Source organism: Petromyzon marinus, chromosome 63, assembly GCF_048934315.1.
Source record: "Petromyzon marinus isolate PM22_M1 ecotype Great Lakes invasive population chromosome 63, UKy_Petmar_22M1.pri1.0, whole genome shotgun sequence".
In the NCBI taxonomy this organism is placed as follows: Eukaryota; Metazoa; Chordata; class Hyperoartia; order Petromyzontiformes; family Petromyzontidae; genus Petromyzon; species Petromyzon marinus.
The window spans coordinates 7,071,506-7,142,663 of NC_133729.1; the positions used below are offsets into that span (position 1 = coordinate 7,071,506).

At 51.9% G+C, this 71,158-nt stretch overlaps 3 protein-coding genes across 5 annotated transcripts; 2 read left to right on the plus strand and 1 right to left on the minus strand.

The window, feature by feature from the left end:
* The first annotated feature begins 608 nt into the window (after positions 1 to 608).
* On the plus strand, positions 609 to 10,649 carry LOC116956099 (inositol 1,4,5-trisphosphate receptor-interacting protein-like). Its single transcript, XM_032977551.2, has 3 exons — positions 609 to 4,109; positions 4,568 to 4,651; positions 7,123 to 10,649. The coding sequence occupies exon 3, from the start codon at positions 7,132 to 7,134 to the stop codon at positions 8,245 to 8,247; it is 1,116 nt and encodes a 371-aa protein (XP_032833442.1). The 5' UTR covers positions 609 to 4,109; positions 4,568 to 4,651; positions 7,123 to 7,131; the 3' UTR covers positions 8,248 to 10,649.
* A 193-nt stretch (positions 10,650 to 10,842) lies between these two features.
* LOC116956084 (RAB6A-GEF complex partner protein 2-like) lies at positions 10,843 to 19,405 on the plus strand. Of its 3 annotated transcripts, none has more exons than XM_032977531.2 (8): positions 10,843 to 11,053; positions 12,858 to 12,982; positions 13,344 to 13,480; positions 14,204 to 14,287; positions 15,786 to 15,935; positions 17,473 to 17,703; positions 18,516 to 18,821; positions 19,151 to 19,405. In XM_032977531.2, the coding sequence occupies exons 2-8, from the start codon at positions 12,867 to 12,869 to the stop codon at positions 19,372 to 19,374; spliced, it is 1,248 nt and encodes a 415-aa protein (XP_032833422.2). In that variant the 5' UTR covers positions 10,843 to 11,053; positions 12,858 to 12,866; the 3' UTR covers positions 19,375 to 19,405. The 3 variants fall into 3 exon arrangements, with proteins under 3 accessions (XP_032833422.2, XP_075910034.1, XP_032833423.2); XM_032977532.2 differs by having other exon boundaries at positions 10,846 to 11,053; positions 17,488 to 17,703; XM_076053919.1 differs by lacking the exon at positions 17,473 to 17,703 and having other exon boundaries at positions 10,844 to 11,053.
* Positions 19,406 to 21,790: 2,385 nt separating this feature from the next.
* LOC116956044 (cadherin-2-like) lies at positions 21,791 to 51,335 on the minus strand. Its single transcript, XM_076053849.1, has 12 exons — positions 51,294 to 51,335; positions 38,353 to 38,505; positions 34,728 to 34,873; positions 33,002 to 33,170; positions 31,745 to 31,879; positions 30,143 to 30,328; positions 28,226 to 28,482; positions 26,268 to 26,410; positions 25,639 to 25,893; positions 25,254 to 25,532; positions 24,229 to 24,344; positions 21,791 to 23,032 (listed from the first exon to the last, which is right to left on the minus strand). Exons 1-12 carry the CDS (start codon positions 51,333 to 51,335, stop codon positions 22,901 to 22,903), a joined length of 2,013 nt encoding a protein of 670 aa, XP_075909964.1. The 3' UTR covers positions 21,791 to 22,900.
* Positions 51,336 to 71,158: the final 19,823 nt, after the last annotated feature.

A 71,158-nucleotide genomic window follows, 5' to 3' on the forward strand; every position in this document is an offset into this window, starting at 1 on the left:
AGCATTGTGATATATAACGACTTATGGTTGGTAGCTTAGCTGATTGGAGAATATAGAGTTTATTGATAACATGAAGGTAATTTATATTTTAGTTTTTATTGGTTCACTATATAGTACTGTGAATAGCTCAGATTTGTAGTCATTTCTGTGACCAGTCACTAGCAAATCACCCAGTTATTTCAATGCTAAATTCGCCTAGTTATTTCAATGCTAAATTCTCCTGTTTTGATTTGTACTAAGTGCCTCGGTGAATGTGTATGCTCTGACTTCAACGTAACTATTTCTGTAGCAGTTACAAGCGAATGCCTTAATTTAGCTATTTCAATGCTAAATTCTATGCTAATTCCTTTTAACAATGGGTGCCTCTGCGGATGTGTATGCTTTAACTTTTAACATAGCTATTTCTGTGACCAGTCACAAGTTAATCATTCAGCCTTTTCAATGCTAAATTTTATGCTAATTCCTTCGTCAAGGCTCTTTGTTCCTCTCACACAGCTTAAAAGCCGTGATCTGAACGTGGCTCTCTCACTCCAGCGCTGTCCTACCAGACAGTCTCGCTCCCTTCACCTGATGAAGGCCGCTTGTGTTGTGGCCGAAACGTCGTGAGAATATTATGGTGTTATTTTATTTTATCAATTTATTATTTTATTCTCATTCTACGTGACTTTACGTGACATATATATGCATATGCTTTAAAAAACGGGTTGCAGCATGCTTAAGTGTACAGTTATTTTATTATATCTTGGGGCCTGACATCGCATCTCCAATTCGATCATAGAAGTTGATGGGAAAACAGGGCTCTGTACACTGAATGTCCCCTTGCGGAGAGCTTTTTCAGGAACTTACGTGTTCCGTATATCGAGGGTAAGGGAAGACAAGGCGGCGTTGTTGTCCCATGGTTGATCGGAGAAAGTTTTATTTTTATCAGCTTTAGCGAGTGACAGTGGTGGCGGTAGTGACACAGGGCAGCAGCAGCAGCACCAACTGTTGGAAAGTCATCATCGTGCCAATTCGTTGCTCGTACAGCACACCGGTGTGTAGGAGAGCAAAGCCACAACAGTTACAATGATTGTAGATTGATTGTAAATGTCGGTGTGCTGTACTAGTAACGAATTGGCACGTTCTGTTCACGTGACAAACCTTACCATTTGGCTGCGTCGGGTGGTGGCGGGTTTAACGACACATTTATATATTTCAGCGATGTAACCCAAAAAAAACTTGTTTTATGGAGTATGTTGCCTGTTTACCCAGCAAGCGAACTACCACGGTTTGTTTTTGCAGAAGGTAGGCGATGTTCCTGCTGCGTGTGATTCCCAACTGAGTAATTTGCAGGGAATTACGTTGCGTGAGTTTTAACCTATACCAGAAAGTTGCATAATCTGGAGGGGGGAACGTCCGGCCTGTGGGCCGTATAAGGCCCGCGAAATCATTTGGTCTGGCCCTGCCAAGGCAACCGCACGACTTGAAATTCAATCAATCTAGGAGCTTTTTTCATAGCAACGTAAATTTTATTTTGTATGGCCCGCGAATGATGTTACAAATATCCAAATGGCCCTTGGCAGAAAAAAAGGTTCCCCACCCCTGAGTTGTAAAGGGAGGGGTGAGAACACGCAGACTCCACGCAGATAGGCAGGCCGAGTCGGGAGCTGAACCCGGGTATTTTATTTTAATAATATGAACGCCCAACTTTATCTGTGATGAATATGATGAACGCTGAACTTCCCGTCGTTTTCATGCAGGGGGCGCTGCAAACCTACGTGCCCCCTGCATGAACGACGGAGGCGGAGGGACAGACGTTCGATTACGTTGGAATCGATCTGCAGACGGCGGTCTTCTCGCACGGCCAGCAGCTCTGTGTCGCCTTATCTCGATCCCGCAATCCGAAACAGGTGAAAGTCCGCATCGAACCGAACCCCCAGCAAGGCCATCTACTTAACGACGAGATGAAATGCACACGAAATGTCCTTTTCAATGAAGTCTTCCAGATGTAAAATGATACAAGCTTTTAATGAAGAAATAAAATATATCTAATTCAAAACATAAGACAATTAAAAGATGTTTCATTTTAATACTTCAAAACGGAGCATCGGGTGCTTGCGTAATTGCGTCGTTCGTGTGAAAAAAATTTCGTGACTTTCCTGGCCGACGGCCACCATGGGAGTGTCCGGGCACAGCACATGGGGAGGAGTATTGGGGTGAAAGAAGTGGATTTGCAACACAAAGATCCCCCGTGTAGCCTGTAACAGACTGTCGGGGCAAGTGCTGTTAGCGAGCAGCTATGAAGGCCGGAACGGATGGGTGGCCAGCACCACGCCTGACCGCCTTTGTCTCCCCAGTGGCGATATTTACACACCGCACCAGGTTACTCATTTGAGGCTGAGTCGACCTGGGGGAAGCCCCAGGACCGGTTCAGATAATGGTCACTGGTGTTGGTGGCTGTGAGCAGGAATCGAACTCGGGTGGCCGGGTTCAGTAGATGACAAAAGTGTCATCCACGTACCTCTGACACTTTTGTCATCTGGCCACATGGCCGGCCTGCTCTAGACCAATTCTTCGACCACATCAATTCCATACACCCAGCCATCAGATTTACCATGGAAGTCGAAAAATATGGCAAGCTACCTTTTTTGGATGTCCTAATAAAAAAGAGACCTGATGGTTCAATGAGCCACTTTGTCTACAGGAAAGCTACCCATACGGATGCTTATCTGAAACCGGATTCCCACCACCATCCATCACAGAAGAATTCTCTCATCAAGACTCTGTATCATAGAGCCCAATGCATATCCGACCAGGAACACATAGGCAGTGAACTCATGCACGTACACCAAGCTCTTAAGGCTAATGGTTACTCCGACTATACAATCCGCAAAGCTATCACTCAAACCATGAAGAAGGACCCTCTTGAGGAGCCTTTCAAAACCATCACTTTACCCTACATTGCGGGGATCACAAAAAAGATCTCCAAAATCTTGAATAAACACAAGATCCAGGTCCGTTTCAACACATTACATAAAATCCGTGATCTGGTTCCGTCTGTAAAAGATGTGATTCCGGACATACAGTACCCTGGTGTCTACAAACTAAGTTGCCTCTGTGGTAGTAGTTACATTGGAGAAACCAAACGCCATGTCTCTGACCGCATTCGTAAACACAAAGCAGACCTTAAACACGGTAGGACCAACACCTCGGCCATGACAGATCATTGTTATAATTCAGTAGGCTCACATGACATTGACTTTTCCAAGACAGAGGTTCTTTGTAAGCCATCTGGCTACCATAAGAGATTCGTTCATGAGGCTATCCACATATACAAGCACAGAGACAATTTCAACCGAGAAGATGGATTCTGGCTTAGCAATCATTGGAAAGATTTGATAAACCATTTCAGGTCTTAATTGATTGTTCACGCTTACAGTGGCTTTCAGACAGCATACATTAATTTTTCGTCTCCCCCCTCCTCTTTTCAGAACGTAGATGGATTAGTCCTTCTGAATAAACTGCCAAATCGCTGCGCGTGGCGCTGACGTTTTTATAAATAAATAAGTACACTGTTTTTAAAAATAAATAAATTAATGCGGACCGACACACCTGATGACGACCGTTTGTGTTATGGTCGAAACGTCGTGAGAATTTTTATTGTTTTATATATATTTTATTATTTTATTGTTTCCCTTCAACGTGACTTTACCGAAAGAGCTAAGAATAAGTAGGACGTGTTGTCTATATAGTATTTATTTAAAGTTGCGCATTTTTACGTGACGTCACATTTCTCAAACCCCCCCCCCCGACGCCACACATCGTCACAAATGTCTGACCCCTCCCCCTAGGTGCGTGACGTCATTCATGGACGGCCCCTATGACTTCACCACTAGTTCACTGCACGTGGAATGTCACCCCCCATCGCCGTTCACACACAAACCCGTGGCTTTCACCCAATGGGCGCGTCGCGTTCTTCACGTTAGTGACCGACTTCCGAGCAACAGTTGCCGACGTTGCCTGGAAGTGACCCCGTCAGGTGACGCAGCACGACTCGGTCGGGGTATAAAGCAGCGATGTCCCTGGGGGGCGCCACAGCCTCCACGCGGTTTGAGGTTCGGCGACACGAGGTGAGTTGCTTCCCAGTCACCGACAGAGTATCCAGCAGTGGATGTCTCTCGCTGTGTGTGTACGTGTCGACTCAGCCTCAAATTAGTACCTGGTGCGGTGTGTAGTAAACATCGTCACTAGGGAGACAAAGGCGGCCGGGCGTGGTGCTGACCACCCACTTTTTTCGTGTTTGCCGTGCCGGCCTTCATAGGTGCTCGCTAACAGCACTTGCCCCTACAGCCTGTTAAAGCTACACGGGGGATCGTTGTGTATGTATACGTGTCACTCGGCCTCAAATGAGTACCTGGTGCGATGAATCTAACATCGCCCACTGGGGATACAAAGGCGGCCGGGCGTGGTGTTGGCCACCCACACCCTCGTGTTGTCGTGCCGGCCTTCATAGGTGCTCGCTAACAGCACTTGCCCCTACAGTCTGTTAAGGCTACACGGGGGATCTTTGTCTTTGTGTGTGTTTAAGACTCCTGCGCTTGCCACCACGGACATCAAACACCGAGAAAAACATCCTCCCGTGTGCCCCGACTGGACCGACTGGACGACCGAGGTTTTTACTTATTTTCTTATTATTACTACAACCACACGCTTTTATTTAACTCACTCTGTTGTTGTTGTTGTATCCTCAAATCTTGTAACTCAATTTTACCCACTTCCCAATGTGGTATCGACTGCAAACTTGCAATACTTATGTCATACTAATGACAATACTATATTCTATCAAAATAAATATTTTAAAACATTTTTATATGTGTTACTAGCTGTACTACCCGGCTTCACCCGGGACTTGGATTCACGACGCCCGGCCGCCTTTGTCCCCCCAGTGGCGATGTTCACACAACCACAGCAGTTACTCGTTTGAGGCTGAGTCGATCTAGGGGAGGCCCAGGACCGGTTTAAATAATCGTCACCGGCGGTGGCCGTGAGCGGGAATCGAACTCGGGTCGCCGGGTTCGTAGCGCGGCGCGCTAACCACTACACTACAATGCGTTACGCTTCCACATGCGCGGGTCACGTGACAGATTTGACGTCACAGCTCACTTGCCGTGCAAGAAAAATATGCATGATTGAGCTCCCCCCCCACCCACAAAAAGTGTATTTTTATAATTTCTGCATGGTGTACAGTCTGGAAAGTACCCACATGGCATGTCGGGAAGTACGCTAAACATTTTGAACAGACACACACATTCACAACTTTGCCTTTAACATATATGGAGATGTTTCGGCTTGGGTCTAATTGTCCACGCTCAACTCACGTTGGCTGTACATCACCACGGCCCCCTTACGTTATGGCAAGCCTCGGGGCCACTTCCTGGAGTCGTGGAATTTTGCCATTACTAGTACGGTACATTTAATTAAAGCGTGTTTTAAATAAAAAGTATTTAAAAAAAATACTTATTAACATCTAAATCCAGACGGCAAAACTCATTCCTTTAGAACTCGCGTGTTGCCCATTCGTGTTTAAGTTCGCTGTCCTTCCCCCGCACCTACCTGCGGTTAGCACGGCCGGCCACGTACGGCGCCAAAGAAGTTCAGCGTGCGCGCGTACAACGCAGGGTTCTCAGCGGTGCCAGCTCAGCGCTCTGACCTCGGGCGGGAGGGGGGAGGGTCACCCGGTCACCTCGTCAATGTTGAACTTCAGAAATGTTCACGGCCGTTGTTGTGGTCACAACAACGGTGGTCGCTTGTGTTGTGATTCGGTAAGGGGCCGTCCATGAATGACGTCACGCACCTAAGGGGGGGGGATCAGACATTTGTGACGACGTGTGACGAGGGGGGGGGGAGGGTGTGAGAAATCTGACGTCACATAAAAATGGGCAACTTTAAATATAGACAACACGTTCTACTTAATTATATAGACTATTTTTTATTAATGTTTTCTCCTACATCAGAGTGCAGCGCCACATTAAATACGCACTGCAATGACAATTGTTTAAAACGATTTGAAGCATGTTTTATTTGGGGGGGGGGGGGGGGGCAGAGCTTTGTGACGTCATATTTGAGTGGGGGGGGGTCTGACTTTTTGTGACGCCGTATGACGAGGGGGGTAAAAAAATCGTCCAAAATCGCGTGACGTCATTTATGGACGGCCCCTAAGGACAAGTTCATCCATTGACCAGGGGGCAGACCTGCCATGCTCTGCAGAGGGTACATGTGGTTTAGGGCGGTGTTCGTCGTTGAACAAGTGCCAGTGGACATTCCACATTCCTGCGATGGGGTCCATCCCGTCTCTCCAACAACAGATGCTGCCTAAAATGTGCAACTAAAACGTGCGAGGATGAGATGCAATGCCTCATATATGACGCTCATCGGTTATACAGTCGTGGGGTTTGTGTAACTGCTTATCACTGCTCAACCCCAGCTATTAGTGCTTTGATATTTGCATTGGCCTTGGAGTTTTCGCCCTTTGACGTTGGTCTCTGGTCTCATGCTGGTGGTGAGACAAGGCCATAAAGAAGGCTGCTGCCTCTGGTGTAGGCCATTCAGTTTCAAAGACAAAGTGTGGGTTATTATCAGAGCATGTTTGTTCGCATGTTTTTGCCACGAGCACATGTGGTCAATGCGGTCTTGATGATGACTTGTCATCGGTGTGTCGAGCTGGTGTGTTTGCTCCAAGTTTTCCGGTTTCCTCCCACGGCGAAAACAAACCAAAAAGGCCGCATGCAATGTGCCTGGTATTGACTTAAAGCTTTCACGGCTGCAGGAATTAATATTCATTGGGTCTTTTTGGCAAAGTCACGTGGAACAAAACAAATATTTTTTTTTATATTTTTTTTTGTTCTACGTATTGTTTCAGCATCTCAATGCCAAAACAAAATTACCTGCAGATTATGCAATTAATATTACACAAAGCAGCAACTTCACACCCTACTGGACAAAAAAATGTCAGGACCCTCCTGAAATTATGTTGTGAGGCCTTTTCCCTGGGTAGACAAGCACGATGATATGAAATGCTTCGCGGCAGTAAACATCACGATAGGTAAAAGTCCGCTGTGATTATAACATTCCTTGTGTTTGCAGTGAACTTCAATGATGGCGTCCAGCATTGAACTCGATCGGTTCTACAGCGAAGAGGTTGAGTTTCCACCTCGGCTGCTCGCTTCCCACATCGACACTGCCGAGCGCGAGGTTCGTACACTCCTGGCGGGGATGAGAAGCATTCAGCGGCCAAACATAGATCCCTCGATTGAATATGACATCGTTCAGACCGGCAGCTCGTATGAAGGACTCAAAGTGAAGGGGGATATGGAGCTGGATTTCATGATCGTTCTCTCTCACCCGGAATTCAAGTTTATCCCCATCACCTCAGATTACAGTGGCTATCGTAAAATAGAAGTAGAACGACAATTTGAACTGCAAGCTAATTGGCGAAAAACAGGTCCCCCTCACTCATTTCAAAAGGACTTTAGCAGCAATGGATACCTGATACCATCAAAAATATATCAGTGGTTTCAGTCATTAGCAGACAGAGCAGTCATTGAAAACAAGTCTAAATTTGTTAAAAAGTTTGTAGGCAACTTTCCAGCCCGTACGCTCATTTTAAATATTTGGCCCGATGTTGAAATCTGCGTGGACCTGGTCCCAGCGATCACCATTGACAGAGACCTCTTCGTGGTGGCCAAACCCTTGAAGACATCCCCAGATCTCTGGAGGCTGTCGTTCTCCGTCTTCGAGAAAAACATCCTCAGCCCGCTTCCAAGCCCCTCCTGCCACCTGAAGGCCCTGAAGATCCTCAAGTACCTGCGGGAGCACGACACTCGGCTGGAGGAGACGTCTCAGTTCGCGAGTGGACTCTGCTCGTACCACCTGAAGACGGCCTCCCTCCACCTGCTCGAGCAGAGGCCATACACCCAGGAGGGCCTGCACGAGCACCTGCACCAGCTGATGGACTTCCTCATTGAGTCCATGCAGGGAAGGGAACTCAACCACTTCTTTATGGGGAATCCATCGAGCCTGGCGACGAAGGCGAAAGTGCCCAGCAGCATTACCAAAGAAAAGCTCCGCCTCAATCTCTTCGGTGACACATTTATGAATGAGAGTACCCTGAACCAGGCGAGGGAGAGACTCGTCAGGATTAAACGCTCTCTGCCTGCCGTAATCCAACAGCATTCTGGCCCTGGTGCTTATAGCTGTAATATTTATTAAGCGCTCCACCTGTGACGGGTCTAAGACGTGTCAGGTTTTCGCAGCCAATATTACAATTCATGATTAATTTTCGGGTTCGGCTACGTGATGATGTGACCGATTTTTTGTTGTTAAGACCCTCCACCACCCGACACGGCCAATCATTACATTGTCACGTGGTGCACAAGTGTTCAATGTTTATTCTTGGTTCTTTCAGTAAAGTAACGTAGAAGGGAAATAATAAAGTAATAAAAATAAAACAGCTAAATTATCACGACGTTTCGATTGCAACACAAGCAATCATCATCAGGTGTGAAAAGCACAGCAATAAAAACCCGCCACATTTAAAAAAAAATGTCTTGCTGTGGTTTTACACCTGATGATGATTGCTTGTGTTGCAATCGAAACATCGTGAGAATTGTTTTATTTTAATTATGTTATTATTTCCCTTCTACGTGGTGACTTTACCGAAAGAACCAAGTATGTGAATCTCTGCAGTCACGAAAGCTTTAAATTGTTCAATGTATGTTTGTTGAACTTCTTTCGCAGCTTACGTCGCCAAAAAAGCAGTTCTAAAGAAGTGAGTTTTCAATTTCGATTTTAAAGTGCACAGCTCCAGTCGCCTCCTAACACCGGACGGAAGAGCGTTCCAGACGGCCGCAGAAGCGCTGCCTGAAAGCGCCGCGCGATGCGCTGACCGCCGCCTCTGCTCGACTGTTGGCCCAAAAGCCGCCGCCCACGAGGTTGTGACCGGAGTTCGTGTGATGACGGTTCACGCCTCTTGACGAGGTGAGCCCCCAAGGTGCCACGTTTGATTCGTGGCAAGCGCCGTGCGTGTGCGTGTGACGAGTGCGACCGGAACGACGCGCCGATTGTTGCGATCGTTTCCAGCGCCCGCCGCCGTGGACAATCGTCATGGCCCCATCTGGCATGCGGCGAGGTGACATTCGGGGGGTAGGCGTTTCGCTTGAAACTGCGTCAAGCGTCTTGCTTGGTTCTTTCGGTAAAGTCACGTAGAATGAGAATAAAATAATAAAATAAAGTGACACAATAAAATTCTCACGACGTTTCGGCCACAACACAAGTGGCCTTCATCAGGTGAAGGGACAAGCATCTTGAGGCCCAAAATGCGGGGCAGTCATAATAATACTAATTAATATTCAGACATTTTCAGACGAAACGTCACCTCCCGAGCAGTTTTTTTGCGCCTTTTCTAAACATCCAATTCAAGTTAAAGGAGTCCTGAACCAGTCATCAACATAGCACATTTCTGTGGCAGAGGCTACAAATCGACACTGCGTGGTCCTTGGGCCGGCATTTGAATCGGCTCGCTTTGTAATTTCGAGCCAAGCAACGATTTTTCACGTCCCTCGTCCCTGACGAAACCTTAAATATAAGTCGCAGCGTAGTTTTATGGCGTGGAATTTTCATGATCCCGGGGAGGGGGGGGGGGGTGTCGCAAGCGCAAGGTTGAATGAAACCTTGAGAATAAACTTGAAATTTCGTTGAGTTGGCAAATGATTGTGGGGTGTGGGCGTTTTTGGATAAACCGAATAAAAAACATATTCTGAAGATAATGTCTCCTTCGAGTGTGTGATGTTAACGCGCTTTGGACGTTCAGCCAATTCATTTACAGCGCCTCGACAGAATGACCATATTGTGTTTTTTTATCGTGAATATTTTAAATGCGCACCATGCTTCACATCGCCAAAACCAACATCGTGTGGAGTGGCACACAATCCCCCAATTAAGCTTAGTGGCCGTCCATAAATGACGTCACGCATCTGGGGGGGGGAGGGGTGGTCAGACATTTGTGACGATGTGTGACGAGGGAGAGTTTGAGAAATGTGACGTCACATCAAAATGCGCAACTTTAAATCAATATAGACAACACGTTCTATTTATATTCTTGGGCCTTTCGGTAAAGTCACGTAGAAGGGAAACAATAAAATAATAAAAATATAAAACAATAACATTAAATAGACTTTTTAATAAATGTTTTCTCCTACAACATCAGAGTGCAGCGCCACATTAAATACGCACTACAATGACAATAGTTTAAAGCGATTTGAAGCATGATTTTTTTGGGGGGGGCAGAGCTTTGTGACGTCATATTTGAAGGGTGGTCTGACTTTTTATGACGTCGTGTGACGAAGGGGGGGGGGGTCAAAAATCGTCCAAAATCGCGTGACGTCATTTATGGACGGCCCCAAAACGAACATCGTGTGGAGTGGCACGCAATCCCCCAATTCAGCTTATTGGCAGCTTATTGGCAGCTTGCGTTGAAACGCAACAACCACAAAAAAAAAACATCGTAAAAGTGGAACAGCGCTCATCAATCTTCCTGGTTCTTTCGGTAGCGCTCATCAAATGTAACGATTATCGTGGTCTCGTATCGTGACAGGGCGCGGTATCGCGATATCGCCGTGACGCTATATCGCGATATCGTATCGCGATATAGCGATATATCGTCACGGCGATATCGTAACCGGGCAAATGTCCGCGGTCCCCTGAGCCTCCACGTCCCCCCCCCTCCTCCCCTCCAGCAGGGCAATCTGGAAGGGTTCAGCCAATCAGAGGCTAGGATTTTGATGACGTCGCAGGAAGTCGCCGTGGTAACCGGGGACCCCCCGCGCGGGCAATTTGCTGCCGCTTCAGAAGGAGACAGCGGCGGAGGCCTTCGGCTGGGCTCACGCTGCTGTTGTTGTTTGTTGTTGTTTATTGTTGTTGTTTATTGTTGTTGTTTATTGTTGTTTGGTTGTTGTTTTGGTTTACGCCGGATTCTGTCAGCCGCTGCTTCTGTCCGCTTTGCGGGGGCCACTTTTGGGTGAGCAGGGCTCGGCATGAACTTATACAGTACTCGCTTAGTTCGTATAGAAGACACTGGCTTGTACTGTACACGAACTGACTCACATAGACGCACTCACATAGACACACTCACATAAACACACTCACATAGACACACTCACATAGACTCACTCACATAGACTCACATAGATACACTCACATAGACACACTGACTCACATAGACACACTCACATAGACACACATACACACTCACATAGACTCACATAGACACACAGACTCACATAGACACACAGACTCACATAGACACACTCACATAGACACACTGACTCACATAGACACACTGACTCACATAGACACACTGACTCATAGACTGACTAACACATAGACACACTGATTCATAGACTGACTAACATATGGACACACTGTCTCATAGACTGACTAACACATAGACACACTGACTCATAGACTGACTAACACATAGACACACTGACTTATATACTGACTAACACATAGACACACTGACTCATAGACTGACTAACACATAGACACACTGACTTATAGACTGACTAACACATAGACACACTGACTCATAGACTTACTAACACATAGACACACATAGACTGACTAACACATAGACACACTGACTCATAGACTCACATATATTTCACGCTTTTTATCAGGGTTTTCAAAGCGCTGTACAGGATACAGCAGCAGCAGCAGACACTCAGCATAAAAATAATATCATACATACATTTCGAAATCTAATTTACGTATTAAACTAAACGTATAAATAGGGTTTAAGATGCATTTTTAAAATGTCCACAGACTCTAGAGAGAGAGAGAGATCCCTGATGTCTCGTGGAAGAGCGTTCCACAATTGCCTGGGTGGAGGCTACACGGGGACAAATCTTGGTCACCCATAGACGGAAGCCTCGACTTGGGAATAGAGAGAACATCTGCATCCCCCAGATCTTAGTGACTTTAGAGTTGACACATTTGGGGGTTTGGGGGGGGTGGAGGGGTACATCATGTCAGTGATGTAGGCTGGGGCAAGATGATGGTCGTTCGCTGGCCTCTGTAAGTTAACAATATGATTTCAAACTTGATTTGAAGCTTTCGTGACTGCAGGAATCCATACTCCTTGGTTCTTTCGGTAAAGACACGAAGTTAGAAATAAAATGAAACCCATCACGACGTTCCGATGCCAACACAAGCGGTCGTCATCAGGCAATGATGGCCACCGCTTGTGTTGCGATCGAAACGTCGTCATTGATTTTATTTCTAACTACGTGACTTTACCGAAAGAACCAAAGAATAGGATTTCAAACTCATATTCTCGTGTTATAACCGGAAGCCGGGGGGAGGGGGGGGGCTCAAGACGAAGGGGCGGGCCTACGGAAGAAGGGGGCGGGGCTTAAAAAGGAAAGGCGCGAGAGATGAAAGGCCGGAAGGGGTGGGGAGGGGGTGCCTCATCAGGAATCGGCGGTGACTGAGTAGGCATTACTCTTTGGTTCTTTACGGTAAAGTCACGTAGGTCGAAAAAATAACAGATCACGACGCTTGGATCGCGACACAAGCAATCGCCATCAGGTGAGACAACTACAGCAGGAAAACCGCTGTAGTGGGCGCCTACTTCAGCGGTTTCCTTGTTGCGAACGAAACGTCGTGATATATTATTTTTTTCTACCTACGTGACTTCACCGAAAGAACCCAAGAGTATGGTTTAAAGGCAGTCGGAGCACGGAATCTAAAATACGCATCCAGCGTAGCTTTATTGCCGCCGATTGGACACGGGGCGAGTGATTGTGTGCACTGCGTGTCAGGCTGAGACGATGATCGAGGTGGTGGCGAAGATTACACGCGGGCCCGTGTTCCTGGCCGGGGAGACGCTGGAGTGTCTTGTCACCTTCACCAACCCCATGGGGCCCCACGCCACCTCTGCCAGCTGGTGAGTGTCTCAGCTAGTGAGCTAGTGAGCGAGTGCCTCAGCTGGTGAGTGGATCAGCTGGTGGGTTAGAGATTCACCTCGTGAGTGTGAGGTTCAGCTGAGTGAGAGACCACCCAGCTGGTGAACAAAAGATTAAGCTGGTGAGGGATTCAGATGGTGAGTAAGAGCCCCAGCCGGTGAGTGAGAAACAGCTGGTGGGTGAGAACCCCAGCGGCGTATAATCTGAACACGGGTGGCCGAACACAGTTTCAACGAACCTGGAACCTCCAGGGGTCACAGCGCGGTGTTTCCCTCCCGTGGCCGACGCTTCCCCCTGGTGACGGTTGCGTTTGCCTGTGCTGCCGCTGCCGCCTTTGCCCAGCGAGACGCTGGCGTGGGCCAGCGCTCAGATCCACTGCCAGTTCCACGCCAGCGAGAGCCGCGTGGCGCTGCCACCGACGCCGACAGCGGGGCCGGACGTGCAGGCCGAGAGCGACACGGTCTTCGTGCCCAACCGAGGTCAGCCACGTGTGCACACAAACACTCGCAAAGTGGTGGTGTGTTTACACACCACACAAGGGGCTAAGTTAAGGTTGAGTCGGCCTAATAGAGACCCAGCACCAGTTCAGATAATCATCACTGGTGTTAGTGGCCATGAGCGGGAATCGAACTCGGGTCGCTGGGTTCGTATTACAGTACGCTAACCGCTACACTCCTGCTCCCCCATATATATGAACACGTGTACAAAGACAAAGATCCCCCGTATAGTTTTTAACAGACTGTTGGTAGGCAAGTGCTATTAGCAAGCACCTATGAAGGCCAACACGGCACACCAGGGGGTGGAACTGCCAGCACCACACCTGACCGCCTTTGTCTCCCCAGCGCTGCTATATACATACCACACCAAGTACTCACATGAGACTGCGTCGACCTCGGGGAGGCCCAGGACCGGTATAGATAATCGTCACTTGTGTTGGTACCTTTAGCAGGAATAGAACTCGGGTTGCCAAGTTTGTAGCGCAGCACGCCAACCGCGACACTACCTCTGCCCACACACACACGCGCGCGCGCATGCAATAAACCCCCATATGCAGGCACAAACAGCAACTCCCAAGAGTCACGATGAGACTTCCCTGGGGAGCACAATCACATGGAAAACATTAAACACGCGGTGGAGAGTCGAGTGAGCTTTGCGAGTCGACGGTGCTGCTGCTGCCGCCGCTGCCGGTGCCGTTTGTGCAGGCGAGAGGGGCCAGTGCGTCCTCTCCACAACTCCCAAGATCCTCTTCTGCGACCTGCAGCTCGCCCCCGGTGACAGCAAGGCCTGTGAGTAACCGACGCTGACGCGATAGAACGATTGGGGTATACTCTTTGGTTCTTTCGGTAAAGTCACGTAGGTAAAAAAAAAATCAAATCACGAAGTTTCAGAGGCAACACAAGCTTCCTTCATCAGGTGTAAAAAAAAAAGGCACAGCAAAATTACTGTAGAGAGAGAGAGCTATTTGTGATGAGAGACTGTTATATATGTGATGAGAGACTGTTATATATGGTAAGAGGAGTGGGGAGGAGCCAGGGAGGACAGACGCAGGATACGGGTGGGGGTTTGGGGTGTGGGTGGAGCCAGGAAGGTGAAGCTGCTCCAAAACCTCCGGAGCCACGGATGGGGGGAGACGCGGAGCGGGGGGAAAGCAGGGGTTGAGGTTTAACATGGTCAATCACATCTTTCCGATGATTGCTCAAAACGATTTGGGGTGGCTGCACCGCCAGCGCTCCTCGGCCGGCGGGGCGCAGGCTGCTCGCGCGGAGTAGCACGCGGGAGACATTTCAAACGTAGGGCGCACTGCCTCATTGTGGCACTCCAGACATCCTGCCCACCGCACGTCCCGGGAGGAGCCGGTTTGGTTTTTTTCCACTGCAGGAGCCGAGCCGTCGCTGACGTCGCTCGCGGTCCCCTCACTGAACCCCGCGTTGAAATATTACAGCTAGTTTTTTATTTCACAAAAAAGTAAGGCCCCAACTGAGCTATACAGTTGATCATCGATGACTGATTATCCGGCGCGCGATTATCCGGCTCCCAACATTATCCGGCGGTCACGGGCCGATCCGGCGAAACCGCTCCAAAGGCTGCAACCAGTCCGGGTATTGGCACCATGTGAGTCACAAAAAAAGTAGCTATGCTTGATTTTAGTGTTAAATATTATATACAGTGCATTATACACTACATACAATATCTTAAAGAAAATACCGCACGTATATGCATCACCCCATGTAGAGTCTTCGAGATTGGAGTGGTAAGTATGGTATAGTAAATACAGCAACTTTTTAAAGTGTAATATTTATTTTTGTGTATTTGTATGGTCATTTATGCCAATTTCACATAGTAACCACTTAAAATACACAAAAAAACATAACACCTACAAACATATTGTCATGCAAGAATGTGCAAAAATAAGCCATTTTAATAATAATGATTTGTGATTATATCGGCATTTATGAAAATCTGCCGCCCCCTTCTCCCCAAAGCCGCCGGATAATCGATGATCGACTGTACAGCTCTTTCTTTTAAAGCGACCTGGCCACAAATGATAGCCCAATGAAGTGGCTTATCATGCGGTCATTTATAGCAGCCAAATATTCGAATCGCACGTTTCTCAACGTGGAGGGTAAAACCGCGAAAAACAATCCACTCGGCCACGGGGAGAACACGCAAACTCCGAATATACGCGGGCGAGGGTCGGACTCGACCCCGTGACCTCCTCATGCACAGCAGGCGAAGCGGTTAACATCTCGCCACCGTGGCCCACCCCTCCCCGCCCGTCCGCAGACACGTACAGCGAGACGATCCCGCTGGACGCTCCGCCGTCGTTCCGCGGGCAGGCCGTGAAGTACGCCTACAAGCTGACGGTGGGCTGCCAGCGCGTCAACTCGCCCATCAAGCTGCTGCGTGTGCCCTTCCGCGTGCTCGTGCTGCAAGGTACGAGGCCTGCCCCGCCCCCGGCCGACTCGGCGCTCGCCAGCTTGTTCTCACGAACTTGGGGCTCGACGTGAAATGCTGAAGTGAGCGCTCCGGCGAATTGCCCACTTCGGCCGGCGGTTGACGGCCGAAAAGTTGACTGCGACCCTCAATGGCGCCTCCCTCCCCGTGGTCGCCCCCCCCCCCCCTCCCTCCCCCGCCCGTGATCCGTGGATCAAACAAATCACTGGAGACGCCGGTACGGCAGAACGAGCAGTTTTAAGCGAATGCTTCCGCAAGAGGTCACACGTTCGGCGCAACGTTCCCTCGCTGTCTGTGTGTGATGAATGAACGAATGAACGCTGGCCCCGTGTAAGCGGAGGTGGCGAGTGGCGGCCGGACGGGCCACGCCGGCCCGGGTCTGTTTTGTTGACCTGCTACGCCAAAGTTGTGGCGTTTTCTTTACCGCGAAGTTTTGGTCCCACGTGGAGCGAAGGTTGAACTTGTTCTTGCGCGTGTTCTCGTCCACCCGCACCTCCGATTAGCACGGTTGGCTCTGTACGGTGAGAAAGAAGTTCAACATACCATAATAGAGGTTTTTGGGTTAGATCGCGTAAACATATAAATGTGTCATACTCTCCAACACACTGGTGTGCTGTACTAGTAACGAATTGGCGTGATTTGTTTACGTGACAAACCTTCCTAATTAACTGCGTAGGGTGATGGCAGATTTAACGACAAATTTTTTATCTTTACGTGATCTAACCCAAACACCTCTATTATGGATACTCAACTAAACTGTTAAAACTAAACTTTTTATTTTACCAGGTAAGGCCCCACTGAGCTATATAGCTCTTTTTCAGAAGCGACCTGGCTATCGCAAATGATAGCTCAACGAAGTGGCTCACCATCACGTGCTAAATGTACAGCAGGCAAATACTCAAAACGCGTGATGTCGATTCTAATCGTGGCGGGGAAAACCCGGACGAGCCCGGAGAAAAATCCACGCGACCACGGGAAGAGAGAGACACACACACACACACCAAATACACAGCAGGCGTCAGGGTCCGGATTGAACCCCTGAGCATGGGAGCTGCCGTGTCGCCGGTCAGGGTCGGGGGTCACGATGGGGAGAGAGGGGAGGGAGACTGCTGGCTGAGCGAGCGCCAGTGTCCCAGGAAAGTCTCACCGAGTCGCAAGAGCCTTTGGAGAGTCCTGGAAAGTTTTTTGTGGTAGTGGGTGGGGTAGGGGTGTTGCTGCTGACGTGTATAATCGCAGTCGTGTCATTTGTGGGTGATTTCTTTTGAGCTTTGGGGATGTTTTAGCCAATACCGAGCGGGTGGGAAGTGCCGCCCCACTTGAGGGAATCTCGGAGGTAGCTCTGCTATATCCACTTCCGTGGTCGGTTCTCCAACACGATGGGTCGCACCGCTCTGCGAGACTTTCGAATGGATTCTCGCGTTGTCTTGATGGCGCGATGCCGATAGCATGCTCGGAATAAACCGGGAAATAATAATAATAATACCACGCGTTTTGAGCGATGCGCGTAACCCTCCAGACATCCTGCCCGTAGGTCTCTCCGAGTACCACCTGTCAGCGGATGACGACACCGTGGCCCCAGCAAACCCCTTCCTGGACGACGACGACGACGACGACGACACGGACAGCGACGACGGCAATGACGCGGACGGGGAAGGCGGGGGCCAGGAGTCGGGCGAGAGGGGCGAGGGGCGGCTGCTGGACCTCGCCGCGGACATGATCACGGTCGCCACGGCGCAGCGCAGCCAGAGTGAGACACGCGCATGCGGACGTGCAACACGCGCGCACGCACGCACGCGGACGTTCAGGCACCGATGCACGGGAGATGGTGCACAACTACGCACGCAGCCGTCCGCGCACCGAAGCGCATGCTGACAGGCGCGCAGGCACAAAGACACACGAGCAGGCACACACGCTGACACAGAACACACAGGCGCGGGCACACGCCGACAAACACGCGGGCACTCGCCGACATGTGCAGATACGCACCGATCCACACACCGACACACAGGCGCTGGCACACCAACACCCGCCGTTCGCCACTGAGTGGCGGTGACGTCACCACGGCGCCTGTTGCCAGGCCAGGTGCACTTTTAGTGTGTGTGCGCGTGTGCTGACACAAGCACGTGATGCTGATGATGGAAACTCGTGAAAAAGAGTCTTGGAGGCTCGGTGGGGCTTTCCTGGGTAAACAAGCGTGAGTAAAAAAAAAAACGAGCACAGATGTGAGCTGCACATGCTGTCACCGACGTACCGTGTGTGTGTGTGTGTGCATCGTCAGAGTAGGGGAGCGGCGGCAGTGTGGTGGTTAGCGCGCCGCGCGACGCACCCGGCGACCCGACTCACGGCCGATAACAGTGTTGCATATTTGAACCGGTACCGGGGCCGCCCCTAGGTCGACTCGGGCGTCAAATGATTTCTCGTGTGAACGTCGCCAATAAGGCGACGTGGGCACGGCTGCCACCCGCCCGCCCGCCCGCCCGCCCGCCGGCGCCCTCTCGCCAACGGCGCTCGCCCCAGGCTCCGCAGGCGGGGTGAACTGTCGTCGCGTTGCCGTCGCAGGCGTGTTCAACATCACGAGCCCGTGGGGCAAGGTGGGGCGCCTGAGCGTGGCGCGCTCCGCCTTCCGCCTCGGCGAGGACGCCGTCTGCAGCTTCGACTTCTCGGCGGGCGACGTGCGCTGCCTGCGCGTCACCGTGCTCCTGCAGGCCGAGGAGAGCGTGGCGCCGGCGCTGCGGCGGCGCCCCTCCCAGGCGCCCGCCGTGGCGACGCACGCCCGCCACCACGAGCTGTGCCTCCACACGGCGCGCACGCACGCCGCGCTGCCCGTGCCACTGCACGCCACGCCCAGCTTCAGCACCCACGTGGGTGAGGAGGATGCTGCCCCTCCCCCACCCCCGGTCACCACCCCCACGCCCACCCACCCCCACGCCCACCCACCCCCGCCCTCCCTCCCCCACTCAGCCGTCAGCTATTCGGTTGCGTCGTGCGAGTGTTTAGCCACGTGAGGAAACCGGAGAAAGCCGGAGTAAACCCATTGAGAACAGGTGGAGAGCGAGGGAACACACAAACTCAGCCTGCCGCTGCTCCGAGGCATGAGTGTCAGCACCGCCGCCACCGCCGCCCCGCTGACAGCTGCCCCGTTTTCCTCGCCCCCCCCCACCACCCCCCCCCCCCCCCCCCCCCCCACGTTGCAGTGACCCTCAAGTGGCGACTGCATTTCCAGTTCCTGGTGGCGTGCGAGCCGGAGGCCACCCCCACGCTCGCCATGGAGGCGTCCGAGGGGAGCCTGTGGCGGGGGGCCGAGCGCGTGCAGGCCGACACGCTCAGCTGGGACCTGCCCATCACCGTGCTGCCCACCAACCCCCTTCAGGCGGCCAGTGGCTCGCCCACACAGGCCTGCAATTCCGTCGTCATCTGAGAGCGTGGGGGGCGGGGGGGGGGGGTCGAGGGAGGGGATAGAGGGAGGGGGTGTGGGGGAACGCCGGGAGGCGGAAGGCTCCCGGCACAGCCTACGAGTGCCGTGCTCAGAGTCGCGGCTTGGCCCTGGCTGGGCCTCTAATGATTCGGCTTAGCTCAGGCTCGGCTCAGGCTCGGCTCAGGCTAAGCTTAGGCTCGGCGCAGGCTTGAGCCGCTCAGTTGCTTCCAAAGATGGGTGAGCGAGCGAGCGAGCGAGCGTGCTCAGCTGTGGCTAGGCTCGGGCTCAGCTCACGGATATACCGAGCACGGCTGGAACCCACGCTCGGAGCCGGTTCACGTTGAGCACGTGGGTTTGAGCTGGCTCACTGGAATCGGGCCTGATCCATACCTGAGCCCTACCTGTGGCCCAGCCTGAAGAGCCGAGCCGTGACCAAGAGAGTCATTGTCCCAGGGCACCCTGGGGCGCATTGGAGGTGAGCGCGATGCGGTGTATTGATGAGCTTGGGACCTCCCATTTGTCTCTCCCAGTCAAAAAGTCGCAAGCGATTTTCCTCCTAAAACGTGAGCGTCGATGCTCATCAGCCCCGCAATTGTGGAAACTCCACATGCCTATGGCGGGGGACCAGGTTTCTGCTTTGTTATCTTCCCCCACACATAGTGGTACTCGTTTTATCGACCCGGAAGGATGATGATGGTGTTGGTGATAGGCCGAGTCTCCTTTTTGGCCGCTAAAAATATTATTCGCGAGACTGGATGCTGTCGAGGGTCTCGGGGGTGATTGGATTGAGACAAGCAGGCCAATGGGCGACACTCTTTCCTCCAACGTCATCCGGGTTATATCAAAGAGAAAATGAAAACACAATCAAAACTTGCGTTGAGATACAAACAATGGCAGCGGCGTTATTACTTCCTAAAGATGTTTGAACAGCATTAGACAACACTACCCGCACGTGCAGACTCATACAAATTTAAAAGGACAAAGATTGGGCTGGGCAGTGTACGGCCCGAGTTCGATTCCCGCTCACGGCCGCCAGCACCAGGGACGATTATCTGAACTGGTCCTGGGCCTCCCCGAGGTCAACTCAGCCTTAAATGAGTAGTACCTGGTGCGATGCGTGATCACCATCAGCACTGGGAAGAGAAAAGGCGGCCGGGCGTGGTGCTGGCCACCCACCCCCTCGTGTGCCATTTTGGCCTTAATAGGTGCTCTCTAAAAACACTTGCCCCTGGCAGTCTGTTAAAGGATACACGGGGGGAGGCTGTTGTGTATGTGCGAGAGCGCGTGAATGTGTGAAGCGAGCGAGGCGATGTAATGACTTCACACTGCCCTGGATTTTGCCTGTGACCCAGGCACATGCGGTTGTTTTTAAAACAAAATTAAACTCCCGCGAGGCTTGTGCGTTCGGGAGTTGGTTTTCCAAAGATAGAGCAGTACAGCGAGCGGGTTCGTGAACGCAGGCCTGCGCGCGCGCGCGCGCGCGCGTGTGTACGTCGCGAGTTTAGCCGCCCGTACGAAGAGTTGGATTTTCCGCCGGCGATTCGCTCGCCTGCGGCGGGGGAAACGCTCCTCATCTTAAAAACAGACATGGAACGAGCATCCCAATTGCAGCGGTGTAGCAGGGACCTCCCGGAAGAAAAAAAAAAACATTATTTTGACATTCCGCGGGGGGGGCTCTTTACCTGGGCGAAGGGCACCGTCGTCACGATTATCAAACCACGTTTTGTAAATTTTATTTAAACAATAAAACGGTAAGTACAATGAGCGAAACGAGTCCTGGCGTCTTCGAGAAATCAACGGGGATATGTTGGTGGAGGGGGCGGGGCAGGTCGGTGGAGGAGGGGAGGGGGGAAAACAGGGCTTGGATGTTCCATGCACAAGCAATCGGCTTAGCGATCGCGCAGAGCATTACGCGTGGGGGTGGAGCCACACGGTGATGTGCAGCGCACCCCCCCCCCATCCCCGTTGGGTACTTTGATGGGTCCTTGGGTCTCCAAACAAACGTTGAAAAGGTGGAATCGGTTGCGGAAACAAAGTTGCGGGAAGCCGTTGGAAGGCGTTCAGAGCTGCTGAAAATGTAAAGTTCGCGTTCGGAGCGGCCCTAAACGTTTTGATCGCTGAAAGGGGGGGCGGCGGCGGACACGTTGGGCCCTGGGACGCACGATACGCTGGTCGGAAGATCACCCAGCGCAGGAGGGCACACGCAGCACATTCTTGCGGTGCGCCGCGGCAAATTGGTCTGGCGCCGGTGCTTCTCTTGCAGTTGATGCCCCCTTGGATTTCAGTTGAGGCGCCACGGTGGCCAGGAGATGTTAACTACCTCGCCCGGTGTGCAGGAGGTCGTGGATTCGATCCCGACCCCGACGCCTGCTGTATAGTTGGAGGTTGCACGTCGCTCTCTCTCCGTGGTTGCGTGGATGAGTATTTGGCTGCTTATGCATTTCCACGCGATAAGCCACTTCGTTGAGCTATCTTTTTATGGCCAGGTCGCTTCTGAAAAAGAGCCATGTAGCTCAGTGGGCCTTTCCTAGTAAAATAAAAAGAGTTTATTATTATTACTACTACAGTATTATTCTTGTGATATTACTCGTTTAGCCAGGAAAGCCTCACCGAATCTCGGGAAAAACGCAATTGGCCCGAAATAAGTTCAACATACACAGAAGGGCATCTCTTATGCATATCAACATCTTCCCCCCTCCAGCACTGGGCACGACCCTCCTCTACGAAGCGTTGAGACTCACTTGCCACCGAGGCTTTCCCCGGTCAAGCATCATCGTCATCGCCATAATAAAAACAACACGGGGAGGGGGGGGGGACGACCATTATTGAAGGTGGTCCATGATATAACTTATTAAAACGAATGAAATTAGAGCGGGATGGAAGGGCGCTTTCAGGAAATCCACCTTCGCAATGAAAAGCAACGCCACGTTCAGTGTCACATCTCGGTCGACCCGAAACGGCTCTTTCACCTTGTGCCAGCAGCGATCCTTCCACACTTCACGTGGCCTCAAGGTATACCTAGGCTGGCACAAGCGCCGTGGTGACATCACCGCCGCTGAGTGGCACCTCCGATTGGCACGGCTGGCTACGTACGGTGCGAAAGAATTTCCACACGCATACATACGAATGGCGGCTCTTGTTGAATATCTGTGTGCACGCGCAGCATAGCGGTTAGCGCTACGCTGCGCTATGAACCTGGTGACCCGGGTTCGATTCCCGCTCACGGCCAGCACCAGTGACGGTTATCTGAACCGGTCCTGGGACTCCCCTAGGTTGACACGGCCTCAAATGAGTACCTGGTGCGGTGTGTAGTAAACATCGCCACTGGGGGGAGACAAAGGCGGCCGGGCGTGGTGTTGGCCACCCACCCCCTCGTGTGTCGTGCCGGCCTTCATAGGCGCTAATAGCAGCACTTGCCCCAACAGCTCGTTGAGGCTATACGGGGTGGAGGGGGAACCTTTGTCTTTATCCTTTCGCGTGCTTGGCGTGCGTGTCTGCGTGCGTGTCTGCGTGCGTCTTGCACCTCGCCCTACTCCGGCATGAGGGGCACCGAGGCGTTTGTGATGGACCAGCTCGGGCTGGACAGCGTGGGGCTGTTGACGATGGGATCCGAGGAGATCAGTTCCATCGTGATGCTCATCGGGGATGGTGGCATTGGAATCTGCGGGAGGGATGGGGTTGGGGGGGACGGCAAAGTCGATGTTAACGATGGCAATTGACCCTTTCATGCGAATGTTGGTATCTCCTTGGCGTCTCTCCACAGTTGGGACCGCTCTCAACCGCGTTCCCAACCCCACGAGACCCAAGGTGTGGTGGATATTTATTTATTTATTTTTAACGTTTACTCCTCGGCGCTCCCTGTGGGGCCATAGGGCCGCAACAAGCCCTCGCCGTGCCGGGACGTCACTTTAGCAGCCTCCTCTGCTTCACCCCAAGGCGGACCCCCGCTCGGTCCTCTGCTCCGCAAACGGAACAGCCGGGGGGGAAACGCGCGAGTGTGTGACGCGTCGGGCTCACTTGGCCAACGACTGCCCCTGACGCGGGCGTGGCGCCTGCGCCCAGCTCGGTGGGCGCGGTCACCGAGGAAGGGGCGGCCGACGACCGCCGGCACGGGTCCCGGCCCGAGTGAATTATTTGCGCCGTGAAACTTGGCAGGACGTGGGACCTCTCGAGACCGACCGCTGGCGCGCAGAGACCGCTTCGACTGCCCGCCGGTGAGTGAAGCGGGAGGCGCATTGGGTTTTGTTTTAAAATTGCAGGAGTATACACTGACTGCAGTAGAACCCCCCCCGGAGATCGAACGCACCAGATACCCCGAACAAATCGGTGTTCGAACGATTTTTACGAACGGTTTTTTTTTTTTTTTGCCCCCCCGGAAAGCGAACGAAATTCGGAGGTCGAACGGGCCGTCGCGACGCTTGCCCAGACAAAGGTTTTACCTCCTCCTCCTCCTCACCACCACCTTCCACTCAAGCCATCAACTGTCCTTACTACAGGTAAAGTGAAGTTCAGTGTTCATTTATTTCATTTATTCCATGCATTTATTCCATTTATCGTGTTTTTTGTGTGATTTTATGCATGTAATTACTGCAAACTTAGTGTGAAAATGCTCTATAACGGGAGATTCATTGCGCATGCGACCAATTAACGTCATTTACATTCATTCTGATGGGGAAAATTAATTCAAGTGTTCGAGCAAATCGGTGTTCGAGTGGCCTTCTGGAACGAATTAAGTTCGATCTCCGGGGTACCAGTGGGGGAGGGGCGGCCTGCCGGATTCGGTACCACGGGCCACCACGGGCCTCCGCGACGGGCGGCGGCAATTCACCGCGTGCCCCGGCAGCGTCGCCTACGAACCTTGTCCTCCTCCCTGCCGCCCTCGTCGTTGTACCGGACGAGAGATCCGCGCGGGACACCGTCGTGAAAAACCAGCAGCCGCCTCTTGGGGCGAGGGAGCAGGAAGGCGACGAGGCCTGGGGGGAAGGGGAGCGATGGGGGTGGATGGGGGTCAGCGCCGCGGGCGGAGAGGAAGGTTCAAGTCAAAGCCAGAGGTGGATCCCGCGACTTCGAGGTCAGAGACACCGAGCCGGCGCTGCCCGAGATCCTGGGATTCCGAGCCGGGTTTTTAGCCAGCGATTAAAACCGGGGCCTTTCTGATGGCTGCATTGTAAGGTCGCAATCGTCGCAAATGACCCGCAATGCCTCGCTGATCTCGTCGAGGAGCGTGAACCATCATCACGCAAACTCCGGTCGTCCTCGCAGCAGAGGTGTTTAGCTGACCGTCGAGCGAAGACGGTCACCGCATCGCGTGGCGCTTTCAGATGCACTTCTTGCGGCCGTCTGGAACGCTCTTCCGATATTAGGAAGCCACTGGAGCTATGCACTTTTAAATCAGCATCTAGATTGAAAATGCATTGCTTAAGAACTGCTTTTTGTGTTGAGTTTGTTGGCCTTCCTCCGCACCTCCAATTGGCTACGTACGGTGCGAAAGAAGTTCCACATACTTACGCAACATACACAACAAACGCCACACGTAGCAAGGCGCCCGAGTCGGGAATTGAACCCAGGGACCCTGCTGCTGTAAGGTCAAAAAGACCATCGTCAACCGCTGCACCGGCGCAGCCGTCCTGACCCCGCCACCCTCTGACCCCACCACCCTCTGACCCCGCCGTCCTGACCCTGCCACCCTCTGACCCCACTGCCCTGACCCCACCACCCTCTGACCCCGCCGCCCTGACCCCGCCACCCTCTGACCCCGCCGCCCTGACCCCACCACCCTCTGACCCCGCCGCCCTGACCCCACCACCCCCTGACCCCACCACCCTGACCCCACCACCCTTTGACCCCGCCGCCCTGACCCCGCCGCCCTGACGTGACCGCACCTACGAGTGCCACGACGAGCAGAGAGATGATGATGGCTGCGGTGGCGCCGGCCCCCAGCCCCGGCCGCCGGACGTTATCGGGGAAGCACGTCTCCTCCTCCTCCTCGCCGTGGTATCCGGGGGGCGCCCCCGCCCAACAGCGGCACACGCGCACAGCCACGCTCCTCGCCTCCCCGTGGCCGCCCCGGTCCGCGAGCATCACGGAGAGGCGGTGAACCCCGAGCGGAGGGCCCCCGCCGCCGTAGGCGTTGACGCGGGCCTGCAGTCGTGCGCTCGTTTCTGAGAGGTGGGGGGGGGGGGGGTTTGGTCATTTGGGGGGCAGCAGCGGTGGCAGCGGTCGTGAGGGTAGAAGTGGCAGCCGCCCCCTCCACTTCCCCCCACTCACCGTTGAGGGTCACGACCTCCCAGAGCGCGGCGGTGCCGGGGGGCTCGTCGACCAGGGAGAAGGCGAAGGGGGGCCCGTGGGCGGGCGAGTCGGCATCGGAGGCCGTGAGGGGGAGGCTCTCGGAGGGGCGGCCCAGGCAGAGGCGTGGCAGGGAGGGCCCCGCACGCCGCAGGGCCCCCGTGAGCACCGGGGCGTGGTCGTTCACGTCCAGGATGTGGAGCTCGACGGTGCCCGTGGCCGTGCGGGGAGGGGGTCCTGGTGGGGGTGGGGGGGGGGGTGGGGGGGGGTGGAGTGGGGGTGGGGGTCAAGTGGCGGTGGTGGAGTGGGGGTGGGGGGTGGAGTGGGGGTGCAGGATGTGTCGGACAATGCCCGGCTGCCTTTGTCTCCCCAATGCTGATGTTTACACACCGCACCGTCACCACCGCTCCCTCTCACCACCACCACCACCACCATCGTCACCACCGTCACCACCGCTCCCTCTCACCACCACCTCTACCACCTCCACCACCACCTCCATTTCCCACCACCACCGTCACCACCACCTCCACTCCCCGCCACCACCGTCACCGCCACCACCGTCACCACTTCCACCACCACCTCCACCGCGGCGTCCGCGGGGTGGAACCCACCGTCCTGCAGGGCGAGCACGGTGAAGGTGTAGAGGCCGTTGTGGACGAGGGGCGACTCACGATCGATGGCGCCGACCGTGGAGATGACGGCCGTGCGGGGGTCCACCTGGATCCAGGCCGCGGGGTCGTCTCCCAGAACGTAGCTGCACCACGGCGGTAGACGCGGAGAGAGGGATGGGACAGAGGTGGGGAGAGACAGGGGAGATGGAAGTGCATAGAAACAGAGACACGGAGGTCTCAGAGGCACCCACGCAGTCTCACAGTGAGCAGGATGGGTCTTACTTTCCGGGCGCGCCCGATAAAAATAATCCCACGGCGGTCTAGCAAATGAAAGTTGGTTGGAGACGCTTGATAGTCGTTTGACGTTCCCAACCAACGAAAGCAGGAAGCCCCATGCCATTCCGACTGGAATATGACGGCAAGCGCTTTTAAAATGTATGGTGCCACTGGTTTTTGCTGTGAATGCCATTAAAAAAACATCATATAGCACACTATAACGTGTTTAATCCCATACAAACCCTATAACACGTTATAACACTTTTAATCCCATAAAAAATATCCTCTACATTTGCAATGACAGTAGAGCCTAAATGAGCTGTGAGTGGATTACTGGCCACGCGAGGTCATGACAGGGGAGTCAGCCTGCAGTGCGAATGCACTAGTGGCCACGGGAAGTAATGACAGGGGAGTCAGCTGTGAGTGCGAAGGGACTAGTGGCCACGGGAGGTAATGACAGGGGAGTCAGCCTGCAGTGTGAATGCACTAGTGGCCACGGGAAGTAATGACAGGGGAGTCAGCTGTGAGTGCGAAGGGACTAGTGGCCACGGGAGGTAATGACAGGGGAGTCAGCCTGCAGTGCAAAGGGACTGGTGGCTACGGGAATGTTCAAGAAGGGAGCGTGGTCAGATGACGGTGGAGTCTGCCGGTGGAGCGAGTCTCCAGAGTCAGCGAGAATGTTCGGGAAGGGGGGGGCGTGGCCTCGTGTCGGTATATAAGGGGGAGATGCGCAGTAGACTTGGGGCTGTTGCAGTGTGGGTCTCCGCCTGGTGTCAAGCGAACGCGTCTTCAATAAAGAGCCATCCCAAGAGAAGTGTGTCAAGTCGTTACACGTCTTTAACGCCGTAAAAAATCCTATAGCACCCTATAACGCTTTTAATCCAATAAAAATCATATAACACCCTATAACGCTTTTAATCCCATTAAACCATATAACACATTATAACGCTTTTCGTCCCATTGGAAAAATCCTATAACACCCTGTAATTATTTTAATCCCACACGCAAATAAAACTCCTATAACCACAATGCTATAACGTCAACAACGACAGAAGCACTTGGCCACACGCCATCCCAACTGGATCAGAGGAGACGCCCCATGAGCCACGGAAGTTCTTCTTCTTTCACAGACGTCCAGTTCAGAAAGTTACGGAACACCTCCTCCTCCCCTGAGCTGCTCCCTCCCCACCTCCTCCCCTCCTCCCACCTCCTCCTCTTCCCACCTCCACCGCCTCCTCCCCCCCACCTCCTCCTCCCCATCCTCCTCTCCCCCTCATCATCCCCCACCCCTCCTCTTGCTCCCCCTCCTCCACCTCCTGCTCCCCCCTCTCCTCCCCCCTTTTTTCCCTCACCTCCACCTCCCTCCCCTCCTCTCCACCTCTTCCCCCCCTCCTCTTCCCCCTTCCTCATCCTCCCCCTCCTCCACCTCCTCCCTCTCCTCCCTCACCTCCTCCACCTCCTCCCTCACCTCCTCCTCCCTCTCCTGCTCCCCCTCCACCTGCTCCCCCTTCTCCCTCACCTCCTCCACCTCCTCCACCTCCTCCCTCTCCTCCTCCTCTCCCCCTCCACCTCCTCATCCTCCCCCTCCTCCACCTCCCCCTCCTCCACCATCCTTCCCCTCCTGCTCCTCCTGCTCCCCCCTCTCCTCCTCCCCCCATCCTCCCCCCCATCCTCCTCCTCACCGGATCTCTCCGCCATGATGTTGCGAGTCGGGGTCCCGCGCTCGGAACTCCCCCAGGGCGCTGCCAGGGGCCGCCTCCTCCCGCGCGCTCAGCACCAAGAGCGGCGGCTCGAACGCGGCCCCCTCGGGCGCGTCCCGCACGCCCAGCAGCACCGTGGCCGTGGAGGCCGCGGGCTGCCCCGCCGCCGTCGCCAGAGGGGCCCGGTTAGCCACGGCGACGAGCAGCTCCAGCGAGCTCTGTCGCTCGTAGTCCAGCGGCTGACGGGGGAACGGGGAGTGGGGGGGGGGGTAGCGGGGGGGGGCCCAGGGGGTCGTCCATAAATGACGTCACGCGATTTTGGATGATTTTTTACCACCCCCCCCCCCTTGTCATACGGCGTCACAAAAAGTCAGACCCCCCCCCTTTAAATATGACGTCACAAAGCTCTGCCCCCCTCCCCCCCCGAAAAAATGAAACATGCTTCAAATCGCTTTAAACTATTGTCATTGTAGTGCGTATTTAATGTGGCGCTGTAGGAAAAAACATTTATTAAAAAGTCTATTTAATGAAGTAGAACGTGTTGTCCTATATTTATTGAAAGTTGCGCATTTTGATCTGACGTCACATCTCTCAAACCCCCTCCCCCCCCCCATTGTCACACATCGTCACAAATGTCTGACCCCGCCCCCCCCCCCCCAGGTGCGTGACGTCATTTATGGACGGCCCCCAGGGCAGCAAGCGATGGTCGGGTGAGTTGTCACGGTGGCAGGCGAGGACTCGAGGGGCCGTGGGGGAATTGGGGCTCTCGTTTTGCAAAGAGGGTGAGTGGGTGAGCTGGCGAACGAGCGGGTGAGTGAATGAGTGGGTGGGTGGGATGGTGAATGAGTGAGTGAGATGGTGAGTGCGTGGGTGCGATGGCGAATGAGTGAGATGGTGAATGAGTGAGATGGTGAATGAGTGGGTGAGATCGTGAATGCGTGAGTGAGATGGTGAATGAGTGAAGTCGTGAATGAGTGGGTGGGTTGAGTGAATGAGTGAGATGGTGAATGAGTGGGTGCGATGGTGAATGAGTGAGTGAGATGGTAAATGAGTGAAGTGGTGAATGAGTGGGTGAGATGGTGAATGAGTGAGTGAGATGGTGAATGAGTGAGTGAGATGGTGAATGAGTGGGTGAGATGGTGAATGAGTGAGTGAGATGGTGAATGAGTGAGATGGTGAATGAGTGGGTGGGATGGTGAATGAGTGAGATGGTGAATGAGTGGGTGAGATGGTGAATGAGTGAGTGAGATGGTGAATGAGTGAGATGGTGAATGAGTGGGTGGGATGGTGAATTAGTGAAGTGGTGAATGAGTGGGGGGGATGGTGAATGCGTGAGTGAGATGGCGAATGAGTGAGATGGTGAATGAGTGGGTAGGATGGTGAATGAGTGAGTGAGATGGTAAATGAGTGAGGTGGTGAATGAGTGGGTGGGTTGAGTGAATGAGTGAGTAAGATGGTGAATGAGTAAGATGGTGAAAGAGTGGGTGGGATAGTGAATGCGTGAGTGAGATGGCTCCCCGTGCGCCCCCCCCCCACCCCGCCCCCTCCTTAGGGGCCGTCCATAAATGACGTCACGCGATTTTGGACGATGTCTGACCCTCCCCCCCCCCCCGTTCGTCACACGACGTCACAAATAGTCAGACCCCCCGTCAAATATGACGTACAAAGCTCTGCCCCCCCCCCCCCAAAATAAATGCTTCAAATCGCTTTAAACTATTGTCATTGTAGTGCGTATTTAATGTGGCGCTGCGCTCTGATGTTGTAGGATAAAACATTGCTCAACCCCCCCCCCCCAGGTGCCTGACGTCATTTATGGACGGCCCTTTAACCAATCAGAGCGCGGAGCCATCGCTCCGGCCTTCTCGATGACCCAGCGACCGCGTGCGATGATCACTCGACCTTGACTACGGAGACCACGGCGGCGTTGCTGTTGTGGTCCGTGCGGACGCCGAAGCTCGCCCCATCGTCTCCCCCCACGATGGAGTAGACGGCACGCCAGCCGTCGGTGCCCACCTCGTCACGGTCCCAGACGAAGAGGAAGACGAGCGGGTCCGCCAGCTCGTTCTCGGCGACGCTCGCCAACACCTGCGCGATGGTCGCGCGCATGAGAGAGACGGCGGCGACGGCGGCACGTGGAAGCGGACGCCACGGAGCTACCTCCGAGAAGCCCTTCGAGTGACCTCTGAGAAGCCCTTCGAGTGACCTTCGAGAAGCCCTTCGAGTGACCTCTGAGAAGCCCTTCAAGTGACCTCTGAGAAGCCCTTCAAGTGACCTCTGAGAAGCCCTTCAAGTGACCTCTGAGAAGCTCTTCAAGTGACATCTGAGAAGCCCTTCAAGCGACCTCTGAGAAGCCCTTCGAGTGACCTCTGAGAAGCCCTTCGAGTGACCTCTGAGAAGCCCTTCAAGCGACCTCCGAGAAGCCCTTCGAGTGACCTCTGAGAAGCCCTTCGAGTGACCTCTGAGAAGCCCTTTGAGTGACCTCTGAGAAGCCCTTCAAGTGACCTCTGAGAAGCCCTTCAAGTGACCTCTGAGAAGCCCTTCGAGTGACCTCTGAGAAGCCCTTCTAGTGACCTCTGAGAAGCCCTTCAAGCGACCTCCGAGAAGCCCTTCGAGTGACCTCTGAGAAGCCCTTCGAGTGACCTCCGAGAAGCCCTTCAAGCGACCTCCGAGAAGCCCTTCAAGTGACCTCTGAGAAGTCCTTCGAGTGACCTCTGAGAAGCCCTTCAAGAGACCTTCGAGAAGCCCTTCGAGTGACCTCTGAGAAGCCCTTCGAGTGACCTCTGAGAAGTCCTTCGAGTGACCTCTGAGAAGCCCTTCAAGCGACCTCTGAGAAGCCATTCGAGTGATCTCTGAGAAGCCCTTCGAGCGACCTCTGAGAAGCCCTTCGAGTGACCTCTGAGAAGCCCTTCGAGTGACCTTCGAGAAGACCTTCGAGTGACCTCTGGGAAGCCCTTCAAGCGACCTTCGAGAAGCCCTTCGAGTGACCTCTGAGAAGCCCTTCAAGCGACCCCTGAGAAGCCCTTCAAGCGACCTCGGCTCCGCGCGCCACCACGAGGCTTTATGTGCCTGGGCTGTTGAGTTGCCCACCTGGTTAAACAAAACCAACTTGACTGCCCTCTGCCATTGCGCCAACGGCTGGGTTCTGTCTCTGGCTCAGCCTCGAACGTGCAGTCTCGGCTCAGCTTCCAAAGACGCTCGGGCGAGCGAATGAGCGGGCGGCTCAGCAGAGGCTCGGCTCAGGCCTGTGTGCCTCTAAGCTTCAGGCCCGGCTCAGGCTTGAGCCGCTCACCAGATTAAAACAACAACAAAAAAACGCACGAGTGAGCGAGCGCCTCGGCCGTGGCTCGGCTCAGGTTTGGGGCCTCGCGGACATCCCGAGCGCGGCCGGGGAACGCCGCGCTCGGAGCCGGCTCGCCCTATGCGAGTCGCCTTGAGCCAGAGCCCAACCCGGACCCAAGGGGCGGGCGGGCGGGCGGGCGCGCCGGGTTTGCCGGTCCTCACCGTGGTGGTGACGAACGTCGGCGCGTTGTCGTTCACGTCCACGACGCGCACCGCCAGGGTCCCCGTGCCACTCAGTCCGCTGGGGGCCCCGTTGCAGTCCGTGGCCACCACCGTCAGCCGGAACTCGCTCACGGCCTGCACGGAACCACGCGCGCTCAAGCACGTAGGTGGCCAGCCCCCACCACCACCGCCGCCACCACCGCCGTCCCCGTACAGCCTCGATGGGATGTTGGGGCGAGCGCTGTCAGCGAATTGTGTGGTGAAAGCCGGCACGGCTGCACGGCAGAGGGCTTGGGTGGCCAGCGCCACGCTCTCGGCCGCCTTTGTCTCCCAGTGGTGATGCGGCGATTCTCAACCCATGGGGTCGTCCCCCCAAAACCGCTTTAAGGGTGGGGGTGCGGGGGTAGGGGGACGCTATGGCATGGCGATGATGATGATGACATTGGTGATGGGAAGTTGTGGTTGTTGTTGGATGCCAGGGTTGTTGTTGCTGCTGTGGTTCTAGGGGTTGTGGTTGTTGTTGTTGTTGTTGTCCCCCCCCCTTCTACCCCGACCCCCACCCACCCCCTTCTACCCCGACCCCCACCCACCCCCTTCTACCCCGACCCCCACCCACCCCCTTCTACCCCGACCCACACCCCCTTCTACCCCGACCCCCACCCCCCTTCTACCCCGACCCCCACCCACCCCCTTCTACCCCGACCCCCCCCCCTTCTACCCCCCACCCCCACCCACCCCCTTCTACCCCGACCCCCACCCACCCCCTTCTACCCCGACCCCCACCCCCTTCTACCCCGACCCCCACCCCCCCTTCTACCCCGACCCCCACCCACCCCCTTCTACCCCGACCCCCCACCACCCAGCCCCTTCTACCCCGACCCCCACCCCCTTCTACCCCGACCCCCACCCCCCCTTCTACCCCGACCCCCACCCACCCCCTTCTACCCCGACCCCACCCCCTTCTACCCCGACCCCCCACCCCCCCCTTCTACCCCGACCCCCACCCACCCCCTTCTACCCCGACCCCCACCCACCCCCCTTACCCCGACCCCCACCCACCCCTTCTAACCCCACGTTCTGCAAGCGACTCGGGGCCCAGCGCAAGTAAAGCTCCGATCCGGCTCACTGGAGCCGGAGCCTCTACTAGAGGCTGGAACTAATCGGAAATCGCCGTTGGTGTCTGCGATGGTGGGCGGGGCCGGGGTGGGGGGGGGGGGTTCGGGGGTGGGTGGTGGTGGTGGTGGTGGGTGCCGGCACCTCTCGGTCGAGCCGCACGTTGGCTGGTGACCTCCCCGGGTGAGCCCGTCCAGGGAGAAGGCGTCGGGTGGCTGGGGTGGTTCCTGGGCCTCGAGGCGGTAGACGACGGCCGTGTGCTCCGTGCCGGGGTCGTCCCGGTCCGAGGCCGAGAGCCTCGCCACCAGGGAGCCTACGCGGGCCAACGGGGGCCAACGCGGCCACACGAGCCAAACAAAAATGGGCATAATAATAATAATAGGGGTTCCCCCCTTTTTTTCTGGCAACAAAACTGAAACCTTTTTTTTTTACGAGGATTCGTGTCTGCATTAGCCACAATACCTGCAGTCCAAAAATGCAAAAAACATACTATGATAAAATAATGCATTAGGAATAGGTTTTACCCTTTTAACTGGCACAAAAACTGACACCTTTATTCAAGGCATCATGTTTGCAATAACCACAACACAAGCAGTCAGAATGCAAACAAAAAAGACAACTCTGATAATATGCACTGTCCTTGAATTTGATTGGTCCACACCCGAGACAGCTTTTCTTAGAGACTAGGCTCTAAGAAAAGCTACTAGGCTCTAAGAAAAGCTGTCTGATATTGCATATTATCAGAGTTGTCTTTTTTGTTTGCATTCTGACTGCTTGTGTTGTGTTTTTTTGCAAACATGATGCCTTGAATAAAGGTGTCAGTTTTTGTGCCAGTTAAAAGGGTAAAACCTATTCCTATATCTTGTTTCTGGCAAAGGAGGTCTCATAATGTAAAAATATGCATTGTCCTTGAAACTGATTGGTCCACACCAAGACATGAATCCTTGTAAAAAAGTTTCAGTTTTGTTGCTAAAAAAATGGAAAAACCCTATTATTACATTTGGTACTGGCAAAGGAGGTCTAATGATAAAAATGGGCATATTTTGCTATTGCTATGGGGGCCTCCATAAATGACGTCAAGGGATTTTGGCAGATTTTTGACCCCTCCCCCCCTCCTCGTCACACGGCGTCACAAAAAGTCAGACCCCCCTCAAATATGACGTCACAAAGCTATGCGCGCCCCCCTCCAAAACCATATTTCCATTTTGAAAATAAAACATGCTTCAAATCGCTTTAAACTATTGTCATTGTGGTGCGTATTTAATGTGGCGCTGCACTCTGATGTTGTGGGAGAAAACATTTATTAAAACGTCTATTTAATCAAGTAGAACGTGTTGTCTATATTTATTTAAAGTTGCGCATTTTGATGTGACGTCACATTTCTCAAACCACCCCCCCCCCTCGTCACACATCGTCACAATGTCTGACCCCCCCCCCACCCCCAGATGCGTGACGTCATTTATGGACGGCCCCCTATTGACATTTTGTGGAAAAAAAAAGTGGCGCGTTTCATCCCCGGATCCCCGATGTCACGTCCGCACGTTGAGCTTCTTCGGCACCGGTTACGTAGCCAACCGCGCTAACCGGAGGCGCGTGGGAAGGACAACAAACTACCAAACACGCCAACAAGAAGCAGTCCTGAAGAAATGAGCTTCCAACTTAGATTTGTACCGACGTTGAACTTCTTTCAACGTGGTACGTCGCCGTCCACGCTCATCGGAGGTGCGACGACGATGACCGGCAGCGGGTGGTTAGGGAGCACCTATTAACCGGTTTAAGGAGCACCTATTAACCGGTTTAGGGAGCACCTATTAACCGGTTTAGGGAGCACCTATTAACCGGTTTAGGGAGCACCTATTATTAACCGCACTGACCAGGGGCACTGCCCTCCGTGACCGATCCTCGAATGGTCCCGGGGCCGAAGTCGGGGGCGTTGTCGTTGTCGTCGTGAACCCTCACGGCCATCTCTGCCGCGCTCTCCACCTCGACCCCGTTGATGAGCGCGTGCACGAAGATCTGACCCGTGGGAGGGGGGTGGGGGGAAGGGGCGGGGGGGAAGGGGCGGGGGGTGAGGAGGAAGCGGGGGCGGGGGGCAGTGTCATTTCACACCAAGCACAGAGACGCTGTAGCTGAAGGTGGGTGGGGGTCGGGGTAGAAGGGGGGTGGGTGGGGGTGGATAGAAGGGGGTGGGTGAGGGTGGGGTAGAAGGGGGTGGGTGGGGGTGGATAGAAGGGGGTGGATGGGGTGGGGGTAGCAGGGGGTGGGTGGGGGGTGGATAGAAGAGGGGTGGGTGAGGATGGGGGTAGAAGGGGGTGGGTGGGGGTGGATAGAATGGGGTGGGTGGGGGTGGGGGTAGAAGGGGGTTGGTGAGGGTGGGGTAGAAGGGGTGGGTGAGGGTGGGGGTAGAAGGGGGTGGGTGGGGGTGGATAGAAGGGGTGGGTGGGGTGTGGGTAGAAGGGGGTTGGTGAGGGTGGGGGTAGAAGGGGGTGGGTGGGGGTGGATAGAAGGGGGTGGGTGAGGGTGGGGGTAGAAGGGGGTGAGTGGGGGTGATAGAAGGGGGTGGGTGGGGTGGGGGTAGCAGGGGGTGGGTGGGGGTGGATAGAAGAGGGTGGGTGAGGGTGGGGGTAGAAGGGGGTGGGTGGGGGTGGATAGAATGGGGTGGGTGGGGGTGGATAGAAGGGGGTTGGTGAGGGTGGGTAGAAGGGGTGGGTGAGGGTGGGGGTAGAAGGGGGTGGGTGGGGGTGGATAGAAGGGGGTGGGTGGGGTGTGGGTAGAAGGGGGTTGGTGAGGGTGGGGGTAGAAGGGGGTGGGTGGGGGTGGATAGAAGGGGGTGGGTGGGGGTGGATAGAAGGGGGTGGGTGGGGGTGGGGGTAGAAGGGGGTTGGTGAGGGTGGGGGTAGATGGGGTTGGGTGGCTGAAGGCGTGGACGCCAGACTAATTTACTACTATAATGAGCCAAGAATGTCAGTGTGTCCCGCGCGTGACGTCACTCCACGTCTACCAGCCCCCCTCATTAATAATCATTAACAGGTGACGTCCTCCAAATGGACACCCCCCTACCACAATAATATTAATTAGCAGGTGACGTCACGTCACATGGGGGGGGGGGGCGAGGCGCCTCCTCCCCCCTCCTCGGGGGAAGAGGCGATCTCCGTAACGCTGCTGAGACATCAAAGTAAAAAAGGACGTCATGATGAACAAGGGATTATAACCTTCAAATGAAATAGGTCTGTGTCACCGCGGCCTTACAAATTGCACACGAACGAATGCAATGAATATATCACTTCGCGGTCTGTCGTTTCGCTTGCAAGTTTCACATTTATTGCAATACACCCGTCCTTGGACGGGCAAATGGCTCTGTTCATATTATAAGCCATAAAGACACATCCCCCCCCCCCCCCGTATGGCCTTTAACAACCGTGTTCTTCACTCATTTTAAACCACTGGGGTTTTGACAGCAGCTCCACGACGATTATGAGTCGTGTTTTTATTTACACGCTTTTATTTAACTCACCGTCTGCTGTTGCCGTTGATGTATCCTCAAATCTTGTAACTCAATGTTAACCCACTTCCCAATGTGGTATCGACTGCAAACTTGGTATACGTATGTAATACTGATGACAGTACTATATTCTATCGTAAAAAATGTAAGATAAATATTTTTTTACATTATTTTTTTACTTGTTATATTTCGGCTTGGGTCTAATTTTCCAGGGTAAACTCACGTTGGCTGTAATTGCCCACGGTCCCCTTACGTCGTGGCAAGCTTCGGGGCCACTTCCTGGAGTCGTGGAGTTTTTTTCCATTACGAGTACGGTACATTTCATTAAAGCGTGTTTTAAAAAAAACTTTTTTTTATATATATGACTTATTCACCCTTCGTGTGGTTGTCGCGGGCCTGCAGAACACCGCTCTAACAATGTAACACGTTGGCTTTGCGCGACCTGCATTATGGGACTGCTCGAACAGGTCGTTGGGATCAGCAAGTGCTGTCAGCGAGCACTTTCCATCAAGGCCATGCATGACGTCCCATTTGCGGCCATTACCACCACGCCCGGCCACCTTTGCCTCCCCACTGATTATTTATTTTACACACCGCACCAGGTACTCATTTGAAGGCCGATTTGGCTCAGGGGAGGCCCAGGGCCGGTTCGAATATTCATCACCGATATTGGCTGCGAGTGGGAATCGACCTCGGGTCACCGGGTTCCACACCTGTGAACCCATACGGTTTACCCCGTAAATTTCTTGTACAGGGAAATTGAGTTTTCAGAGCAAAAATAAATGTGTCTATTTGTTTTTCCCTTGTGATGGGACTTTGTAGGATGAACGTTGAGATTTATAAGGGGGCACGGGGTGACCAATAAGATCTGAATTGGTCTCATAAGGTAGGGCACTGATAGAGGGGTTTACAGCTATGGGGTTCGTAGCACGGTGTACTGACGACTGCGACCACCGCTCCCCATCTCTCGCAGATACACAGAGACGCCCCGTATAGCCTTAACAGACGTTTGGGGCAGGTGTTGTTGAAAGCCAACGCCCGGCCGCCTTTGTCTCTCCAGTGCTAATGTTTACACGCCGCACTAGAGAGTGTACTAAATTGAGGCTTAGTCAACCTAGGGGATGCCCAGGAATGGTTCAGATAATGTTGACCGTGAGCGGGAATCGAACTCGGGTGGTCGGGTTCGTAGTGCAGCGCGCTAACCACTACGCTACCACTCCACCCCAACATTGACACACAAAGACAAAGATCCCCCGTATTGCCTGTAACAGACTGTAACAGACTGTAACAGCCTGTAACAGCCTGTAACAGACTGTAACAGCCTGTAACAGACTGTAACAGCCTGTAACAGCCTGTAACAGACTGTAACAGCCTGTAACAGACTGTAACAGCCTGTAACAGACTGTAACAGACTGTTGGGTCAAGTGCTGTTAGCGAGCACCGATGACGGCCGGAACGGCACAAGAGAGGTGGGTGGCCAGCACCACGCCCGGCCGCCTTTGTCTCCCTAGTGACGATGTTTACACACCGCATCAGGTAGGAGACGCCCAGGACCGATTCAGATAATCGTCACTCGTCTTGGCCATGAGCGGAAATCGAACTCGGGTCGTCGGATTCGTAGCGTAACGCTGCTAACCACTGCGCTACCGCTCCCCACACATTGACACACACGTGGATATACGAACTAAACTAAACTTTTTATTTTACCAGGCAAGGCCCCACTGAGCTGCAAAGCTATTTTTTCCCGAAGCGACCTAAACATCACAAGTGATATCTCGACGAAAGTGGCTTATCACGTGGACATTCAAAGCAGCCGAATGTTGATTTTTAAATGCGGAGCGGAAAACCGGAAGACCCGGAGAAAAATCCACGCGACCACGGGGGAGGGAGACACGCAAACTCCAAATATACAGCAGCAGGCGTCAGGGTCAGGATTGTACACACGACCTCCTGTGTACCAGGCGAGGTAGTTGACACACACACACACTCACACCTTGTATATGGCGATCTCCTCTCTGTCCAGAGCCTGAGACACTTGAATTACGCCCTTGTCATTGATGGAGAAGCGTCCCACGGGCGGCTGATCTGCCCCTGGGCCTGAGAGCTTGTAGTTCACCGTCCGACCTTTAACCTGGTCTGACTCAAACTTGATCGGTTGGGTTCGGCACGTACAGACACGCACACACACACGTACACAGGTCAACACATACACAATGGAATGTGCATGCACACAGGTAAACGCACGCATAACAAGCAGACAAAGATCCCCCGTTTAGCTTCGACAGACTTTTGGGGCAAGTGCTGTTCGGGAGTGACACCACCTACGAAGGCCGGCACGGCACACGAGGGTGTGTTTACTACACATCGCACCAGGTACTCATTTGAGGCTGAGTCGGCCTAGGGGAGGCCCAGGACCGGTTCAGATAATCGTCACTGGCGTTGCCCGTGAGCGGGAATGGAACCCGGGTCGCCAGGTTCGTAGCGCTAACCGCTACACCACCGCTCCCCACAACACCACCACCAACAACCACAACCGCTATTAGCGGCGACGTCACCACGGCGACTGTGCCAGGCTAGGTGCACTTTAAGGCCACGTGAAGTGTCGAACGCCCGCTACCAGGAGGTCACGGGACAGACCCAGCAGGTGCCATGGGTTGACTGACTGAGATGACTGGCAGATGAAAAAGCTGTGCCTCCTTGTGTGCCAACTTGCTGTGATTTAACCGACCCGTGCTCCGCTCGTTGTTGTGAGCGTCGCTCCTCCGCCCTCCGTTATTGTTGGAGGGCGACTGCCTCCAACTGCCCAGTAGCGTCCTTCACGATCCTCTTCCACAGAGGCCGATCTTGACACCGCTGGTACCAGTCATCAGCAAGTCCACTCAGCTCCACATCCTCCTGTATCACATCACTCCATCTCTTCTCTAGCCCGTGCCGTGCCCATTTAGCCCCCTCGATCCGGCCAAACAAAAGCTATTTAGGCATGCGGTGGCTGGGCATGCGGGCTACATGACCCAGCCATCGCAGCCTTGCCTGCCGGAGGAGCTCACCGATGGGACTTTGTCCAGAACCTTCAAGGATTTGTGAGCTCCTGACACAATCCAGCCTGGTTAAACCCAGGATGGATCGCAGGCAGGCCAGCCTCAATGTTTCTAACCGGCGTAGACGTTCCATTACGGGGGGGGAGGGGGTGGCACATCACCGCCACCCACACACACACGCACACAACGACACCTACCGTTGTGACGTACGCGGGGAAGGGACCAGGTTCATTTTCAACAACGAACACGGACGGCGCTTTCCAGCCTCTGCGATGCCTCTCACCTGACGCCACCAGCTGCACTCACACAGACAGAGGTCCCCCCCAAAACCCCCCGCACGGAGTAGCCTCTAAAGATCCCGCCGCGCCACCGCTCCAAAATGGGTTGTTGGGGCAAGTGCTGTTGGCGAGTAGGACCATAAAACACCACACACACACCCAACACACACACACAACACACACACCATAAAACACCACACACACACACAACACACCCACACACCATAAAACACCACACACACCCAACACACACACCATAAAACACCACACACACAACACACACACACCATAAAACACCACACACACACCCACACACACACACCATAAAACACCACACACACCTAACACACACACCATAAAACACCACACACACACAACACACACCATAAAACACCACACACACACCTAACACACACACACCATAAAACACCACACACACACCCAACACACACACACACCATAAAACACCACACACACCCAACACACACCATAAAACACCACACACCCAACACACACACCATAAAACACCACACACACACCCAACACACACACACACACCATAAAACACCACACACACACAACACACACACCATAAAACACCACACACACCCAACACACACACTCACACACCACACACACACCATAAAACACCACACACAACACACCCAACACACCATAAAACACCACACACACACAACACACTCAACACACCATAAAACACCACACACAACACACACCATAAAACACCACACACATACCCAACATACACACACCATAAAACACCACACACACACCCAACACACACACCATAAAACACCACACACACCCAACACACACACACACCATAAAACACCACACACACCCAACACACACACCATAAAAAAACACACACACACCCAACACACACACACCATAAAACACCACACACACACAACACACACCATAAAACAACACACACACCATAAAACACCACACCCAACACACACACACCATAAAACACCACACACACACAACACTCACCATAAAACAACACACACACCATAAAACACCACACACACCCAACACACACACACCATAAAACACCACACACACCCAACACACACACCATAAAACACCACACACACACACCCAACACACACACCATAAAAAACACATACACACCCAACACACACACACCATAAAACACCACACACACACAACACACACCATAAAACAACACACACACCATAAAACACCACACACACACTCAACACACACACACACCATAAAACAGCACACACACAACACACACCATAAAATACCACACACACACACACCATAAAACACCACACACACACACAACACACACACTCAACACACCACCACCACGTCACTGCAATTAATGCGAGCTCATTAAATCCGTGTGACTGCAGGGGGTGGGCGGCCACCAGGCGTCGCCCCCCAATAAACCCGGTATGAGACCCCCCCCCCCATTACACAACGGAGGGGGGGGGGGGACTGGGCAAGCCTGAGCCCGCCTGGACACAGAGGGGGGGGGGCGGTGGGGGCGAGGGGGGGGGCCCAGCCCGAGACCTAACTGGCCGAGCACGTGGACGCCCAGACACAGGGGCCGTTCGCCACCACTTTGGTGAGGGTCGCGGTTCGCATGCACCGTGGGGGGCAGGGCCGCCCCGGTTCATTCCGAGGGGCCGCCCCGGTTCATACCGAGGGGCCGCCCCGGTTCATTCCGAGGGGCCGCCCCGGTTAATACCGAGGGGCCGCCCCGGTTAACACCGGGAGGCCGCGTTTTTGCCAGTAATTACAACCAGCTTCATCAGGCGGCAGCCAGATTTGTTGTAGAAGTCCACCTGTTGCGTTCGTTTAAATAGAGACGTCGTAGATGTGATGACAACATCTGTGTGCCCTTCTTGTGCGAAGTGGGTGGAGGGTTAATAAATCAACGCACATTTTGTGAGCCCGTTGATCTTGATAATAGTTTTTTTTTCCTCTTATCTGGCACCAAAACAGCTGTGTTCAGTTGTTAAAACACCAAACTGAAACCTTTTGCAAGGAATCACGTCTACATTAACCACAATACTTGCGGTCAAAATGCAAAAAAAAACATACTCTGGTAATATATGTGGCATTGTCTTTGAAACTGATTGGTCCACACCAGAGACAGCTTTCTTTTGAGCCTCGTCTCAAAACGGTGTTTAGAGACCAGAGGACGCCAAAAGGCGATCTTGTTTAAAGAAACGCTGTCCGCGCGTCGCCGTTTGTCGCAGCAGCAGCAGTAGTGGGGGAGGATGAGGCTTTTCGCGAGCGATTCCATCCGTAATAAAGCGTAATGACGGATGTGTCGTTGGACCCGCCACCACCCGGCTGATTGCCACGCAAACGAAAACGTGCCGATCGGTGACTGTTTCGACGCAGCTGCTGCTGCTGCCGCCACCGCGAACCCAAGCTCCGCTTACCGCGGCTACATCTGCCGGAGTTCTGATTGCGCAGAAAATCGCAACGACCTTTTCCCGCAAGGAGGAGGACGAGGTGGAGTGGGGTGGACGAGGCGGGGTGGGTGGACGAGGTGGGCTGGGTGGCGGTGGCGGTCTCGAAAATTACGGACGCGCATTCCACTGCGATCGACAGCAGCGCCGCGGGCAAAAACGCCGGCGCGCGTCTCTGCTCGGTCATAAGACGGCTCGCTCCACACCCCACGTGGTTTGTTCAGCCCCAAGGCCTCCCATCATAATCTCCCGTCCACCAACTCCCACACTTGGCACACCCCCCCCCCTCCCCCGGCTCCCCGACATTACTCCCACCTGGTAACCCACCACCTCCCCCACCCTCCAACCCTCCAACCCCCCCAAGTTCTTTCTTCACAAGTAACCAACATAGCTGTCGCGGTGGCTATGAGATGTTAACTACCTCGCCTGGTATGCAGGAGGTCGTGGGTTCGGTCCCGACCCTGAAGACGCCCGTTGTATATTTGGAGTGTGCGTCTCTCTCTCTCTCATCATCATCACGGTGGCTAGGCGATGTTAACTACCTCGCCTGGTATGCAGGAGGTCGTGGGTTTTGTCCCGGCTCTGACTGACGCCAGCTGTATATTTGGAGTTTGTGTCTCTCATCATCATCATCATCACGGTGGCTAGGAGATGTTAACTACCTCGCCTGGTATGCAGGAGGTCGTGGGTTTTGTCCCGACTCTGACTGACGCCAGCTGTATATTTGGAGTTTTTCTCTCTCTCTCTTCTCCCCTCTCCTCCCCCGTGGTCTGGTGGATTTCTGTTCTAGGGTCCCTCCAGTTTTTCCCTCCAACGTGCGTCTGGACCAGTCTAGAGCAGTGGCTCTTATATAAACCAGTGGTTCTTATATAAACCAGTGGCTCTTATATAAACTAGTGGTTCATATATAAACTAGTGGCTCTTATACAGTGAGGGAAAAAAGTATTTGATCCCCTGCTGGTTTTGTACGTTTGCCCACTGACAAAGAAATGATTAGTCTATAATTTTAATGGTAGGTTTATTTGAACAGTGAGAGACAGAATAACAACAACAAAATCCGGAAAAAACGCGTGTCAAAAATGTTATAAATTGATTTGCATTTTAATGAGGGAAATAAGTATTTGACCCCCCTCAATCAGAAAGATTTCTGGCTCCCAGATGTCTTTTATACAGGCAACGAGCTGAGATTAGGAGCACACTCTTAAAGGGAGTGCTCCTAATCTCAGCGTGTTACCTGTATAAAAGACACCTGTCCACAGAAGCAATCAATTAATCAGATTCCAAACTCTCCACCATGGCCAAGACCAAAGAGCTCTCCAAGGATGTCAGGGACAAGATTGTAGACCTACACAAGGCTGGAAAGGGCTTCAAGACCATTGCCAAGCAGCTTGGTGAGAAGGTGACAACAGTTGGTGCGATTATTCGCAAATGGAAAAAAAACACAAAAGAACTGTCAATCTCCCTCGGCCTGGAGCTCCATGCAATGATCATGAGAACGGTGAGGAATCAGCCCAGAACTACACGGGAGGATCATGTCAATGATCTCAAGGCAGCTGGGACCATAGTTACCAAGAAATCAATTGCTAACACACTACGCCGTGTAGGACTGAAATCTTGCAGCGCTCGCAAGGGCCCCCTGCTCAAGAAAGCACATATACATGCCCGTCTGAAGTTTGCCAATGAACATCTGAATGATTCAGAGGGCAACTTGGTGAAAATGTTGTGGTCAGATGAGACCAAAATTGAGCTCTTTGGCATCAACTCAACTCGCCGTGTTTGGAGGAGCAATGCTGCCTATGACCCAAAGAACGCCATCCCCATCTCGATTTAAAGCTTTCGTGACTGCAATGATTCATCTTCTTTGGTTCTTTCGGTAAAGTCACGTAGAATGATAATAAAATAATAAATTGATAAAATAAAATAACACAATAATATTCTCACGACGTTTCGGCCACAACACAAGCGGCCTTCATCAGGTGAAGGGGGCGAGACTGTCTGGTAGGACAGCGCTGGAGTGACAGTCTCGCCCCCTTCACCTGATGAAGGCCGCTTGTGTTGTGGCCGAAACGTCGTGAGAATATTATTGTGTTATTTTATTTTATCAATTTATTATTTTATTATCATTCTACGTGACTTTACCGAAAGAACCAAAGAAGATGAACCATCCCCATCGTCAAACATGGAGGTGGAAACATTATGCTTTGGGGGTGCTTTTTCTGCTAAGGGACAGGACAACTTCACCGCATCAAAGGGACGATGGACGGGGCCATGTACCGTCAATTCTTGGGTGAGAACTTCCTTCCCTCAGCCAGGGCATTGAAAATGGGTCGTGGCTGGGTATTCCAGCATGACAAGGCAACAAAGGAGTGGCTCAAGAAGAAGCACATTAAGGTCAAGGAGTGGCCTAGCCAGTCTCCAGACCTTAATCCCATATAAAATTTGTGGAGGGGGCTGAAGGTTCGAGTTGCCAAACGACAGCCTCGAAACCTTAATGACTTGGAGAAGATCTGCAAAGAGGAGTGGGACAAAATCCCTCCTGAGATGTGTGCAAACCTGGTGGCCAACTACAAGAAACGTCTGACCTCTGTGATTGCCAACAAGGGTTTTGCCACCAAGCACTAAGTCATGTTTTGTAGAGGGGTCAAATACTTATTTCCCTCATTAAAATGCAAATCAATTTATAACATTATTTTGTCTCTCACTGTTTAAATGAACCTACCATTAGAATTATAGACTGATCATTTCTTTGTCAGTGGGCAAACGTACAAAATCAGCAGGGGATCAAATACTTTTTTCCCTCACTGTATAAACCAGTGGTTCATATATAAACCAGTGGTTCTTATATAAACCAGTGGCTCTTATATAAACCAATGAAACTTGAAACTTAGTAGTGTAGTGTATAGTGTAGTGTATAGTGAAGTGTCGTGGTGTAGTGTATAGTGTAGTGTATAGTGTAGCCGCAGTGGTTCTTAACCTGGGGTGCACGATGCGAGACATGGCCAGATTATTTTAGCAGGTAAATAATCGGAAACACAAATTAAGAATGGGCACGTTAAGTACAACTCCTTTGTTTCATTACACCCTATTTCAGTTTTCAGTTTCAATTATTTGGAATAGCCCTGTGAGCCATGCGGCTCTTGACTCGGGTGCAACCGCAAGAAACAAAAACATGAACAAGAAAACATCTTAAAGTGACTACGCGCAAACAGAAAAATACAGGAAAAAACAGCAAAGTCTTCCAGAAAAAAGCACCGTATATCAATGCTGTGTGCAAAAATCCCAGTGGGATGCAAGTCAAACAATAACAACTAAAAGACAATTTAGATGAAAGTTATCAGTCTAACTCTGCGCTACAACAAACAAATATGGCTAAACCAAAACGTTTTCGAAATCACCAAAATAAATCTATACAAGCAATGTAACAGTGATCATAGGAACTGTGATTGAAATTGTACGATAAACGATATACATAACATGTACTACCAAACTTTGTAGCCATAGCTGGCAGCATGAGTCACTCCATAACAGCAGGAGCATCAGTCGGATAACCAACATTTTTAAAAGCACCTTTAAGATCAGCACACTATAATCAAAACACAAGATCATACTTTGCAGCGGTCATCCGGAGCGAAACATTGGATTTCAGGCCACTGAATAGCAGTGGCAGCTCGGGGTGTACAACTCCTCTAGAGCAGTTTTTTATTAACATTCTTACATTTTTGTGACGTTTGAGAACCAAAGAGTGGGTGCGAGACTGCAGTAAAAGTTAAGAACCATTGGTCTAAATTATTGTGGCCGCCACACATTCACACACGATGCTAAACCATTTCGTTGTGCTTTCATTTGTGGCCAGGTCTCTTCTGAAATAGACCGAATGGCTCAGTGAGGTTTACCCGGTAAACTAAAAGTGATTTGTTAAAAGTTTGTTAGTTAGTAACGAGGATTATGATTCCGGGGGGTGGGGGCGGGGGTATAGTACAGTGCGAAAGCAGTTTAACATATGCGCATTACACTTTTCATTTAAATTTATTTACCAGCTAGGGCCCCACAGAGCTATGTAGATCTCTTTTTCAGAAGCGAACTGGCCACAAATGATACGCTGAACGAAGAAGTGGGTAATCATGTGGATATTTAAAGCAGCCAAAGACATACGCCGTGCATTACCACCTGTTCAGTCTCCGATGGAGAGCGATTTTACACAACTTGAAGTTCTTTCGCATTCATTATTGTTCGTCTGGAATTTTCATCTTTTTTGTTTACATGTATTATTAACGTTAAACAAACTCTGGTCAAACGCTAAACGGACGGTTTTGACGACGACATGGGAAGGGATTGGCACTCGAAGACAGAGAGGAAAGTGGAAACAACAAATGACGAAATGTCCAGTGGACACCTCACGTGGATCGTGATGATGATGATGTTTCATTCCCCTTCTATATAATGCATTCTCAGGAGCACGCTTGCGTAAGAAACGCTGGGTGCGATAATTCACTATGTAACACAATTTTTGTTCCTGGGTACTGTGTTATATTTTTTAATTGCTTATCACTCAAAAGTACAGAAAGTGGCTGTTATTATTCCCCACAAACTTTTGCTTTTGTGACCAGGACTTAATGTGAAGGAATGACGCAAATGCGCACCACGTATTTTTTTTCTCATTGGCAATAGGTCAATTTCAAAATGTCACCTGTGCTGGTCACAAAATCAAAGTTTGTGGGGAATAATAATAATAGCCTCTTTCTGTACCTTTTGAGGCATACACAATTTGCGAAGTAACACTTACTACCCAGGAACAAAACTAGATGTTGTTACACAGTATCGACTAGGGCTCCTCCCATCATTTAAACAAAGCACTCAATGTGCCCGGAATTGGCGAAAGTCATATCCCCCTCTCCACCCGGCCCCCCCTCTCTCCCCCCCCCCCCCTGAGGGGGCTGGGTCGGTGTGGCTAAATAAACGTCCTCACCTGCCAAGTGGCAAGAGATGAAAATGTCATGTAGGCGACACATATATATATTTTTTATTTTTACTGCCCTAACCAAATTTAATTAAAGTCACGGTCTTCATTGCCGCTGTCAAATGAACAATCCAAGGCTCGAGTCATCTCTGCCTAGGATTGGACTCTAAGTGTCCACAAACTAGCCACCTGTACCCCACTGATGGAAGGCATTGCCCTCTCCGGCAAGAATACAGGAGTTGTTTGGATGTTCAAACGCCAAATAGGCATCAAATATGCATTAACCTGACGGAGTTTCAGAACACAGACACAATTGCTCAACCAGAGCTATTGCTGCTTTAATATTCGCGTTGTATTTGCGCTGTTTGCCTTTGGGCGTTCTCCCCTCTAACACCGGTGGTGAGACAAGGCTATGATGGTAGCCTCTGGCGCGAGCCAAACCGTTTTATGGACAATGCGTACATTCATCATTAGACCTCCTTTGCCAGTACCAAAATGTAATAATAGGGTTTTTTCCCCTTTTTTGGCAACAAAACTGAAACCTTTTTTTAAAACAAGGATTCGTGTCTGCATTAACCACAATACCTGCAGTCAAAATGCAAACAAAAAACATAATATGATAATATATGATGCATTGTCCTTGAAACTGATTGGTCCACACCAAGGGACGGCTTTCTTTTGAGCCTCGACCCAATTGGTGCTCGACCAGAGGACGCCAAAAGGAGTACGCCTTTTGGCGTCCTCTGGTCGAGCACCAGTTGGGTCGAAGCTCAAAAGAAAGCCGTCCCTGGTGTGGACCAATCAGTTTCAAGGACAATGCATATATTATCACAGTATGTTTTTTGTTTGCATTTTGACTGCAGGTATTGTGGTTAATGCAGACATTAATCCTTGTTAAAAAGGCATCAGTTTTGTTGCCAGAAAAAAAGGGGAAAACCCCTATTATTAATGCGTACATTATCAAATAACGTTTGTTTGCATGGTTTGACCACACGTATGGGTGGTTAATGCAGACTTGCTGATGCCTTTTACTAGCTGTCTAATCGATGTGTTATATTCTTGATAATGTCCTCGGCAAATAAACGACCTCTTGCATATCAGGCGAGGGAGTTAACATCTCGAATTACAAAACCTCGCTCATCTCGTCAAGGAGCACAAAACCATCATCACGCAAACTCCGGACACCCTCGCAGTGGCTTTTGGCTCGGCCATCGAACAAAAGGCGGCGGTCACCGCATCATCGTGCGGCGCCCTCAGATGCGCTGCTTCTGCAGCCGTCTGGAACGTTCTCTCTTCCTTCCGATATTCGGAAGCCACTGGGGGGAGCTACGCACTCGATGAATCTAGACTGACAAACTCCTCTCATCAGAACCGCTCGTTGTTGCGTTTAATTTGTCGTCATTCCCCCGCACCACCGATGAGCACGGTCGGTGCGATAGAAGTTCGACACACGTGCATTGCACGGGCTCGGGATTGCCCCAGTGCCGGATGAAGCGAGTGCGGGGCCTGTAGCATGATGTTATAAAGGGGCCCTGAATTAAAAAAAAAAACACATTAATAATAAAACACAAATGTTTAACTTGCACAGTAAAGTAATTGTATTTTTTCATTTGCTACACATGCCAGATAACACGACAAATCGCTAACCTTAAACACCCGGTCGTTCGTAAAAGTCGAAGGCGGTATAGTACTATAGTAATAGAGCAAGTGCAGAATCACTGAACCGGAATTGATAGCTCGAGAGCGTTTAGCGCGGAGGGGCATTGAAAGTGCGAGTGCCCGTAGCTACATTTGCTACTTTTGCTACTCGGATCATCCAGCTCGACATTGCCCTTCTCCTCTTCAGCCTCCGTCCGCGTCTCCCTGAGTCGCTGGCGCCTTCAGCCGCGCGCCTCTCCACCCACAGGAGGGCCCTCGGGTTCAACTCCCCAACTCTGCCCCACCGGTCGTCCGCCGCCATCCGCGCCAGCCTTCTCGCGAGCGCCACGGGGCCTGCCCTCCCCTTACTGGCAAGGGAGGTCCCCATGATGTAGCTGCTCAACCCCGAGCTCTCAATGTCTTCATAGTGGCATTGTCTTTGTGCTGTTCGCCTTTTGGCGTTGTCCTCTGGTCTAACGCTGTTGGTGAGACGAGGCTCTAAAGAAAGCCGTCTCTGGTGTGGACCAATCGGTTTCAAAGACAATGCATCATCATCATCATATACTACCAGAGCATGTGTTTTTCTTTGTTTGCATGTTCACCACAAGTATCTGTGGTTAATGCGGTACATGATTCCTTGAAAAAGGTTTAGGTTTGGTGTTTTAACATCTTAACACAACTGGTTTTATTGCCAGAAAGGGTAAAACCTATTCTTATATTTTGATAAGGCCGTAGCCATGGAGCCAACATTGGGGGGTGGGGGGGGGGGGAAATCTTCCAGAGGGTCTGGGGGTCCCCCCCCCCCAGAAAAAAAATCTAAATTTAAAAAAGAATTTTCTGCCTAAAATATTAAAAAATTCACGAACACATGCGATGGACTTTTTATTTATGTTTAACAATAATGTCTAATAGTGTATTGTATTACATTGCTCTGGTTTTTTTTTATCTTTTCTTGTTTCATTGTATGTAATGGCAGAGATTAGGGATCAATAAAGTACAACCATAACCACAATCATATAAACATAAATCTATTTTATAGCAGAAATCTATTTTATAGCAATATACATTATAATTACGGCCTTGTATTTTGATACTGGCAAGAGAGGTCCCATGATACACGAGGGATCTTTGTTTTCGTTGCATAAACACACCGCGTATAGAGAGCTGCAGAGTGGCTGTTAAACTCGCTGCACCAATTAACCGACGACCTCCGAGTTCGATCCCCGAGCACGGCTTAAAATGAATGGCGAGTTAAAAGATCTGGAACAGGTTCCCTGTCTCCATCTAGGTCTACTCGGACTTTTAAAAAAAATGCAGTGCGCCGGTTTGCAACGGTTGTTGAACATCGCGGCACTCGGGAGTTAAAATTAAAAAAAAAAACATTTTTGAGAAAACAAAAATCCGATTTCAATTTTCAGGAGGATGTTTCGCCAACGCCGAAATGACATTGCACGCCGTGAGTGTTGCTTTAGCTGCGGAAGGAGCGAACAGAATGAACAGAATGTTCGCTCCTCTAACCCATTAATGTTGTCCGTAGGTAGAAAAAATAGTCCATCACGACGCTTCGGTCGCATCGCAAGCAGGCGGATGACGATTGTGTGCGTTGCGATCGAGACGTCGTGATCTATGATTTTTTATACCCACGTGACTTTACCGAAAGAACCGAAGAGTATGGATTCCTGCAGTCACGAAAGCTTCAAGTCAAGATATAAATGTGAACTTGAAGTCCGCCATCACACCGGCGAAAGCGTCACGATACTCGAATTGCGAACGTTGTAGTGGGTTTACTCTCCATCACAGCGGTGTGCTGAACTAGTCCATTCATCGGCACGGTTTTATTTTTTGTTACGTGACAAACCTTGCTAATTGCCTGTGTCGGGTGGTGGCTGGTTTAACGGCGCAACATTTTTTTTAAAATTTACGCGATCCAACCATTTATATGGGAGAGAGCGAACATACAAACTCCACTTCACACACACACAGAACGTTCGGCGCCCTAGTCTGGGATTGAACCCAGGTCTAGCACGGGTGTCATCCCACTGACACGTGCCACGGGTTACCGCCACACACCAGCCTCCTCGTCGCGCGCCATGCCGACCTCAAATCAATAGGTGCCCGCAAACAGCACTTTGCCCCGAGCGCCCGTTCTGAGGCTATACGGGGCAGCTTTGATTTCGTCGTACTCACAATTGTAAATGTCGTGGCTTGGCTCTCCAACACACAACTGGTGTGGTGCTGTACTAGTATACTACACTATACACTACACTATACACTACACTATACACTACTGCTGTACTAGTGACGAATTGGCCACGTTCTGTTTACGTGACAACACTTACTAGTCGCTGCGTCGGGTGGTGGCGGGTTTAACGACACAACATTTATATATTTACGCTATCTAACCCAAAAAAAACCTCTATCGTGAGCTCTGTAACTTTTTCGTAGAAACTGCAGACGTCAGCGTTCTAACCGGCCCCCTCCCCCCCCCAAAAAACAAAACCCCATGTATTATGGGAGCCTTTGACTTGTTTGAGTCTTACCTGGGTGACGAGAGACATCGCCAGCACTCGAATCACCCGCATCTTCCGTGAAGTTCTCTGCGTCTTCTACCCAGTTGCCTCTCTCCCTCCCAGCCATAAATACCTGCACGCAGGACGCACACACACACACACGCGCGCCTATACACACACACACGCACATGCACACACGCACACACGCCTATACACACACGCACATGCACACACGCACACACGCCTATACACACACGCACGCCAACCCAGCCACACGCGCACACACGCCTACACACACATGCACAGACGCACGCCAAGAGCGGTGGCGCAGCGGTTAGCGTTGGCGCTGCGCTTGCTCGAACGAACCCACTTCTCCCCCCCCCCCCACCTCGTGCGCCACAGTGCCGGCCTTCATAGGTGCTACTACTCGCTCACAGCACTTGCCCCAACAGTCCGTTCGGGCTCTACGGGGGATCTTTGTCTTTGTGTTGTGGGAAGCGATGACGCAGCGCTTCGGCGCACTGCGCTACGAACCCGGGCCACCCGAGTTCGATTCCCTGCTCAGCGACGGGGGAATCATCCGAACTGGTCGACTCGACTTCTATGGTTCTTTCGGTAAAGTCACGTAGAATGAGAATAAAATAATAAATTGATATGGAACGCTTCACGAATTTGCGTTCCATATTTTTGTGAGAATTTTATTGTGTTATTTTATTTTATCAATTTATTATTTTATTCTCATTCTACGTGACTTTACCGAAAGAACCAAAGAAGATGAATCCTTGCAGTCACGAAAGCTTCAAATCGAAATTTGATCGACTCGACTTTAAACGAGTACCCGGTGCGGTTGGTATAAGCATCAGCACTGGGGAGACAAAGGCGGCCCCGGCGTGTGGTGTTGGTTGGCCACCCATCCCTCTCGTGTACCGTACCGGCAATAATAGGTACAGCCCACAAATCTGGCTGTCGCCTGATGAAGCTGGTTGCAATTACCGGCGAAACGTCGTACTCGGATTGTGAATGTTGTGGCTTGGCTCTCCAAGACACAACCGGTGTGGTGCTGGACTAGTGACGAATTGTGCACGTTCTGTTTACGTGACAACCCTTACTAGATGGTTGTGTCGGGTGGTGGCGGGTTTAACGACACATTTATACGTTTACGCGATCTAACCCAAAAAAAACTCTATTCTGAGCTCTGTAACTCTTTCGTAGAAACCGACTGGCCACAAATGACCTGGGCCACGTACATTTCCCCGCACGGCTTACCATGCGCATGGAAATGTACACGTAGCAAATGTGGAGGGGGAAAACCGGAGGACCCGGAGAAAAATCCACGCGACCACGGGGAGAGAGACGGGCACAAGCAAACTCCAAATATACAGCAGCAGAAGGCGTCAGAGACGGGATCGAACCCACGAACCTCCTGTATACCAGGCGAGGTAGTTAACATCTCATAGCCACCGCGGCGCCCCTTAGCCGTGGCCGGGAATTTAACTCGGGTGTGCAGCTGTGCAGTGTGCTAACCGCTGCGCCACCGCTCATGTACACACTGACAACGCCCCCCCCCCCCCCCCCCATATAGGACTAACAGACTGTCGGGGCAAGTGCTGTTAGCCAACACTGATGAAGCTCAAAACGGCACACGAGGGAGTTGGTGGCAAACGTCACGCCCGACCGCCTTTGTCTCCCCGATGCTGATGTTTGACATACACCGCACCAGGTACTCATTCAAGGCTGAGTCGCTCTGGGGGGGGGGGGGGGGGAAAGCCCACTACAGATCCGATGTCTGGAGCGCAGTGCAGCGCTAATCACTGCACCACCGCTCCCCACACAGTAACACGTTCACTCAACGCGCACACAAAAGACAAAGATCACCCTTATAGCCTTTACAGACAGCTGTCCTTCTGGACACGTGTGGAAAAAGAGCTTCATAGCTCATCGGATTCCTTCTGCAGTCAAAATAAACATTATCAGACTGTAGGGGCAAGTGCTGTTGATGAGCAGCACCTATGAATGCCGGCACGGCACACATAGAGGGTGGGTGGCCAGCACCACGCCCGGCCGCCTTTGTCTCCCGAGTGGCGGTGTTTACAAATCCCACCAGGTACGTATTTGAGGCTGAGTCGACCTGGGACCGGTTCAGATCATCGTCACGGGTGTTGGTCCGTGAGCGGGTCGCTGGGTTCGTAGCGCAGCGCACTAACCGCTGTACCGCCGCTCCCCACTTATGTAACAGACGCACATACAAAGGAAAAACCCATCAAGAGTATGCATGTTTAATGACAGTAGAGCCTACCTGCGATGTGAGGGGACTAGTGGCCACGGGAGGTAATGACAGGGGAGTCAGCCTGCAGTGCGAACACTGGCGGAGCCAGTGTGAGGGGGGAGGGGGGGGTGGGAGGGGTAGCACGTGCCCCCCCAATGATCCGATCGAAATCCCTCATTTCTATCGGATCTTTGGGGTTTATTAGTAATAAATTGGCATTTTGCGACCCCCACTGCCACTGTGTAGCATATCATTACGTACCAGGGACTCTATGAGATGATAGGACAATAGTCTGAGTCCATAATTGGCAATAAGTAATGGCAAAGCGGTTATAAGCGACTCAGAGAATTGTGCGCAGTTGCGTCTACAGAGTCCACGACTTCCCTGAAGGCATCGACACCTTCAATGAGCGCGATGCCGATCACACAACGCGGTTCGGATTCGACCCCTCGATCGATGGCTGCGCCATCGCCGCACACGCGTTGAATAAAAATCAAGGGACAAATTTCGATTTAAAGCTTTCGTGACTGCAGGGATTCATCTTCTTGCTTCTTTCGGTAAAGTCACCACGTAGAATGGGAATAAAATAATAAAAAATAAAACATAATAAAAAATAAAGTTCTCACGACGTTTCGGCCACAACACAAGTGGCCTCCTTCAGGTGAAGAAACAGGTCTGTCCAGAAGATAGAGCTTGAATGAACACTGTCAAGCGAGGACCGCGTCTTTTAAGCTGTGTGGGCGGAGTTAACATATGAATGAGCATGTTACCCAGCACCACCACCACCGGAGCGGAGGAGGGGGGCTGGGAACACAGAAAAAGAAGAGAAACAGCCAAGGTGCGCCGCTCTGTCCTGTGTTGCATTATGACTATGCTGTAAACTGGACTGCTATACAATACAATATTATACCTTCCAATCTAAACTGCATGGTGTAACATCGTATCCATAGACAAATTCCACCTTTGAATTATACCATGCGTTACTTTACACTATACCCTATGCTTAAGACTATAAAATATTAGACTTGTAACATTACACTATGTCTTATTCTATGAACTCAACTATATACCACACTGCTGTATATTCACTATGCAATTACTCCAATGTAGAGACCAAACGACATATCTCGGACCGCATCCGTGAACATAAAGCAGACTTGAAACACGGTAGGATGAACTCCTCAGCCATGGCAGATCACTGTTATAATTCAGTAGGCTCACATGACATTGACTTCTCCAAGACAGAGGTTCTCTGCAAGCCATCCGGCTACCATGAGAGATTCGTTCATGAGGCCATCCACATATACATATACAAACACAGAGACAATTTCAACCGAGAAGATGGTTTCTGGCTTAGTAACCATTGGAAAGATGTTATATACCATTTTGGTTCTTAATTGATTGTATTTTACGGTGACCTTCAGACCGCAGTCCATTCGCTGGCATTGCCTCTTAATACCTCTCACACCATGGTTAATGGTATGGTTTATAACATGTGGTATAATAATAAATAGTATAACATTTTAATGTTTAACATAATTCATAAGGCAATATATAGCATCGTAATCGCATAGTGAATATACAGCAGTGTGGTATATAGTTGGGTTCATAGAATAAGACAGTGTAATGTTACAAGTCTAATATTTTAGAGTCTAAAGTATAGGGTAGTGTAAAGTAACGCATTGTAAAATTCAAAGGTGGAATTTGTCTATGGATATGATGTTACACCATGTAGTATAGATTGGAAGGTATAATATTGTATAGTAGTCCAGTTTACAGCATAGTCATAATGCAACACAGGACAGAGCGGCGCACCTTGGCTGTTTCTCTTCTTTTTCTGTGTTCCCAGCCCCCCCTCCTCCGCTCCGGTGGTGGGGCTGGTAACATGCTAATTCATATGTTTACTCCGCCCACACAGCTTAAAAGACGCGGTTCTTGCTTGACAGTGTTCATTCAAGCTCTGTCTTCTGGACAGACCTGTCTCTTCACCTGATGAAGGCCACTTGTGTTGTGGCCGAAACGTCGTGAGAATCTTATTTTATTATGCTTTATTTTTATTGTTTTCTTTCCATTCGACGTGACTTTACCGAAAGAAGCAAGGGACAAGTCCTTACTTACTAACAACTCCTTACTTACTAACAACTCCTTACTTACTAACAACTCCTATCATTTTTCATTGCTGGAGGGGTTGCCCCCCCTACCTCAAAATCCTGGCTCTGCCACAAATGCACGTGCGGTCACGGGAGGTGATGACAGGGGACTCGGCCTGCAGTGCGAATGGACTAGTAGCCACGGGAGGTAATGACAGGGGAGTCAGCCTACAGTGCGAGTGGACTAGTGGCCACGGGAGGTAATGACAGGGGAGTCGGCCTGCAGTGCGAATGGACTAGTGGCCACGGGAGGTAATGACAGGGGAGTCAGCCTGCAATGCGAATGGACTAGTGGCCACGGGAAGTATTGACAGGGGAGTAAGCCTGCAGTGCGAATGGACTGGTGGCCACGGGAGGTAATGACAGGGGAGTCAGTCTGCAGTGCGAATGCACTCGTGGCCACGGGAAGTAATGACAGGGGAGTCAGCCTGCAGTGCGAGTGGACTAGTGGCCACGGAAGGTAATGACAGGGGAGTCGGCCTGCAGAGCGAATGCACTAGTGGCCACGGGAGGTGACGACAGGGGAGTAAGGCTGCAGTGCGAATGGACTAGTGGCCACGGGAAGCAATGACAGGGGAGTAAGGCTGCAGTGCGAATGGACTAGTGGCCACGGGAGGTAATGACAGGGGAGTCAGGCTGCAGTGTGAATGCACTAGTGGCCACGGGAAGTAATGGCAGGGGAGTCAGGCTGCAGTGCGAATGGACTAGTGGCCACGGGAGGTAATGACAGGGGAGTCAGCCTGCAGTGCGAATGGACTAGTGGCCACGGGAAGTAATGACAGGGGAGTAAGGCTGCAGTGCGAATGGACTAGTGACCACGGGAGGTAATGACAGGGGAGTCAGCCTGCAGTGCGAAAGGACTAGTGGCCATGGGAAGTAATGACAGGGGAGTCCGCCTGTAGTGCGAATGCACTAGTGGCCACGGGAAGTAATGACAGGGGAGTAAGGCTGTAGTGCGAATGTACTAGTGGCCACGGGAGGTAATGGCAGGGGAGTCATCCTGCAGTGCGAATGGACTAGTGGCCACGGGAGGTAATGACAAGGGAGTAAGGCTGCAGTGCGAATGCACTAGTGGCCACGGAAAGTAATGACAGGGGAGTAAGGCTGTAGTGCGAATGTACTAGTGGCCACGGGAGGTAATGGCAGGTGAGCCAGCTGTGACTGCGAAGGGACTGGTGGCTACGGAAATGTTCGAGAAGGGAGCGTGGTCACGTGACGGTGGAGTCTGCTGGTGGAGCGAGCGTCCAGAGTCAGCGAGAAAGATCGAGAAGGGGGGGGGGGGGGGGCGTGGCCTCGTGTTTAGATATCAGGGAGATACGCGGTAGACTCGGGTCTGTTGCAGTGTGTCAAGTCGTCTTAACACAAGCATGCGCCTTATGTCGTAGGCTCACCACACACACAGTGGTGCAATTGCAAAGGTAACGAACAAATCTGCTCAGTACACGATTTGCTTCCTTCTTCCCACATCTGTGGCCCCACGTAAGATGTTTGCTTTAGAGTGTATTTGACACATCCTATCAGCCGCACACACGGTCTTCTGGGAGTGAATCGAGTTCAGCAACGTTGCTTCAGCACAAGAAAAACCCTGGACCGGTTTAGACATTAAGTGTCGTATCAGCAGCAGGGTCAAGCTGGCTTGAATCAATGTTGGTGAACTGGCAGATTGTTCATAGGCAAGGATCGTTTTTTTATAGTCAGTGTCTCATCAGCAGCAGTCAGCTTGTGCCGAACCAATTCTGGTGAACTGTCAGATGTTCATAGGTGAGGACAGGTTTCGACATTTAGCGTCTCTTCAGCAGTCAGGCTGGCCTAGCGTGGTGAGGTATGGCGAAAGAGCCCAGCCGTGACCAACACGGCGTTGGGGCAGGGCTTCATCCAGCAGTGTAAGGTTTACACCAACGTGTGAACTGAGAGTCTAACCGGGGCTCTGCGAATGTCAGCACCGAGTGTCTCTGCAACACGTGGCTGGCCGGTGGGAACGTCACAGATTGTGATGACGTCAGTGTGTTGGGTGGTATGGGTCACCCCGTGCCCCTTATACATCTCAACGTTCGTCCTACAAACAAATAGACGCAAATATTTTGCTAGTATTGAAACGGCTGTAGACGTCAGTGTGTTGGATGATGATGATGATGGCTGCATGATTAAAACGGCTGTAGACGTCAGTGTGTTGGATGATGATGATGATGGCTGCATGATTGAAACGGCTGTAGACGTCAGTGTGTTGGATGATGATGATGATGGCTGCATGATTGAAACGTCTGCAGACGTCAGTGTGTTGGATGATGATGTCGGGGGGGGGGGGGGGGGAGGTCGTGGAGGAGCCACTGCCCCCCTCCCCGCCCACCAAAGGGGATCCGGACACTCTCCAGCAAGCGCCTCCGTCCACAATCCAGGATCTAACCCACAATAAATAAAAACCGTGTATTATGGTGGTGAAAGCCACCCCGCGCGTTGAAGTTTCCGCGTGTTGGCGTCATTACCGAATGGGACCGAGAGAGGCGGCAGCTTTATCCCACCCGTCGAGACGACGCCGAGGCTCCCCGGTTCGACCGCGAAGCTGACGCTCCACAGAGGCCATCACTCGCGGGGGCTTGAAGAGAAAATTAGCGATGACGAGAATTGGGCAGGGCACGTCGCCTCCCCCCCTCTCCCTCACCTCACGGAACAGACCCAGCAGGTGCCATGGGTTGACCGACTGAGATGACCGGCAGATGCAGCACCTGTGCATCTGGCTGTGCCAATTTTCTGCGCTTTAGCCGCCCCGGCGCTCTGCTCCGTTGTTGTGAGAGATCGGTCCTCTGCCCTCCGCTGTTGCTGGAGAAGAGCGACTACCTCCAAACGCCCGAGCAGCAGCAGCAACAGCGTCCTTCACGAGCCTCCTCCACAGAGGCCGGTCTCGACATTGGCGGCCATCGGCAAGTCCACTCAGCTCCACATCCTTCTGTGCCACAAGCAGCTCTCCATCCCCTGTTCTACAGAATGAGTGAGTGGTGTGTGTGTTCTACCCCTGTTCTACAGAGTGAGTGTAATTTGTGTGTTCTCTCTCCCTGTTCTACAGAGTGTGAGTGAGTGGAGTTTGTGTTTTCTCTCCCTGTTCTACAGAGTGTGAGTGAGTGGAGTTTGTGTGTTCTCTCCCCCTGTTCTACAGAGTGAGTGAGTGGAGTTTGTGTGTTCTACCCCTGTTCTACAGAGTGAGTGTGAGTGGAGTTTGTGGGTTCTCTCTCCCCCTGTTGTACAGAGTGTGAGTGGAGTTTGTGTGATATCCCCCTGTTCTACAGAGTGAGTGAGTGGAGTTTGTGTGATCTCCCCCTGTTCTACAGAGTGAGTGTGAGTGGAGTTTGTGTGTTCTCTCTCTCCCTGTTCTACACAGTGAGTGAGTGTAGTTTGTGTGTTCTCCCTCTGCTCTACAGAGTGTGAGTGAGTAGAGTTTGTGTGATCTCTCCCCCTGTTCTACAGAGTGTGTGGAGTTTGTGTGTTCTCTCTCCCTGTTCTACAGAGTGTGCGTGAGTGGAGTTTGTGTTTTCTCTCCCTGTTCTACAGAGTGTGAGTGAGTGGAGTTTGTGTGTTCTCTCCCCCTGTTCTACAGAGTGAGTGAGTGGAGTTTGTATGATCTCCCCCTGTTCTACAGAGTGAGTGGAGTTTGTGTGTTCTCTCTCTCCCTGTTCTACACAGTGAGTGAGTGGAGTTTGTGTATTCTCCCTCTGCTCTACAGAGTGTGTGAGTAGAGTTTGTGTGATCTCTCCCCCTGTTCTACAAAGTGAGTGAGAGGAGTTTGTGTGATCTCTCTCCCTGTTCTACAGAGTGTGAGTGAGTGGAGTTTGTGTGTTCTCTCTCCCTGTTCTACAGAGTGAGTGAGTGGAGTTTGTGTGATCTCTGTCCCTGTTCTACAGAGTGTGAGTGAGTGGAGTTTGTGTTTTCTCTCCCTGTTCTACAGAGTGAGTGAGTGGAGTTTGTGTTTTCTCTCTCCCCCTGTTCGACAGTGTGAGTGGAGTTTGTTCTCTCTCCCTGTTCTACAGAGTGAGTGGAGTTTGTGTGTTCTCGCTCTCCCTGTTCTACAGAGTGAGAGTGAGTAGAGTTTGTGTGATCTCTCTCCCTGTTTTACAGAGTGTGAGTGAGTGAGTGGAGTTTGTGTTCTCTCTCCCCCTGTTCTACAGAGTGTGAGTAGAGTTTGTGTGTTCTCCCTCTGCTCTACAGAGTGTGAGTGAGTGGAGTTTGTGTGATCTCCCCCTGTTTTACAGAGTGAGAGTGTAGTTTGTGTGTTCTCTTCCCCCTGTTCTACAGAGTGTGAGTGAGTAGAGTTTGTGTGGTCTCTCCCCCTGTTCTGCAGAGTGAATGAATGTTCTACAGAGTGAAAGATCCCCCTCAACAGACTGTTGGGGCAAGTGCTGTTAGCGAGCGCCTATGAAGGCCGGAACAGCACACAAGGGGGTGGATGGCCAGCACCACGGCCGCCTTTGTTTCTCTCGTAGCGATGTTTACTACACACCGCACCAGGTACTCATTTGAGGCTGAGTCGACCTAGGGGAGGCCCAGGACCGGTTCAGATAATCGTCACTGGTGTTGGCCGTGAGCGGGAATCGAACTCGGGAATCGAACTCCGGATGCTGGGTTCGCAGCGCTACACTACCGCTCCCCACACACAACAATAACACACATTCACACACGATTTTGGACAATTTTTGACCCTTCCCTCGTCACACGGCGTCACAAAAAGTGAGACCCCCTCCCCTCAAATATGACGTCACAAAGCTCTGCCCCCCCCCCCCCCCCAAAGCATATTTCCATTTAATGTTGCGCTGCACTCTAATGTTGTAGGAGAAAACATTTATATTCTTGGTTCTTTCGGTAAAGTCACGTTGAAGGGAAACAATAAAATAATAAAATATACATTTTAATAATAAAATATATATTTTGATACAAATTATATATTTCATCATTTTATTGTTTCCCTTCAACGTGACTTTACCGAAAGAACCAAGAATATGAATTACTGCAGTCACGAAAGCTTTAAATCAAAATTTAAAAGAGAAAACATTTATTAAAAAGTCTATTTACTTAAGTAGAACGCGTTGTCTATATTTATTTGAAGTTGCGCATTTTGATGTGACGTCACATTTCTCACCCCCCCCCCACCCTCCTCGTCACACATCGTCACAAATGTCTGACCCCCACCCCCCTCCCTAGGTGCGTGACGTCATTTATGGACGGCCCCTAAGGGTTGTCACGTAAACAGAACGTGGCCAATTCGTCACGAGTACACCACACCGGTGTGTTGGAGAGCCAAGCCACAACATTTACAATCCGAGTACGACGTTTCGCCAGTAATTACAACCAGCTTTATCAGGCGACACCCCAGATGTGTGCGGTGTCGGATTTAATGACACATTTACATATCTACGCGATCTAACCCAAATTATTTTTTTTTAAAAACCCCACCTGCATTATGGATGATATTTGTTCGCGAAACCCCTCCTGATGTGTTAAGCGCGGATGACTACGCGGCGGTGACAACGTGAACGGATCGTGAATCCGTACCCAGGCGTGAGCTGCCGCGCGTTCGCCCCAGACATCAATCCACGCACTTAGCAGGGCCACTGGTCACCACGAAGGGTCCCAGGGGGCGCTTGACCAGGGACGGTCCCGGGGAAGTGAACAACGGGTCCCTCTCCTCGTTCCGGGTTTGCAGAAACCGCCTCGCGAATTCGTTCCCGGTATTCGCCCGCTCGCCGCAGAGGTTCGCGGCTCGGGGCGAAGTTGGCCCGCCCCCTGGTTAACACCGCGGGTGCCGTAAAAGCCACGAAGCATCACGTGACACTCTTCTTTGGTTCTTTCGGTAAAGTCACGTAGAATGAGAATAAAATAATAAATTGATAAAATAAAATAACACAATAATATTTTATCAATTTATTATTTTATTCTCATTCTACGTGACTTTACCGAAAGAACCAAAGAAGATGAATCATTGCAGTCACGAAAGCTTTAAATCGAAATCACGTGACACTGTTCGAATACAGGCGAGGCCACGCGCGCGCGCATTCGTGCGTCCTGCCGGAGTTTGACAGCACCAGCAAACACAAATCACTGAGCTGGATTGTGCTCTGCAGCGGCATCATCACCCACCCGGCCGGTCAACGGCCACATTAAGCTTACGGCTTCTTTTTTTTTTGATCAGCTAGGGCCCCCACCGAGCTACATTGCTCTTTTTCGGAAGCGACCTAGCGAACACAAATGATTGCTCAGCGAAGTGGCTCATCGTCATCATCGTGTGGATATTTATAGCGGCAGACGAATACTCTAAACGCGTGATGTTGGGTCTAAATGTGTGTGGGGGGGAGGGGGATGGGACTGGAGGATCCGGAGAAAAATCCACGCGACCATGGGATAGAGAGAGAAAGAGAGAGAAACACCGCAAACTCCAAATATACAGCAGCAGGCGTCTTCAGGGTTGGGATCGAACCCACGATCTCCTGCATACCAGGCGATGGAGTCAACATCTCCTAGCCACTGTGATGATAATGATGACAGAGAGACACCGCAAACTCCAAATATACAGCAGGCGTCTTCAGGGTCAGGATCGAACCTACGACCTCCTGTACACCAGGCGAGGGAGTCAACATCTCCTAGCCACTATGATGATGATGATGAGAGAGAGAGACACCGCAAACTCCAAATATACAGCAGGCGTCTTCAGGGTCAGGATCGAACCAACGACCTCCTGTACACCAGGCGAGGGAGTGAACATCTCCTAGCCACCGCGGCAAGCCTCGCGCCATGCGAACGGCATGGGGTGTTGATGAAGAGAGCCTGGGTTGGCTTGAAAAATGTTTCCGGGTAGGTTTGGGGGCCCTCTCCTGTCGTGCTGGTGGTCGTGGTGGAGGAGGCTCGTGAACGACGCAGCTACTGGGCAGTTGGAGGCGGTCGCCCTCCAACAACAGCGGAGGGCAGAGGAGCGACGCTCACAACAACGAGCGGAGCGCCGGGCGGCTAAAACGCAGCAAGTTGCCACAGTAGGGGGTACACAGCTGGCGGTACATCTACCGGTCATCTCAGTCGGTCAACCCATGGCACCTGCTGGGTCTGTCCCTAGACCTCCTCCTGCACCTAGCCTGGCACAGTAGGATGGTACAGCTGGTGGTGCATCTACCGGTCATCTCAGTCAGTCAACCCATGGCACCTGCTGAGTCTCTCCCTAGACCTCCTTCTGCACATATCCTGGCACAGTAGGGGGGTAGAGCTGGTGGTGCATCTACCGGTCATCTCAGTCGGTCAACCCATGGCACCTGCTGGGTCTTTCCCTAGACCTCCTCCTGCACCTAGCCTGGCACAGTAGGGGGGTAGAGCTGCTGGTGGTGCATCTACCGGTCATCTCAGTCGGTCAACCCATGGCACTTGCTGGGTCTGTCCCTAGACCTCCTCCTGCACCTAGCCTGGCACAGTAGGATGGTACAGCTGGTGGTGCATCTACCGGTCATCTCAGTCAGTCAACCCATGGCACCTGCTGAGTCTCTCCCTAGACCTCCTTCTGCACATATCCTGGCACAGTAGGGGGGTAGAGCTGGTGGTGCATCTACCGGTCATCTCAGTCGGCCATCCCATGGCACCTGCTGGGTCTCTCCCGTGACCTCCTCCTGCACCTAGCCTGGCATAGTAGGATGGTACAGCTGGTGGTGGTGCATCTACCGGTCATCTCAGTCGGTCAACCCATGGCACCTGCTGGGTCTGTCCCGAGACCTCCTCTGCCAGCAGCGAGCCTTCGACACTTCACGCGATGGCCTCAAAGTGCACATAGCCTGGCACAGGCTACGTGGTGACGTCACCGTCACTTAGTATCGAATAGCGGGTGTTGATAAAGGTGGTTGGTGGTGGCAGTGGAGGTTGCGGTGGTGGTGTTGGAGGTGGTGGTGGTGTTGTAGGTGGGGGTGGTGGTGGTGTTGTAGGTGGTGATGGTGTTGTAGGTGGTGTTGTAGGTGGGGGTGGTGTTGTAGGTGGTGGTGGTGTTGTAGGTGGTGTTGTAGGTGGGGGTGGTGTTGTAGGTGGTGTTGAAGGTGGTGTTGTAGGTGGTGATGGTGTTGTAGGTGGGGGTGGTGTTGTAGGTGGTGGTGGTGTTGAAGGTGGTGTTGTAGGTGGTGGTGGTGTTGAAGGTGGTGTTGAAGGTGGTGTTGTAGGTGGTGGTGGTGTTGAAGGTGGTGTTGTAGGTGGTGGTGGTGGTGTTGTAGGTGGGGGTGGTGTTGTAGTTGGTGGTGGTGTTGAAGGTGGTGTTGTAGGTGGTGGTGGTGTTGGTGGTGTTGTAGGTGGTGGTGTTGTAGGTGGGGGTGGTGTTGTAGGTAGTGGTGGTGTTGAAGGTGGTGTTGTAGGTGGTGGTGGTGTTGTAGGTGGGGGTGGTGGTGCTGTAACCGCCACCATCAGATCCGTCACCGCCTCCCTTCCACCGGCTCCAGTATCGGATCAGATCGACAGCCGCGGGGCGCCGGCAAAATCCCCCCTCCCCTATCCCCCCTCCCCTCCCCCATCCCTCCCCCACCCCCTCATCCCCCCTCCCCTACCCCTCATCTCCCCTCCCCAGTGCCGTCAGATCCGCGGTGTCCCACCCCGAGGCAGGAGATGTGTCCGGTTTTTCGAGATTTGACCGAAAAAAGCAAAAACAGAACATTTCAGAAAATAATAATCGTGCAAAAAAAATGAAAAATAATCACACGCGGAAAAGCCAAGTCGCGAACAATCCAAAGCTGCACCATATTGAGGCTGAGTAGTGGGTTCCCAGGACACGGAGACGGGAGAGTAGAGGCAGCATTATTTATTGAACAAGGGGTTCCACTGGAAGGGGTAACGGCCCCTTCACCAATATACACTCAGGGATACCCCTAGGCTATCTAGCATAAGCCCTATGCTCCCAATTCCTCCAGCTACAGGCGCTAGAGAAGGCTATCTGATCTGGCCCTGGTCAAGCACAGATCTCGGCACCCCACCAACCAGGCCGGCCCTTAAAAGGACTCCGGCTCTGAGGCTCTGGGGCCGCACCACCGGCTTGCCCTGCCGGCCCTGAAAAGGACAGCGGTCAGGGAAGTCCCAGGGTCTACTTAGCCGGTCTTCTTTCTTCACTGGTTGTTCATTCTTGGCCCCAACACACTGCCCCGAGCGCTCTGGCTCCCCGCCCTTTATACCCATACCCCACTGAGGGCGGGGCTATAGCGGACGTGGTTGTAGCCACCCAGGTGTGGCTGTGCCTCACCTTCCCACACCGTGTGTTTCCTTCCCATAACACCCCTACAGCTGTATTGAGTCACTGTCATCGATAGCCGTGGTCGATCCACTGCTGGATGCAGACTCCCTCAACCCCTACCACCCGATTTATCCAACAACATTGTGTACTGTGTGTGTGTACTGTGTGTGTACTGTGTGTGTGTACTGTGTGTGTGTGTACTGTGTGTACTGTGTGTGTGTGTACTGTGTGTGTACTGTGTATTGTGTACTGTGTGTACTGTGTATTGTATACTGTGTGTGTGTACTCCGTGTGTACTGTGTGTGTACTGTGTGTGTACTGTGTGTGTACTGTGTGTACTGTGTGTGTACTGTGTGTGTGTATACTGTGTGTGTACTGTGTGTGTATACTGTGTGTGTACTGTGTACTGTCTGTGTGTACTGTGTGTGTACTGTGTGTGTGTACTCTGTGTGTACTCTGTGTGTACTGTGTACTGTGTGTACTGTGTGTAGTGTACTGTGTGTGTACTGTGTGTGTACTGTGTATTGTGTACTGTGTGTACTGTGTGTACTGTGTATTGTGTACTGTGTGTGTACTGTGTATTGTGTACTGTGTGTGTGTACTGTGTGTACTGTGTATTGTGTACTGTGTGTGTGTACTGTGTATTGTGTACTGTGTGTGTGTACTGTGTATTGTGCACTGTGTGTGCACTGTGTGTGTGTACTGTGTATGTGTACTGTGTGTGTAGTGTGTACTGTGTGTGTACTGTGTGTGTGTACTGTGTGTGTACTGTCTGTACTTTGTGTGGACTGTGTGTGTACTGTGTGTGTGTACTGTGTATGCGTGTGTACTGTCTGTGGACTGTGTGGACTGTCTGTGTGTACTGTGTGTACTGTGTGGAGTGGGAGTGTAGCGGTTAGCGCAGACACGGGCAAAGTACGGCCCGTTGGGCTTTTTAATCCGGCCCGCCGAACTAGTCCAGATATTATTATTATTATTGTTAAATTAAATTTTCCCCTTCTCCTGTAATGCCCCCATTTCCCCATTAGATGGCGCACTTTGACCGGGAGTTACGACATGTTTTTGTATTTTGATTTAAAGCTTTCGTGACTGCAGTAATTCATATTCTTAGCTCTTTCGGTAAAGTCACGTTGAAGGGAAACAATAAAGTTTTATATATATTTTATTACTTTATTGTTTCCCTTCAACGTGACTTTACCGAAAGAGCTAAGAATATGTTTTTGTATTGTTCATGTTCGTGCAATTTGTTAAATTGCCTTGCAAATAAATGCTTTGATACCTGTTAAAGGCCAAATCTTTTCATGTAATGATTTTTAACACGTCATTCATATTAAGTTCACACAAACACTCCATCCAGCTGTTCCTGGCCCGACCCCTCTGTCAAATTTTAGAACCCATTGTGGCCCGCGAGTCAAAAAATTTGCCCACCCCTGGACCGTTAGCGCTACGGTGCGCTACGAACCCGGCGGACCCGGGTTCGATTCCTGCTCAGGGCTGACACCGGTGACGATTATCTGAACCGGTCCTGGGCCTCCCCTAGGTCGACTCAGCCTCAAATTGGTACCTGGTGCGGTGTGTAAACATCGGGGAGACAAAGGCGGTCGGGCGTGGTGCTGGCCACCCACCCCCTCGTGTGCCGTGCCGGCCTTCATAGGTGCTCGCTAGCAGCACTTGCCCGAACAGTCTGTTACAGGCTACACGGCGCATCTTTGTCTTTGTACCGAATGTATCTATGTTGGACTTCTTTCGCACCGTACGTCGCCAACCGTGCTAAATCGGAGATGCGGGCTGAGGACAACAAAGGAAACGCACGACAACACAGTTGTAAAGAAATTGAGTTTATGTAAAACAGTGTGTGCGGGCGTTACTAGGTAGGTAGAAGTCTCACACATCAAGGTGCGCACACACAGGCAAAGTTACACACACACACACAGATTCAACATTGCGTGTGTGTGTGCTACTGGACAGGTAGAAGTCTCGCACATCAAGCTGCGCACACACAGGCAAAGTTACACACACACACAGATTCAACATTGCGTGTGTGTATGTGCTACTGGGCAGGTAGAAGTCTCGCACATCAAGGTGCGCACACACAGGCAAAGTTACACACACACACAGATCCAACATTGCGCGTGTGTGTGTGCTACTGGGCAGGTAGAAGTCTCACACATCAAGCTGCGCACACACAGGCAAAGTTACACACACAGATCCAACATTGCGTGTGTGTGTGTGTGCTACTGGGCAGGTAGAAGTCTCGCACATCAAGGTGCGCACACACAGGCAAAGTTACACACACACACAGATCCAACATTGCGTGTGTGTGTGCTACTGGGCAGGTAGAAGTCTCGCACATCAAGGTGCGCACACACAGGCAAAGTTACACACACACACACAGATCCAACATTGCGTATGTGTGTGTGCTACTGGGCAGGTAGAAGTCTCACACATCAAGGTGCGCACACACAGGCAAAGTTACACACACACAGATCGAACGTTGCGTGTGTGTGTGTGCTACTGGGCAGGTATAAGTCTCACACATCAAGCTGCGCACACACAGGCAAAGTTACACACACACACACAGATCCAACATTGCGTGTGTGTGTGTGCTACTGGGCAGGTAGAAGTCTCACACATCAAGCTGCGCACACACAGGCAAAGTTACACACACACACAGATCCAACATTGCGTGTGTGTGTGTGCTACTGGGCAGGTAGAAGTCTCGCACATCAAGGTGCGCACACACAGGCAAAGTTACACACACACACAGATCCAACATTGCGTGTGTGTGTGCTACTGGGCAGGTAGAAGTCTCGCACATCAAGGTGCGCACACACAGGCAAAGTTACACACACACACAGATCCAACATTGCGTATGTGTGTGTGCTACTAGGCAGGTAGAAGTCTCACACATCAAGGTGCGCACACACAGGCAAAGTTACACACACACACAGATCCAACATTGCGTGTGTGTGTGTGTGTGCTACTGGGCAGGTAGAAGTCTCGCACATCAAGGTGCGCACACACAGGCAAAGTTACACACACACACACACAGATCCAACATTGCGTATGTGTGTGTGCTACTAGGCAGGTAGAAGTCTCACACATCAAGGTGCGCACACACAGGCAAAGTTACACACACACAGATCGAACGTTGCGTGTGAGCTACTCGGCAGGCAAGCGGTCTCGTGCATTGTGGGCATCTACCGCCGACAGCGAGGGCACACGTGCACACGGTGGCGATTACATTGAAGGGCTGAATGAGAATAGGTTTTTCCACTTTTTTTCTGGCAACAAAACAGTTGTGCTAAGATGTTTAAACACCAAACTGAAACCTTTTACAAGGAATCATGTCTGCATTAACCACAATACTTGTGGTCAGGATGCAAACAAAACACACGCTCTGATAATCTGTGGCATTGTATTGGAAACTGATTGGTCCACACCAGAGACAGCTTTCTTTTGCGCCTCGTCTCAAAACGGTGTTAGACCTCAGAGGTGTTTTGTTTGCATTCTGACCACAAGTATTGTGGCTAATGCAGACAAGATTCCTCGTAACAAGGTTTCAGTTTGGTGTTTTAACATCTTAACACAGCTGTTTTAACATCTTAACACAGCTGTTTTGTTGCCAGAAAAAAAGGGGAAAACCTATTCTGACGGAATGAATATTTGAATTAAAAAATAAATGTAAAAAATAAATGACTCCCGGCGAAGATTGGGACAACGGCCCCCACCCCCCCCTCCCTTCCATCGCAGCTGGGCGAGATGGCCCATTTTGTTCGTAAGGCCCCAAAAGTATAATCGAGGAACGCATCGAGTTAATGTATTGTTTGAAGCTGAGGATCAATAATAGCGGAATACAGCCACAGTAGAATCAGTGCCGGATTAATCATCCTAGCAGCAAAAGCCGCTACAAATGCTACGGGCCCCGCACTTTGCAGGCCCCCACGCTAAATGCTTTCAAGCTATCGATTCCGGCCCCGTGATTCTGCACTTGCTCTATTACTATAGTACTATACCGCCTTCGACTTTTATGAACCGCTGGGTATTTGAGGTTAGCGATTTGTCGTATTATCTGGCTGTATGGCAAATAAAAAAAAGTACAATTACTTTACCACGCAAGTGAAAATTTTACGTGTTTTAATATCCACGTGTTTTTTAGGGCCCCTTTATAACATCATGCTACAGGCCCCGCACTAGCTTCATCCGGCACTGAGCCGAATACAGCCACAGCAGGAAATATAGCCACGTTAACTACACACCGCACCAGGTACTCATTTGAGGTACTGTGCCTCCCCCACCTAGGGGAGGCACAGTACCGTTTCAGATGATGGTCGCCGGTGTTGGTCATGAGCGGGAATCCAACTCGGGTGGCCTGGTTCGAGTCGCCTGGTTCGTCGCGCTCCCCCACTCAAGCCATCACCACCCACAAAACAACCGCTGGTGCCAGGCTACGTGCACTTTAAGGCCGCGTGAAGTGTCGAACGCCCGCTGGCAGGAGGGTCACCGGACAAGACCCAGATGCCACGGGTTGACCGATTGAGATGACTGGCAGATGCACCAGCTGTGCCCCCTGCTGTGCCAACATGCACATGCACACACAAACCCACACTCCCCGTGTCTACATCATCACGGGGCAGAGCGCTGAAACGTCAAATTTTCGCCGGTGTTGCAGCCACCTTCCCAGACGCCACCGTCGCAGATCCCTCCACCAATGTGGACCACAGAGGAGAAGTCGCGTGAGAAAGTCTACGATATGCCGCTTTATACAATCCAGGTCAAAATTAGGGTGGCGGGCGGGGGGGGGATGACAACTTTAGCCCCAGTAATTTGGATCATTCGGAAAAATTGACTCGCGATCACCGTTTCAAAACCGTACAACGGACAAGACCGCTTGCCGCTGAATCTCAGCCGGCTGCTCCCGGAACAGCGGCGATACGGTACAAGAACAGCCTAGCGCTCCGCCGACTCGTTCCACCATCGAACGGAATGCACGCAAACGGAACACACGGTACGCACGGTACGCGAGCAGAACGCACGGTACGCGAATGCCGAGAGCTCGCGACGGACACCACGACAAAAAAACACACGGCGGAAGGTTTGTCATTTACGATCTGCGCGCCAAGCAAGATGCGCCGAGGAGGAACGGAACAAGTACCAGTGACGTGCAGGAACGGAACAACAGTCAGTGCCGGGCAGGAACGGAACAAGCACCAGTGGTGTGGAGGAACAGAACAAGTGCTGTCTGGGAATAAGGGAACAAGCGCTAGTGACGTGCAGGAACGGAACAACAGTCAGTGCCGGGCAGGAACGGAACAAGCACCAGTGGTGTGGAGGAACAGAACAAGTGCTGTCTGGGAATAAGGGAACAAGCGCTAGTGACGTGCAGGAACGGAACAACAGTCAGTGCCGGGCAGGAACGGAACAAGCGCCAGTGGTGTGGAGGAACAGAACAAGTGCTAATGTCTGAGAATAAGGGAACAAGCACTAGTGACATGCAGGAACGGAACAACAGTCAGTGCCAGAAAGGAACAAAAACAAGCGCCAGTGTCTGTGAAGAAGGGAACAAGCGCTCAGGCAGCAGGCCCACGTGGGGTAAGACGAGGTACACAGGACATCGACAAGTTGACAGTGAAACTTCCAAATAAACCTTTAACATTTTAACTCAACATTGTCCCCCCCCCCTTCCCCCTCCCCCACCAACTGCGACAACTTTGCAGGACCCTCATGGAAACAAAAGTCTCGAGGCTCGGCGATTAAACGAGCGGCACGGGTGAGGCGGTAACGGACGCGCGCCAGTCGACCCTTACACCGCAGTCGTTTTAAAACAACGCGTTCTGGTCGTGTCAATCCCTGGCTTGGAGTAAAAGTGGACATAATAGAGCTACAGTGAGGGAAAAAAAGTATTTGATCCCCTGCTGATTCTGTACGTTTGCCCACTGACAAAGAAATGATCAGTCTATAATTTTAATGGTAGGATTATTTGAACAGTGAGAGACAGAATAACAACAACAAAATATCCAGAAAAACGCATGTCGAAAATGTTATAAATTGATTTGCATTTTAACGAGGGAAATAAGTATTTTACCCCTCTAAAAACATGACTTAGTACTTGGTGGCAAAACCCTTGGTGGCAATCACAGAGGTCAGACGTTTCTTGTAGTTGGCCACCAGGTTTGCACACATCTCAGGAGGGATTTTGTCCCACTCCTCTATGCAGATCTTCTCCAAGTTATTAAGGTTTAGAAGCTGACGTTTG

What these genes read in the sequence shown, in the direction of transcription:
- LOC116956099 (XM_032977551.2), top strand. Translation starts at nt 7,132, where the DNA reads ATGATGGCGTCCAGCATTGAACTCGATCGGTTCTACAGCGAAGAGGTT.
- LOC116956084 (XM_032977531.2), top strand. Translation starts at nt 12,867, where the DNA reads ATGATCGAGGTGGTGGCGAAGATTACACGCGGGCCCGTGTTCCTGGCC. An exon ending in CACGCCACCTCTGCCAGCTG is followed by an intron (nt 12,983 to 13,343) that starts GTGAGTGTCTCA and finishes GCCTTTGCCCAG; the next exon opens with CGAGACGCTGGCGTGGGCCA. An exon ending in CCGCGTGCTCGTGCTGCAAG is followed by an intron (nt 15,936 to 17,472) that starts GTACGAGGCCTG and finishes GTAACCCTCCAG; the next exon opens with ACATCCTGCCCGTAGGTCTC.
- LOC116956044 (XM_076053849.1), bottom strand. Translation starts at nt 51,335, where the DNA reads ATGCGGGTGATTCGAGTGCTGGCGATGTCTCTCGTCACCCAG. An exon ending in CGACGTTCGTCACCACCACG is followed by an intron (nt 30,329 to 31,744) that starts GTGAGGACCGGC and finishes ACCATCGCGCAG; the next exon opens with GTGTTGGCGAGCGTCGCCGA. An exon ending in GGAGGTCGTGACCCTCAACG is followed by an intron (nt 25,533 to 25,638) that starts GTGAGTGGGGGG and finishes CCCACCTCTCAG; the next exon opens with AAACGAGCGCACGACTGCAG.